The sequence below is a fragment of the Nomascus leucogenys genome, chromosome 9, assembly GCF_006542625.1.
Source record: "Nomascus leucogenys isolate Asia chromosome 9, Asia_NLE_v1, whole genome shotgun sequence".
Lineage (NCBI taxonomy): Eukaryota > Metazoa > Chordata > Mammalia > Primates > Hylobatidae > Nomascus > Nomascus leucogenys.
In genome coordinates, this window is record NC_044389.1 from 22,924,607 (window position 1) to 22,996,695 (window position 72,089).

General features: G+C 36.9%; 1 protein-coding gene across 2 annotated transcripts; it reads right to left on the reverse strand.

Moving 5' to 3' along the window:
• Positions 1–10,723: 10,723 nt before the first annotated feature.
• RGS13 (regulator of G protein signaling 13) lies at positions 10,724–34,807 on the reverse strand. 2 transcript variants are annotated; one of them, XM_003264486.3, is made up of 7 exons: positions 34,636–34,807; positions 33,297–33,367; positions 32,755–32,794; positions 26,531–26,599; positions 22,948–23,009; positions 12,663–12,829; positions 10,724–11,696 (listed from the first exon to the last, which is right to left on the reverse strand). In XM_003264486.3, the coding sequence occupies exons 4-7, from the start codon at positions 26,593–26,595 to the stop codon at positions 11,511–11,513; spliced, it is 480 nt and encodes a 159-aa protein (XP_003264534.2). In that variant the 5' UTR covers positions 26,596–26,599; positions 32,755–32,794; positions 33,297–33,367; positions 34,636–34,807; the 3' UTR covers positions 10,724–11,510. The 2 variants fall into 2 exon arrangements, with proteins under 2 accessions (XP_003264534.2, XP_003264535.1); XM_003264487.2 differs by lacking the exon at positions 32,755–32,794 and having other exon boundaries at positions 10,775–11,696; positions 34,636–34,805.
• Positions 34,808–72,089: the final 37,282 nt, after the last annotated feature.

The window sequence follows — 72,089 nt, forward strand, 5'->3', positions numbered from 1 at the left end:
TCTTGGAAATGAATCCCCCAATATTTATTGTGTGGAATATCACAAATAAAATTTCTCATATTTATATCAAGAATAATGGTAGTTTACTTTCAATATGGACAACGTGCCTATAATAATCATTTTGCTTCTTAGTAGGAATTCTAGTTAATACTCATTTTCATATCATATAGTTTGTAAGCATTTCAAATTAGTAATGACATTTCAGTTGAATGTGAGACCCAAGAAACATTTTTCATAGTAGAACTAAATATCTTCAACAAAAATTTTCTACATTTAATTCTTTGGAAAAATAATTTTAAATATTTTAGGTATTTTATTTTTCATCAAAAGTATATTTATCCATTTTTACAGAACATTTATCCTGTGCTATGTGCTGAATAAAGAAAATGAAACAGATGTGAGTTTTTTCCTCTGAAATATTCTTACAAGTGCTAAGAATCTGCTATGATAGTGATGTTAAAAGCTGTCTTTCTGCAATTGATAGAAATATTAAATGGAAGTCAATTAAAAATTTAGAAGTTCAGCTTTTAGAAATTATTTTGAAAGAAAATTTGATAAGCACATTTATTCACCTATTCATTCACTCACCTTTCTGACTTTGGAAAAGCAAACCAAGAACTCTTTTGGTTGGAAAAGGAATTAGAAATTGTTAGAAAAATCAAGGGAAAATTTAATATATTTGTTAATAATGAAAACAACCAGAATTATCCCTGCTTTATTGATGAGATAACTGAGCCTTGCTTTAAAGCCTGCTCTCCCTTCAACTAGCGAACCATACTCACTAACTTATACATTTTCCTGTCCCTATTTGGCTTGCATTGTCACACTGTTTCCAATATCAACAATATTTAGTAGAACTAATCTTTTGTTTGTCCAGTCTTTCTATACATTGGATAGAAGATTTGCTCAGTTGTTAAAATGCAGATCATAAGGCTCTATTTTTTATACATGTATTATCTTGAAATTTTACATTTTTTGTGCAATCCAGGAATTACTTTTTAAAAGTTGGCAGTGCTAAGTTACAGAGTCAAGGAGATCTGACACCAGATTTATTCATTTCTCATTGATGATGAATTGACTGATTCATTTATTTACTCATTCACTCATTCATTTATCTATTTTTTTTGAGTGTCATACGTTTCATGTCCTCTACCTAACAGTGAGGATATGATGTAAAATAAGATACGGCTGTAGTCTTAAGAAATTTATATTCTTCTGTTACCTTCTGGCCTCCGCAACAGTGAACAATATTACTCAGTGCTCCAAGAATCTTAATGATACCCTATTTTCTCCCATCCATTGTAAATCATACAGGTTCTAACACTTTATACATATTATCACTAAAGTTTAAATATAGTAAAGATACAAATACAAAGTTTAAATACAGTGAAGTTTAAATACTGTAAAGAGTATTAATATTGCTCCGGCTTCCAAGACGGCCAAATTGGAACAGCTCTGGTCTACAGCTGCCAGCAAGATCAACGCAGAAGATGGGTGATTTCTGCATTTCCAACTGAGGTACCTGGTTCATCTCATTGGGACTGGTTGGACAGTGGGTGCAGCCCATGGAGGGTGAGCTGAAGCAGGGTGGGTTGTTGCCTCACCTGGGAAGTGCAAGGGGTTGGGGGATTTCCCTTTCCTAGCCAGGGGAAGCTATGAGTAACTGTACTGGAGGAATGGTACACTCCTGCCCAAATACTGTGCTTTTCCCACGGTCTTAGCAACTGGCAGACCAGGAGATTCCCTCCCATGCCTGGCTTGGCAGGTCCCATGCTCATGGAGCCTTGCTTGCTGCTAGTGCAGTGGTCTGAGATCAACCTGGGACTCTGGAGCTTGGCGAGGGGAGGGGCATCCACCATTACTGAGGCTTGAGTAGACAGTTATATGCTCACAGTGTAAACAAAGCGGCAGGGAAGCTTGAACTGGGTGGAGCCCACTGCAGCTCAGCAAGGCTTACTGCCTCTATAGATTCCACCTCTGGGGGCAGGGCATAGCTGAACAAAAGGCAGCAGACAGCTTCTTCAGACTTAAACATCCTGCTGACAGCTCTGAGGAGAAGTGGCTCTCCCAGCATGGCGTTCAAGCTCTGATAGTGGACAGACTGCCTCCTCAAGTCGGTCCCTGCCCTCCGTGTAGCCTGACTGGGAGACACCACCCAGTAGAGGCTGAGAGACACCTCATACAGGCAGGTTCCCCTTTGGGACAAAGCTTCCAGAGGTAGGATCAGGCAGCAATATTTGCTGTTCTGCAGCCTCCGCTGGTGATACCCAAGGAAAACGGTCTGGAGTGGACCTCTGGCAAACTCCAACAAACCTGCAGCTGAGGGGCCTGTCTGTCAGAAGGAAAACTAACAAACAGAAAGGAATAGCATCAACATCAACAAAAAGGACATCCATACCAAAACCCCATCCAGAGGTTATCAACATCAAAGACCAAAGGTAGATAAAACCACAAAGATGGGGAGAAACCATAGCAGAAAGGCTGAAAGTTCCAAAAACCAGAAAGCCTCATCTCCTCCAAAGGAACACAACTCCTCACCAGCAAGGAATAAAGCTGGATGGAGAATGAGTTTGATGAGTTGACAGAAGTAAGCTTCAGAAGGTTGGTAATAACAAACTTCTCCAAGCTAAAGAAGCATGTTCTAATCCAACACAAGGAAGCTAAAAACCTTGATAAAAGGTTAGATGAATGGCTAACTAGAATAAACAGTGTAGAGAAGAGCTTAAATGACCTGATGGAGCTGAAAACCACAGTATGAGAACTTCCAGAAGCATATACAAGCTTCAATAGCTGATTCAATCAAGTGGAAGAAAGGATATCAGTGATTGAAGATCAAATTAATAAAATGAAAAGAAAAGATTAGAGAAAAAAGAGTGAAAAGAAACAAAGTGTGCAAGAAATATGGGACTATGTGAAAAGACCAAATCTATGTTTGATTAGTGTACCTGAAAGTGATGGAGAGAATGGAACCAAGTTAGAAAACACTCTTCAGGATATCCAGGAGAATTTCCCCAACCTAGCAAGGCAGGCCAACATTCAAATTCAGGAAATACAGAGAACACCACAAAGATACTCCTCGAAAAGAGCAACCCCAAGACACATAATTGTCAGATTCACCAAGGCCGAAATGAAGGAAAAAATATTAAGGGCAGCCAGAGAGAAAGTTCAGGTTACTCACAAAGGGAAGCCCATCAGACTAACAGTGGATTTCTCAGCAGAAACTCTACAAGCCAGAAGAGAGTGGGGGCCAATATTCAACATTCTTAAAAAAAAGAATTTTCAACCCAGAATTTCATATCCAGCCAAACTAAGCTTAATAAGTGAAGAAGAAATAAAATCCTTTACAGACAAGAAAATGCTGAGAGTTTTTGTCACCACCAGTCCTGCCTTACAAGAACTCCTGAAGGAAGCATTAAACATGGAAAGGAACAATCGGTAGCAGCCACTGCAAAAACATGCCAAATTGTAAAGATCATCGATGCTTTAAAGAAATTGCATCAATCAACAGGCAAAAAAACCAGCTAACTTAATAATGACAGGATCAAATTCACACATAACAATATTAACCTTAAATGTAAATGGGCTAAATGCCCCAATTAAAAGACACAGACTGGCAAATTGGATAAAGAGTCAGAACCCATTGGTGTGCTGTATTCAGGAGACCCATCTCACATGCAAAGATGACATAGGTTCAAAATAAAGGGATGGAGGAAGATCTGTCAAACAAATGGAAAGCAAAAAAAGCAGGGATTGCAATCTTGGTCTCTGAGAAAACAGACTTTAAACCAACAAAGATCAAAAGAGACAAAGGAGGCCATTACATATAATGGTAAAGGGATCAATTCAAGAAGAAGAGCTAACTATCCTAAATATATATGCACCCAATTTTGGGGCACCCAGATTCATAAAGCAAGTTCTTACAGACCTACGAAGAGACTTATTCTCCCACACAATAATAATGGGAGACTTTAATACCCCACTGTCAATATTAGATCAATGAGACAGAAAATTAACAAGGATATCTAGGACTTGAACTCAGCTCTGGACCAAGCGGACCTAATAGGCATCTACAGAACTCTCCACCCCAAATCAAAAGACTATACATTCTTCTCAGGACTACATCACACTTATTCGAAAATTGATCACATAATTGGAAGTAAAATACTCCTCAGCAAATGTAAAAGAACAGAAATCACAGCAAACTGTCTCTCAGACCACAGTGCAATCAAACTGGAACTCAGGATTAAAAAAACTCACTCAAAACCAACCACCTACATGGAAACTGAACAACCTGCTCCTGAATGACTACTGGGTAAATAAAGAAATGAAGACAGAAATAAAGATGTTCTTTGAAAGCAATGATAACAAAGACACAGCATACCAGAGTCTCTGGGACACATTTAAAGCAGTATGTGGAGGGAAATTTATAGCACTAAATGCCCACAACAGAAAGCAGGAAAGATAAAAAATTAACACCCTAACATCACAATTAAAAGAACTAGAGAAGCAAGAGCAAACACATTCAAAGGCTAGCAGAAGACAAGAAATAACCAAGATCAGAGCAGAACTGAAGGAGATAGAGACATAAAAAACCCTTCAAAAAATCAGTGAATCCAGAAGCTGGTTTTTTGAAAAGATCAACAAAATAGACCACTAGCAAGACTAATAAGAAAAGAAAGAAGAATCAAATAGATGCAATAAAAAATGATAAAGGGGATATCACCACCAATCCCATAGAAATACAAACTACCATCAGAGAATACTATAAACACCTCTACGCAAATAAACTAGAAAATCTAGAAGAAATGGATACATTCCTGGACACATACACCCTCCCAAGACTAAACCAGGAAGAAGCTGAATCCCTGAATAGACCAATAACAGGCTTTGAAATTGAGGCAATAATTAATAGCCTACCAACCAAAAAAAGTCCATGACCAGACGGATTCACAGCCAAATTCTACCAGAGGTACAAAGAGGAGCTGGTACCATTCCTTCTGAAACTATTCCAATCAATAGAAAAAATAGGTAATCCTCCCTAATTCATTATATGAGGCCAGCATCATCCTGATACCAAAGCCTGGCAGAGGCACAACAAAAAACAGAGAATTTTAGGCCAATATCCCTGATGAACATTGATGCGAAAATCCACAATAAAATACTGGCAAACCGAATCCAGCAGCACATCAAAAAGCTTATCCACCAAGATCAAGTTGGCTTTATCCCTGGGATGCAAGGCTGGTTCCACATATGCAAATCAATAAATGTAATCTACCACATAAACAGAATGAACGACAAAAACCACATGATTATCTCAATAGATGCAGTAAAGACCTTGGATAAAATTCAACAGCCTTTCATTCTAAAAACTCTCAATGAACTAGGTATTGATGGAACGTATCCAAAATAATAACAGCTATTTGTGGCAAACCCATAGCTAATATCATACTGAATGGGAAAAAACTGGAAGCATTCCCTTTGAAAACCAGCACAAGACAAGGATGCCTTCTTTCCCCACTACTATTTAACATAGTGTTGCAAGTTCTGGCCAGGACAATCAGGCAAGAGAAAGAAATACAGGATATTCAATTAGGAAAAGAGGAGGTCAAATTGTCTCTGTTTGCAGATGACATGATTGTATGTTTAGAAAACCCTATCACCTCAGCCCCAAATCTCCTTAAGCTGATAAACAAATTCAGCAAAGTCTCAGGATGCAAAATCAATGTGCCAAAATCCCAAGCATTCCTATACACCAGTAACAGACAGAGAGCCAAATCATGAGTGAACTCCCATTCACAATTACTAAAAAGAGAATAAAATACCTAGGAATCCAACATACAAGGCATGTGAAGGACCTCTTCAAGGAGAACTACAAACCACTGCTCAATGAAATAAAAGAGGACACAAACAAATGGAAGAACATTCCATGCACATGGATAGGAAGAATCAATATTGTGAAAATGGCCATACTGCCCAAGGCAATTTATAGATTCAATGCTATCCCCATCAAGCTTCCACTGACTTTCTTCACAGAATTGGAAAAAAACTCCTTTAAATTTCGTATGGAACCAAAAAAGAGCCCACATAGCCAAGACAATCCTAAGCAAAAAGAACAAAGCTAGAGGCATCATGCTACCTGACTTCAAACTATACTACAAGGCTACAGTAACCAAAACAGCATGGTACTGGTACCAAAACAGAGATATAGGCCAATGGAGCAGAAAAGAGCCCTCAGACATAACACCATACATCTACAACCATCTGAGCTTTGACAAACCTGACAAAAACAAGCAATGGGGAAAGGATTCCCTATTTAATAAATGGTGCTGGGAAAACTGGCTAGCCATATGTAGAAAGCTGAAACTGGGTCCCTTCTTTACACTATATACAAAAATTAACTCAAGATGGATTAAAGACTTAAATGTAAGACCTAAAACCATAAAAACCGTAGAAGAAAACCTAGGCAATACCATTCAGGACATAGTCATGGGCAAAGACTTCATGACTAAAACACAAAAGGCAATGGCAACAGAAGTCAAAATAGACAAATGGGATCTAATTAAACTAAAGAGCTTCTGCACAGCAAAAGAAACTATCAGCAGAGTGAACAGTCAACCTACAGAATGGGAGAAAATTTTTGCAATCTATCCATCTGACAAAGGGCTAATATCCAGAATCTACAAAGAACTTAAACAAATTTACAAGAAAAAACAAACAACGCCACCTAAAAGTGGGCAAAGGATATGAACAGACACTTCTCAAAAGAAGACATTTATGCAGCCAATAGACACATGGAAAAATGCTCATCATCACTGGTCATCAGAGAAATGCAAATCAAAACCACAATTAGATACCATCTCACGCCAGTTAGAATGGCGAACATTAAAAGTCAGGAAACAACATATGCTCTAGAGGATGTGGAGAAATAACACTTTTACACTGTTGGTGGGAGTGTAAATTAGTTCAACCATTGTGGAAGACAGTGTGGCGATTCCTCAAGGATCTAGAAGTAGAAATACCATTTGACCCAGCCATCCCATTACTGGGTATATACCCAAAGGAATATAAATCATGCTGCTATAAAGACACATGCACACGTATGTTTATTGCGGCACTATTCACAATAGCAAAGACTTGGAACCAACCCAAATGTCCATCAATAATAGACTGGATAAAGAAAATGTGGCACATATATACCGTGGAATACTATGCAGCCATAAAAATGGATGAGTTCATGTTGTTTGCAGGGACATGGATGAAGATGGAAACTGTCATTCTCAGCAAAATACCACAAGGACAGAAAACCAAAAACCACATGTTCTCACTAAGTGGGAATTGATCAATGAGAACACATGGACACAGGGAGGGGAATAGCACACACCAGGGCCTGTTGGGGGGTGGGGCCTGGGGGAGGGATAGCATTAGGAGAAATACCTGATATAAATGATGAATTGATGGGTGCAGCAAACCAACATGGCACATATATACCTATGTAACAAACCTGCACTTTGTGCACATGTACCCTAGAACTTAAAGTATAATAATAAAAAAATTAATATTCTCATGAAATTTTACATCTTATAATGATAGGATAGTCTATGAAGGCTTATTTCAACAGCTTTTGAGATATTGATATATAAAAATTGTGTATATTTAAGAGGTACAAGTTGCTGTTTTGATATATGTATATATAGTGAAATGACCATCATAATTTAGTTAATTAACATATCTATCCCTCCACATAGTTACCATTTGTGTGTGTGCATGCGTGTGTTGAGAAGATTTAAAATCTATTCCCTTAGCAAATTTCAAGTATACAATACAGTATTGTTGACTATTGTCACCATGCTGTACATTAGATCTCCAAAACTCATTCATCGTGCATTACTGAAACTTTGTATCCCTTGACCAATATATCTTCATTTCCGTCTCCCTCCAGCCCTTGGCAACTGCCATCCTACTCTACTTCCATGAGTTTGACTCTTTAGATCCTACATACAATTCAGATCATGGTGTTTTTTTTTGTTTCTTGTTTTTTTTTTTTTTTTGAGATGGAGTCTCGCTCTTTCACCCAGGCTGGAGTGCAATGGTGTGATCTCAGTTCACTGCAACCTCCACCTCTCAGGTTCAAGCAATTCTCCTGCCCCAGCCTCTTGAGTAGCTGGGACTACAGGCACCCACCACCATTCCTGGCTAATTTTTGTATTTTTAATAGAGATGGGGTTTCACCATATTGGCCATGCTGGTCTCGAACTCCTGACCTTGTGATCTGCCTGCCTCGGCCTCCCGAAATGCTGGCATTACAGGCGTGAGCCACTGCACCCAGCCCGGATCATGGTGTCTTTTGTAAGGTCTTGCTTACTTGGTTTAGCAAAATGTCTTCCAGCTCCATCCATATTAGCACAAATGGCAGAATTTCCTTCTTTTTAAAGCTGAGTAATCCATTGAGTATGTGTGTATAACTTTTTCTTCATCCGCTCATTTGCTGAAGGACATGTAGTTTGTGTCTAGTTCTTGGCTGTTATGAATAATGCTGCAGTGAACACGGGGGTATAGATATCTTTTTGAAATATTGTTTTCAATTCCTTTGGATAAATACGAAAAAATGGGATTACTGAATCATATGGTAGTTTAATTTTTTGAGGAACCTCCATACTGGTTTCTACAATCTCTGAGGGCTTTTCTTGGAGCTAGAACACCAGCTTCAGCAGTAAATGGTGTGGGAAGGCCTAAGTTAAGGGAACAAGTGGGAAGGCCAGAGATAGTTCCCGATTTACAAACATCTGAACACATGATCTTAGAAGAGTGTTTTTGTGGCGAAATTCTGTTTTGAATATATGGCATTGCATTACATTTATGAAATCAGAGGAAAGGCAATGGAATATCACACAAAACCCCTCAGATACTGAAGAACTAAGTAATTTAAAAGTACTTTCTGGCCGGGTGCAGTGGCTCACGCCTGTAATCCCAGCACTTTGGGAGGCTGAGGTGGGCAGATCATGAGGTCAAGAGATCGAGATCATCCTGGCCAACATGGTAAAACCCCGTCTCTACTAAAAATAGGAAAATTAGCTGGGCATGGTGGCACACACCTGTAGTCCCAGCTACTTGGGAGGCTGAGGCAGGAGAATCATTTGAACCCAGGAGGCAGAGGTTGCAGTGAGCTGAGATCGTGCCACTGCACTCCAGTTTGGTGACAGAGCAAAAGTCTGTCTCAAAAAAAAAAAAAGTACTGGCGGTAGTCAGGATTTTGAAGCTGGAAAGGAACTAAGGTATTATCTATTTCAATCACCTCATTTTAAAGGTGAGAAAACTGAGCAGCAGGGAGAATAAGTAATTTGTATAATTTTCTATAGTTTACCTAGACCTAAAGAAATTTATATAGCTAACCTGGGAAATCCAGAACTGAAACCCAACTTTCTTAACAATGAATTCAGTATTGTTTCCATTGTGCAGAATTAAGTGTATTTAAATTGTATCAGTAATGCTTCTTTGTTTATTCATTTTTTAAAATTTTTTTAATTTTTATTTTTTATTTTTTTATTATTATACTTTAGGTTTTAGGGTACATGTGCACAATGTGCAGGTTTGTTACATATGTATCCATGTGCCATGTTGATTTCCTGCACCCATTAACTCGTCATTTAGTATTAGGTATATCTCCTAATGCTGTCCCTCCCCCATCCCCCCACCCCACAACAGTCCCTGGAATGTGATGTTCCCCTTCCCGTGTCCATGAGTTCTCATTGTTCAATTCCCACCTATGAGTGAGAACATGCGGTGTTTGGTTTTTTGTCCTTGCAATAGTTTACTGAGAATGATGGTTTCCAGTTTCATCCATGTCCCTACAAAGGACATGAACTCATCATTTTTTATGGCTGCATAGTATTCCATGGTGTATATGTGCCACATTTTCTTAATCCAGTCTATCGTTGTTGGACATTTGGGTTGGTTCCAACTCTTTGCTATTGTGAATAGTGCCGCAATAAACATATGTGTGCATGTGTCTTTATAGCAGCATGATTTATAGTCCTTTGGGTATATACCCAGTAATGGAGAAATACCATTTTTTTTTTTTTAACTAGGCTTTTTTGGTTTCAGAGCTGGAGGCAAGGTGGTTTAGTGACTTAGCCCTCCTTAGCACCTATGCTATGATTAGCTGTGTCGTTACTCACATTGCTCATCTTTTAAAAGTGGACAGCGCTATGGAAAAACGCCTGTGATTTCATGAACTACAGAAGCATCTGACTCTAAATTTACACTTCTAGGTAACAATAAAATGTAGTGACTCATGGAATAAATAATTCAGTGGTAAACCAATTAGTGAATCACTAGAAAGACAGAAAAAACTTTGCATCTGCAGAAGGGTAAAATAAGTCTATTTTAAGCCACTTTTCAAAACTAGGAGAAAATATGCATATTTTAAAATAGTTCCAAGAGGGAAAAATCATTTTTGAATGTTTTCTTCCTTCGGGAATACAAGACTTAAAATTTCTAATTTGTTCCCTTTTAATTACAAAATGGAACAGATCAACTTTTACACTTGTAAATATTACGATGAGCTTCTGATTATGGATGTTGAATCTGGATTGTTTTAATATTTTGAAGTCATAGGAAGGTAATATCCAATGAATGTGTTAAATTGTCTACACTTTCCAGGAAATCTATGGAAAATAAAAATATTATATATTCTCACTGTATAGCAAATTTAGGCCTTTTGAAATTTGTACTGAAAAATTATTTTATCTTTGAAAAAAATAATGTAAGTCTTTAGTTGATATTTGACTTTATTGATTTCCAAGACCACGATGAGTTCACATTGTAAGGAAAAACATCTCAAAATATAGAAACCACATTTTATATCCTTATAGCAATGTAAATGCAAGAGCAAATGAAGAAATTCATACATTTTTTGTTAAAAAATCATCAGAAATGTTTTACATGTAGAAGATACATGTGATAAAGAAGTTTGTTTATGAACATAATAGTAGGAAAATTTTATAGATAAAACGTCTCTGAAGAACATCTTTTTGAGTTTCTCATGGTATAATACAATTGATTGTACTGTGGGTAGCATTCGTCTATAAATTCAAGTTATTTAGAGTATTCTATAGAACATATTCATGCTAGAAACACAATTCATATAACAACAATTTTTAAAGAACTAATGTGTAAATTATGACACCAAATTTCATTAACAAGGAAATATCCATTAATTGACTACTATAGTAAAAACTTTATAATGCTTGTATCATGAAGAAAGACCTTCCTTTTCCTTATATATTTATTGAACTACATAGGTATGCTGTACATTTTGTTATTCATGTTATAAGAATTCTAGATTCCATTGCTTTTGAGAAATGTTTCTTTTTAGGAACTAAAAATCAACTTATAGTTTTTTTTTCTGTTTTATTTGTACTGTGTTCCTGATTTTGTGGGTTTCTAAATAAAAAGATCAAACCCACCTCTTTCAATATACCGTTTTCTATTTAAACTTTTGAGTTATATAGTCAGAAACTGTTGTTGGACTGCATAGTTTTCAAAAGTTTTTGGTACATTTCTGACTTAAGAAATCTGGGATAGGAATCCCTTTCCATATGCATATAGACTATTTTCTGAGCTTCTTCAAAACATGTTTCAGTGGGTTCCTGAATGTTCCTGATGATAGTCTCTCTTGTCGAGCTGTCAATGTTAATCTGAAAAGTGAAATTACATGTACAGTGTAAGTAAGCATAGTTGAAAAAAAGGCACCTATAATAGAAAGGTTTAATTTATTCCCTGCTCTCCTTTTCAGTGGAATAGGGTAATTTTCTTTGTAGTTTTATAGGCATCTAAGAAGATATATAAAAAATAAACATTTTGCTTTTTTAAAAGTAAATATCCAACTCCACATCCAAGAGGAACAAAAAAGAAAAATATGAGGCTCAAGGCCAGGGAAGTTTCCGAAACCCTTACTCAGGAAGATGCAGTGGTTTCTTCGTAGCAGTCTACAAATCAGGAAGTTTGTAAGACAAACGTCTTTTTAAAGAAAAGAGAAACTGGTGCTTTTTAAAAATTTATCTCTCTTAATAGTCACAAATGTTGATTTAACTGAATATGCTCTGAAATGGGAAGAAAATGAAGAGAAGTGGATAAATAGAGGGGAGAAGTGGCTATTTCAATAAACCAAGTATTTTCCCGACAAGAGTTCTGGGGAATATGTTGACAATGTAGGCTTGCCCTGCACGATAGAAATCTCATATACTGTCCTCTCTCTTTATTCCCTTAACAGACTTTTTATTTCTCATTGCCCAACAACACAGGATTCTCAAATGTCTCTTCATGGTATTTATAGTTCCTGCTGGGAAGGCCAATGCTTTTGCCACAGACTCCTTTTTTCTTTTTAAGTTTCCTAGAAATTAAGATAATTTAATGGGGAGAAGCTTTGGAGCCAGATATATTTAATTTTCAATCTTAACTTTACCACTTAACGGCTGTGTGACACTGGACAAGTTCTCAGAGTCTCAGGTTTCTTATCTGTAAAATAAGGTTAGCGATACTGAATTTATAGCATTTTAGGAGATACTGGATGTAAAGTGCCCAGCACTTATGGATGCTTGACAGATATTAGTGCCCTTGCAGGGATGAACTGATTTCCATTCCTGTCATTGTCAGGTAGTTACCTCTCTAGGCGACTGTGGCTGGATGTAAATTTTATAAAGCTTCTTTGCCCTAGAAATTCTGCTCCACCGTGAGGCAATTTTCTTATAGGTTTCACATGCCATCCAGAATTGAATATTCTCGTCACTGTGCTCCATTTTTAAATATGCTGCATAGATTACTGGACCATCTAAAAGTAGAGGAGAAATCACTTTATTTTCATTGGTCAAAATCACCAAAACAATCTAAGCAATACAGTTAAAAAAAAGCCTGATTAAAAACTCACAAATTATTTAACAAGTAAATATTTTATATCTATCTCTATATATCAATTTTCATGTCTATCACACACTTAGAGCTAACATCTGAAGCGTGCTTTGACAATGCTGATCACTGGTGAGGTCATCCCTTTATTCTGAGTCGCTCAGAGCAAAATGCCCACCAGTGTGGATGAGTCTAGGATAGATAGGACAGGAGACATCAGAGAGCCCAGGAAAAGGACTTAAGCTGCTCAGGAGGACAGGGCTCTAATCATGAAGCTGACATGAAAAATCTAAGACCTCATGCCAAACTGTAGGGTAAGAGCAGGGTTTCGAATGTAAACTTGTAGGTCAAGGTCAGGTGAAAAATATCCAAGCCACGTAAGAGTGATACTCTAACTAGTTTGTACACCCTGGATTGTTTCTCAATGTCCAATCAGAGCAGAACATAGATAGATGAAAAATTCGACTTCATATTCATGGTTTATGGCTCAAGCCAGAAATAGGGCACCAGACAAGGAATGAAAAATCAGACACGATGCTGGAAACTATCTCAGAATCTAGTACAGGACAGGGATTCTGTGCAGCGTAACCATCACATGACACTTGATGCCAGAGATTCTTATCTTCACCTCTGATCTTAAACTGCCTTTCTGGAGTGCGTAGATAAGGACAAGCCTAGGAGGAGCTTTTCCAATTGAGACACTACTTTGTAGGTACTAATATTTGAAGAAGAGGATTAGGTGAGCTCTCACAAATCTAACATATTAATTGGAATCTTTGGGAGGACCAAGTATTCTCAATGTTCAAGATATTAATTTTTTTTGACTAGACTAGACTAGAAAGTCTCTTCACATATCCAAGGAATTGGATTGCTATATGATAAAACAACAATGTAACTTTCAATTGATAAATGTTAAAAGAAATGTTTGTGTAGGCACACTGAGTAATAACCACCTAGAGACTGTTAGCATAGGATATTTTGTTTACAAAAAGATGTACATAATTTAATACACCTTGATGAATTTGGACATAAGTATACACCCAAGAAACCATCACCACAATCAATGCCATAAACATATCTATCACCTCCAAAAGTATAGGATTTTGATTAACACTATCTTGGTCAATATCATTTACTATTATGAGAAATAATGGTAGCCAGATGGAATGGAAATGATGAGTAAGATCATATTTTCCTGGATCTTCATCTAAAAGATCAGATCAAATTTTCTAGCACTAGAAAGCCAGGCTCCTTGATAGCTTGGCTTTGTTAGCAGTGATATAGGAACAAAAATAAGGAAGTATTTTGTCTTCAAGCAAAAGAACTCAAATAGAAGAGATCTCTTCTAGGGAGGCATTGGAGTTAGGGAAAGCTGAATATAAATATTGCATCCTAGGAATACTCAAAATTGGAACATGGACTATTATTATCACATGAGCAAATGCAGCCTTCAGGACATTGCATGGGATATGATTCAACAAGGACATAACATGAGATGAGTTAAGAGGACAGATGAGATGGAGGTATTATATAAATGTAACATAGAAAATAATATAGATTAGATATTCCTATCCAATGTGAGGGGGATATATTTTAACTTAGATTTCAAACAAGAAGTTGATTTTCACACCAAAGTGACTCTAAGTTGTGTCTTGTCTCACCATAGGCACAGAAAGGTGGGAACAGAAAACACAGATGCAGGAATTGATACTTCAATTCCTAAAGAGATAGCTGAATGGTGGCAAACCAAAAAACAAACAAACAAATGAACAAATAAAAAAAAAACAGAATGAAAAGCTGTTTCTGGCTTAACAGGTAAAGTTGGAAGCCAACATTTATATGGTTTGTACTTAGCTATGGAACAGAAAGAAAATGAGATACCAGATAAAAACCTATGGATTATGGAATGAGAGTCAGTCATGCAGGCTACTTGGATGGGTTGAGTGGATGAATAGGCAGAGGTAGGAAAATGATCTGGAAACTAATATTAGATTCCAAGCTAGTATTCTGAATTTGTGTTTATGTTTAGCTTAATTGTGTAGTAAAATGTTTATAGGTTATCATTTTAGAATCAACTGTATCTGGCTTCTTTAACTTTCTTCCTGATGGATTGGAAGAAGTATCCCTGCTTCTTTTTGGGCTGGCCAAATGGTTCTACAATTCTTGTCATACCAAAGTCCTTTGCTAATGAAGCCATATATACATTGCCTTATCTATTTGTCTATCTGTCTGTCTATCTATCATCTATCTTTTTTCTGTCTTCACGATCTGTTTCCTCTATTTATCTCTCCACACATAAATACACATATTATAGATCCCAAGTTGTATTATTCTGTTAATACTGCATGGATATGTGATATTCTATATATACTGCATAGATATACAGTATTCTATATGTACTATTAAAATATGGTATATTTCAGATACTTGATGTGGCAGATTGTAGTATTGTTCCTCAGTTATTTCCTGACCTTTGTGTAAGGGGATTATACTTCCATGTCCTGTTTATATCAGCATTGGCCATTGAACTTGTGTTAGTCAATGAAATACATGCAAAAGTGCCATGGACACGTTCAAGCAGAAGGTTTACGAACTATCATGTGGTTCTATTTCCCATGTCCCACAGCCACCACAAGAAGGGCATATTCTAGAAAAGAGCTGCTCCTTTAGCCCAAAGGCTGGAATGAAGACATGGAATAGAGCTGGAGCTGACCCTAGCTGTTGTGTATCATGAAAAAGAAGTGAACCTTTATTACTGTAAATCTCTAGGATTTTATGTCACTTGTTACCGTGTGATGACTAGCAAATGCTCAACTGGACTACTTGAGCCTGTCTGACATTTCAGATATAATTCTAGTGTGCAGAATGAGTGGACTCATGTGATTGGCATACTTTACAGAATTCTGTCTTCATCAGGCTAACTTTTGTCTGAATATGCTGCAAGTTACTCAAGCTAGCGGCTGAAAATGCATTTGTGTAAAAGTGTTCCAGCAATCTTAGTAATTATTAAATTCAGAACTGAATTGCTCTCTTTAGAATTTCAATTGATTCATACCACAAGTGAATTACAAGGTGGAAAAGCCTTTTCTAAATCAGGCAATGTAGGCTGTTCTGAAGTTTTAAATGATACTCATTCCTGAACATTATGCTCAGAAGACTGCGATTCTGCTTGAACAGAGTGAATAAGTGATAAACAACAGAATTGCTCATTTAAATTGAGAGGATTGAAGAAATGGCTTATGTCATACATAGTGTATACTTTTTCCTTAAAAAGTGAGAGTGGTGCCTTTGGGAATCTCTAGCCTGTTCTTTTAAAACTAGTCACTAAAATTAGTATTTCTATGACACACAAGGTGACACATGCCAGTGTTCTTGATGCAGAAGGGAAATGTGGGCTTTCTCATGGCTGAGTCAGAACAGTGGCCCATCTATTCCAGAATTATTTTTTCTGTAAGACTGCAAGGCTTACACCAGGCAGGAAATCCCAAGGGTGCACTACATGGCAGTATCATTAGAAATGCCTCTAAACCAATTTAAAATCCATTTTATTTTCAATCTTTACCACTGGGGATAAAGCATTTCATAATTCTACCATAATATGTGTGGGGTTTTACAGTGAAGCTTCAGTTTTATTAAAATTCTCTGTTGTGGCTTCTATGCTGTTAATAATTTCTGATTTTTCTTCTATCTTTGTTATTAATATTAATATTACTAATAATATAAACACAGCTTAAAGAGCTGTGGGTCGTTTTTTTTCAAATTTATGGTCCTTTATTTTAATAATTTTTTTAAAAATTTTCTATTTAAATTAATATTTGTTATTTATGGCTGAAAATAAAATGTGTAAATATATTGTTGTCTTCAGAGGAAAATGTTCCATAATGGCATACAGTCAGCCCTCTGAATCCTTGAGTTCCATATCTATGGAATCAGTCCTCTGTGGATCAATAATTTTTTTTTAATTATACTTTAAGTTCTAGGGTACCTGTGCACAACATGCAGGTTTGTTACATATGTATACATGCGCCATGTTGGTGTGCTGCACCCATTAACTCATCATTTACATTAGGTGTATCTCCTAATGCTATCCCTCACCGCTCCCTCTACCCCATGACAGGCCCTGGTGTGTGATGTTCCCCTTCCTGTGTCCAGGTGTTCTCATTGTTCAATTCTGTGGGTTGTTTTTAATGCAGAAAACTTCTAGTAAAGTAATAACTACTGTTAACAATTTGGTATATTTCCTTTTATTCTTTTAATCCTTTGTTCATGAATAATTGCCTACCTAACTAGAATTCATTCATCTACACAAACACAGATACACACTGGAATGATCCTATGGGCATTATAATATGAAAGCGATTTGTATCATTCTTATTCTTTCATAGTTAATAGCACATAGCAAACACTTTCTCCTTTTCATTTTTAATGATCATATAATAGTCTGTTGATGGGGTAGGCCATAACATATTTAGCTACTCTATTATTATTGTTTTAGATTGTTTCCCTTTTTCTTGGTTATAAGTTATCCCACATTGAATATTTTGGCTTATAAACTTTTTCACCTCTATTTTCTTAGGGAAAATAATTGATTTAAAATAGAATTTTTAGATTGAAGATGTAACATTTTTGGAGACTCTTGATACATATTGTAAAATTGCTTTCAGAAGGATTTCATTATTTTTCATTCCCAATGGCAGTGTCAGTGTTGACTTATTCCACCCTCTCCAATCTAATGGGGTGAAGTCAGTAACTTGTAATTGTTTAAATATGTATTTTTAAAATATAATGCTTAAACAGTTTTGCATTTTTACTGACCATTTCTTTTTTCCTGTGTATTCCAAATCTTTTGTCTATTTTTTCTTTGCATTGCTAGTGTTTTCTTAAATTTTTCAGATCTCTTTATAAACTGAAGACACTGTCTCTGTTACATTTATTGCATTACCTTCTGTTCTCTTTTACGTATTATTTTTGTTTATGAATTTTGAGATATATTTGTAAACCATTGAATCCGAAGAAGCCTCGATTCATCTATCTGATCCTGCTTTCAATTTCCTCTGTACTTTTATTAGAGAAAAATCTTTAAAGCAAAACTCTATTATTTATCCCCCTCAACATTTCCCATTGCCCAAGTGACAAAGGCCACCCCTCTTTGCTGTGGTTTCCTTCCATTATCCTCCCGTTAACCTGAGAACCCTTGGAGAATCAGGACTGCCGCTTATTCATCTTCATGTACCCCGTGCCTCAACACTGCTTGCTATATAGCAGGCACTGAATAAACACATGTCAATTTGGGCTTTTGGATCCCTCATGTTTCTGTTTTAAAATGACTCTCTATGGCTCTTGAAAAGTGAAGAAGCAGACTTTAGTTATTCAACATCTAGGAAGTACTAAAGACCACAGGTTTATATCTGAAATGCTATTGCTTTTTGGTTTTCTGAAAGCAATACCAAAAAAAAAAAGTACTAAATTGGACAGTGATGTCTATTCCAGGCCAGGTTTTTTTCCCCCTTTGCAAGGTGAAGAAGTGCATGAAAAGTTAAAAAAGACAAAAAGTGCTAAGTGGAAAGGGTAGAGGCAAGGCAGTGCAGGTAATATAAGGGTTGATGAAGGGAACCATGGCAACAGCAGTAGTTAGCAGAGATTAGAATAAGTGATAGTGTAGGAAACTGCCAATCACACTGTGCAGCAAAGGAGCTTGCACAGATGAAAAAAGCTGAGAGAATGACTCTGTCTTTGGGATCAGGATGTACAAAAGGGAGCAACAATAACCATCAGTAACTTCTACTGCCTGCTTTGTGCCATGATGCTGATGAAGATGCACCAGCCCACACAGATGGTTCATGATATGGAGCAGGCTTCATTGCCTTCAGCAGTATGACAACCCCACACTGTTTAACTGGCATTTCTAAGGTGGTCTGCATGGGATTGTGGTAATTTAGAAAGGGTGGAAAACAGTACATTCAAAGATGATTTTGATCAAAAGATTGAAGCAAACTCTGTGATTCAGAGCACTTGCTTATCCGGAATGGCTTAATATCTGCTCTGCGTGTGTGCTGGGACAACCTGAACAAGCCAGAGAAAAATATACAACTGTGGTCTCGCATTTGAAATCATAACTTCAGATTTTAAACAGACACTCAACACTGCCCAGTCATCCAATGAGCTTTCCATAGTATCATGGTTCTCTAAATCTGCAGAACTATTTTATACCTCCTCCCCTGTTATGTTAAAACATACTAACACATCCTCTCCTGAGCAATCTACTGGCAACCTTGCCTCAAACTTCACTGAGAGCACAGATTAATCAGATGGGTATTCACTGTCTTCTCTCCAGAAATAACCAGAGTACTTCCATCTGTACTCCTCCTTTATAACCTCTCTCCTGAGAGGCAAGTGTCCCTGTTCCTTTTTGGGATGGCCAAACAATTTTTTTTCTGGTTCCCTCCTACTTTTGCTTTTTCCATCACTTTGCATTCCTCTATTGTTCTTATAAGTATCTCCACTCTCTTCTATGTCATCAGTTTCTTCCCCATGAATGGTTGCCATCATCCTACAAATATATTGCTGTATTTCCCAAATATAACTAGTAACAACTATTGACTCAAACTTTCGGTATTGACCTCATTCCTGCTTCCAGTCTCTGCTTTTTTCTCTGCAGAACTCCACAGCAAAACTTGTCAAGGATTCCTTATGCTGTGTATCGCTTCCTCTGGTTCTACCTGTCTCCACTATACCCATGAAACTGCTCTTGTTGAGGCACTGTTGACTTCCATATTGCCATGTCTAGTGGTCACTGTTCCTTCCTCACCTCGGCTGACTTCTCAGCAGTCTTTGACAATTCACAGCTTCCTTCCTGAAACACTCTCTTCTTTGGCTTCCACAAGAACGCACTATTTTCATCATTCTTACCTCACTTTGTGCTCCTTTTCCATCCACTTTGCTGACCTCTCTGGTTACCTGGACTTGGAAGTAGCACACACCTAAGTTTCATCTCTGGGTGTGTTTTCCTCTATCTAACTCTCCCTCTCAGTGGTCTCATAGCCCTGTGATTTTTGTTAGCATTTATATGCAAATTACCCCCAGCCTTGTCTTCCCCACTGAGTTCCCTAATTTTACCTGAGTTACTGTAGCAGCCTTCTAGCTAGTCTCTCTACTTTAGTTCTATTTGAGTACATTATGTTTCATATAAATAACAAGGAAATCTTTGATATTTAAATATACAAATAAAAAATCTTTGATATTTAAAAAATTATTTGCGAATAATGTAGCATTAAATAGCATATCTAAAAGGTATCTAAGTTGCTAACATTCTTAATTTCTAATTAACTTTCGAATTTTGCCATAGTTCTGTTCTCAAACTGACAGTTTTCTTGGATCCCCTTTTCTCACTAAGATGTTAAGTTTAATTGTATTTTGATGACTATGACTTAATGGCTCCCCAAAACATCTCTAAACCAATTTCGGTTCATCTATTGAGACACAGGCTGATATGTTTCCTTTTCATGTGTGTGTCTGAGCTACATGTTCTTAGAAATAATGTTTTAATCTATGTAAAATATGCATCTGCATATCTCAGCTAGAGCATGCATTTTACTAATGTCCTTGGTTAATGTAAACACATTTTTATTCTCTGGTACATTTAATATTTGTATTTTTAGTTTTGTCTTACTGGTTGGATCATCCATAGAATGATTTGTTTTATTACTTATTATGTGATTGTTGAATTTTTACATGAACTTCATAGTAATATGATTTCTGGAAAGGTTCTTACCCTATTTTTGCTGGCTTTTATAAAGAGCAGTATGATGTTTTCCTATTCTCATCTTTGCCAGAGCCTTTGCTTATTCTCATGACACTAGAATTCTAAATTGCTGATTCTAGCAAGGCAGATGACCACTTGAAATCCTTGCCAAACAATTAAGCCTATTCACTTTGTTTATGAGGCTTCCAGGACTGGCACAGAAACTTACATAATATAGCTTGGTGTTTTGAACTTTTCTCACTAATATTTTTCTTGTGTTTATTCGTGGAACATTTATTGCATGCTCATTGGGTACAAAGCACATTTTCAGTCTCTCAGGGGTTTGAAAGGTAAATGAGAGGCAAGCTGTGCTCTTAAGGAATTTATAATCTAGGGAGAAAGCCACTATATAAACAACCCAATACGCAAACTAGCTACAATTAAAAGCAGAATAAATGTTGATACTAACAAAATAGAAGATAAAGGAAAAATTTCTAAGTAGTTTTCTGGAGAAAGTGGCACTTGAATTTGACTTTCAAAGATGAGCAGAGTAACTAGAGATGAAAAGGATTTTGAACAAAAGCCTGGAGCAGAAGAATCATAGATGTACAAGCAGAAAATGAAGTGACCCACATTGCTGGAGGGCATGTTATGTGACAGGGCATAGCTAGAGACAAATTTTAGAAAATGTTTTAGGTTAGGGTGTAGAGAGTACTAAATACCAAGATTTTGGACTTGTTGGTAGGCAGCAGAGAAAAAAGAATGATATTCAAAGACATGTACTTTATTACTATTAAAAGAAACTACCGATTATTGTGTGCTTAATCTATATTAGGCATTGAGCTAGATGTTTTATATCTCACCTGCACAATAAACCTGAAAGGATAAGTGATATTCCCATTTTGTAGATGAAAAGTATGAAACTCCAAGCAAGAGATCAATCTAGCAAGGTGGCAAAATGTGTATTACAGAGGATTGGGACAAAAATTTACAATATAGTTAACTGAATATACACTTTTGTCTGTTCATCCCATTTCAATGTTCTAAAATTGACCCAGAAGATATGTTTGTTTAAAATTCACATTCATGCTGGCAAATTGGATTATAAACTATGAGGAATACCTGAAAAGTGAAAGGCAGTGGTGATTGCATCAAAGAAAGAAACTATGGCCCCAAATGCCCATTGGAAAGGCATGCTACAAAAGATGAGAGCTCAGGTGGTGACCCAAGCCTATAGAGGTAGATCCAGCCCTAGGGATGGGGCAGAAGTAAGTGCCAGAATGGTTGATTAACGTGTTTCAGCAGGAGTAGCCAAGTATCTACACCTACTGCCATTACCCTCTGGGCTGGGCAGTGACAACTGAGTCCATACTAAAGAGGGTCTTGAGTCAGAAAGAGCAGGTAGTGCCTCAGGAGTATGGCAACCCCCATGAGGAACAGGAGGTACCTTGCCCAGAATAGCCACTGGTACACCCCACTAGTTAAAGCATGTAAGTAGCACAGCCAACTCTCCTTCATAGTCCATAGCTCTAACCAGATAAAACATTCACAGAGAGGCTAAAATGGGATCTTAAATAAAAAGATGGGTCTATAGGCAAAAAGTAACAAGCATTGAGGGGAACCAACTCCATTTAAAAAAAACTACCAAATTCAACAGGAGAATTTTCTGTGACTACCCCCTACATTTTTTTTCTGTACCTGTCTTCTGGTTTTATCATTTTCTACAACGGGCCAGCTTTTCTGACTCCAAACGCAATTGACTATTCTCTTGAATGCACGTCCTCCTTTATTTTTCCTGCATTGAGCCCATGACTGATATCTCTTCTTTATACCATGTTAATGTCAATAATTACCTACAACTATATTCAGACCCATGTATAGTCCCACTTAAATCAGACACTGAAAAAGTTGAAACAAACTTTGGGGAGGAGTTTTAGAACAGCAAGACTCAAATTTATTCTTACTTTTGAAGGCAGCAAGAACAGCGAGTTAAGTTTTTTTGTTTAATACTAACTTTAGAAGGCTATGGTATGCGTTACTATTTAAGCATATTTTCCAAGGGATTTTGTGTATATACTTGTGAAGAATATTCACAGTGACTAATCTTGTTTTAATTAACAACAGAGAAAATAATAGTGGTTGACACAACAAACTATTTTCAGGTTTTCTTTTTTTAACTGTGTCAGTTGCCAGTTAGAAGGCTGTGAGAAGAATAGCATACATTCATCATCTGGCACCCCCACCTTTACCTCTAAGAATGGAACTCGCTAGTTATTCAAAGATGACAGATACACAATACTCACATTTTGTAGCCATTAAATTTTCAAAAGACTGGGCCCACTGTAACACTTCCTCCAAAGTAAGGCTTTGAAAAGAAACAAAAAGCACTGATTGGGCTAAATATTCTTAAGGTTTTTGTTGAACTAAGTAAAATTATATTATCTTGAAAATGACACCAAAATATATTTACATTCCATTTGTGTGTGGTTTTGGTTGGAAAGTTATTTTCCTGTGATATTTTACATTTTATTTTTACTATTTAAATTTTTTAAATTACAAAAATTATGCAAATAGTATAGACTTGAAAATATAATTTAATAAATATTATACAGAACCATAGTCCTGTAATCTCCCTATTAATAAATTACCACTATTAGTATTTTGATGTAGTTTTTTAAAGTCTTTTTGTTATGTTTGTATTTGTGTGTTTTTAATCAAGAAGTAATCACATTATGTGTGTGTATACTTTATGCATTTTATGTCATAATTGTATTAATCATTTGTAGTGTTATAATTTATAATTACAAATGTATAATCATTGATAGTCATATTGTTTATGGTGATGGTGAAATATGCTACAAGGGGGGCATTCCATAGTTTACATAATTATTGTCAAACAGCATATTGATTTTCTCTCATTTTTCAACCATTAAAACTCAAATGTAGCCCAGCTGTGTTTAAGGCTTGCCATGACCACATGATTAGAGTAATTCCAAGGCCCTAGCAGTAGAATCAAAGTTGGTTAAAAGAGGCAGATTTTTAAGGTTTTTGGTACAGACTGGCAAATTGCTTTTAAAAGGGTTATGCACTGTTTGCTGCTGCCACCAGCCAAGTGTTTACCTATTTATCTCTTAGAATCTTAGAGTTAATCCACAAAACCTATTTGCATGCACTCACATAATACGGTTAGTAACCCTAAAGCTAGTATTTTCTCAGTCTCCTATTTGCTAGAATTTTTTTGTATCAGTTTTAATTTTTATTAAGGTGTATTATGTCAAGTTACATTTTACCTAAACAGTATAAACAAAGCCATTTACCATTTAGAAAATAGTTGTGAAAGATTCCAGAATTCGGTTCATTTTGGTGAGCTTCATGAGGTGAATTGGCAAATTACTGTATTCTCAAATACAAGTAACTTTATACACCATGGAATACTATGCAGCCATAAAAAGAAACAGTATCATGTCCTTTGCAGGGACATGAATGGAGCTGGAAGCCCGTATCCTCAGCAAACTAATGCAGGAACAGAAAACCAAATACTGCCTGTTCTCACTTATAAGTGGGAGCTGAATGATGAGAACATATGGACACACAGGGGAGAACGACACCCACTGGGGCCTGTTGTAGGGTGGGGGTGTGGGAGGAGGGAGAGCATCAGGAATAATAGCTATTGGATGCTGGGCTTACTACCTAGGTGATAGGATGATCTGTGCAGCAAACCATCATGGCAGACATTTACCTATGTAACAAACCTGCACATCCTGCACATGTACCCACGAACTTACAATACAAGTTGGAAATAAAACAGAAATAGCCAATGTGTTTATTGCCATTCAGTTTATGGCGCATTCTTAATTGTTCTGCTTTCAACAACTAGATAATTGAAGATGGCTATAGACACATGCAAGCACTGTCCATTGGCTATACCTAAAATTAGCAGGCTAAAAATTTGTGCTGCAGGAACAGCCATCAGCATTAGCAGGTTCTTAACACAATGAAGGAGGATTAGTTAAAGAGATTGAAAAATATCCTAGAACATGGAAAAATATTGGGAGTCCTTAAAAGGTCAGATATCTTTTGTTTTCTAAAAATTCAGATGGATCCTGCCAGTTTTGGATGGACTGCTTGCATCAGTACTGAGGCTTAACAGTGTACTGTGTTAAGATTGCTTTCAAAAAACATTTCCATGAAATAGTATCTGAGTCATTGTCCTTTCCTCTTGTTAAAACTTTAGAAAAAGTAACCTAAAATAACCTTTTCAATCTGGTGAAATGGAAAGAGCTAGGCAAGGTTTATTGAATGCCTGTCCGTTCTAATTATTCCCATTATATAGGGAAGAATAAAATCAACACGAGTGAAGAGTCATCAATGTGTTGGGTTAGCTTAAAATTAAGTGTCGATAATTGTTGGTAAGAGAGTTCTTTTGTCTCTAAGACTCATGAGATTTATGGGGAGAGATGATTGGAGTAATTATGGTTGGGGGTAAAAATGGGAAATACAATTTGTTTTTAATTGAACCCTATTTTTGCTTATAATTTTTTTCCGAGGTTTCCACAAGTTTAATGCTGGCCTATGGCTATCCGGGTGCCTTTATTAGGATTATTTGAAATACCTTTTTTCCTGATACAAGTTCTCCTTTGTGTCCTCTCCATTCTTCTGGGCGGATGGGCAGTGGATACCAAACAGATATGAAAGCATTTTAAGATACCATGATGTTGTAGACAAAGGAATGAAGAATGTTTGGAGTCTCTGACAGTCCTAGGTTCTAATCCCAGTGCTGTACTTAATTGTCCTTGGTCTTACTTAAAATCTTCAAACCCTAATTTTATTATCTATATAATAGGGATAATAACGTCTATCGCACAATGTTATAATGAAAATTAAATTAGGTCATGAATGCCAAGCACCTATTAAATAACTGTTATCTGGCAGCTTTCCATGAATGTGATTTTTTATTTTTTTGGTCTTCCCCTTTTCTCGTGGTGAGTCTATAAGGCAGATAGAAGAAATGCGAGCTCTGACAGTGATCCTCTATGGGAATCATTAGAAGAAAGGAGAGCTGTCCCTTAATTAGCAGGTTACACCTTTGTCCTTGGATGCACCTGTGCAGTGCAGTAGCATTCACTGGTCATTTAAAATGCTGAGCTTTGGGTCTTACTATCTCCTCTGACCACCACTGCAGCATCCTCCTTGCCACACAGTAGCTTGTAAGCCTTTTTGGACATTTTGGTATTTTAGTGAAAGAGCGTTCATGCCAGGGGCTCTGACCATACAGAAAGGTGTGGCCAGAACTGAGGGCTGAACATGGACTGTGTTAGGCACTCATGGTTAATCTAACGGAGATTCTCAACTTTTGGGAATTCTTTCAGGTGAGGAAATCCAATGTAATGATCTGTTACTTTTCTCGGGCGTTATTCTTTTCACTGTTCTCATCCAAATGGCTACATTTCGAGTTATAGAAAAGTGTGGAGAAAGGGACTTGGGCGCTTGGTTAACATTTGATTCCTCCTCCAGTCTCACCTTCTTTATCTAGGGATGAAGCTTTCTGGCACTTCGTATGTGGAGGGTTGGAACCAAGAAAATATTTTGGATTGAAGAATCTCATTTTAACACAAACAATATTCTTTGTTTTTTAAAAAGAACAGAGACTATTCATAATAGATTCTAAAGCATTTAACTTGCTGAATTCTCAAGTGTAAACCATGAATAATGAAAACAAGAATCTTAGTAACATATGACTGCTCTTCTGGTGAAATAACTCATGTGTAAATGCAAATTTTGCTTTCTGAACAAAATATGTTACAATAGCAGTTTAATAAATATGTACCTATTTATCATCTGATAAATATGCTTTACAATTACCATAGAAACTTAAATGCTACTTACTTTGAAGGGGGCCTCTTAGATTCATCTCTGCACATCTTACAAATCCAACAATTCCGCCTGCTCATTTTTCTAAGGAAATACAGTATATATTTGTATAATTTAGCCATTTAAAATGATTATATGTTAGAGTCAGTTTCTAAGGAATATACAATATTATAAATCATAAAAAAAGATGGATTCTTGAAGTTAATGGAATACAGTCACTGGGGGAGTTGGGAGGAGAGAGGAGAATAAAATGACTCATCTCTCATAAATATTTTATAAAAATATATGTGCTTAGATTTGTAAATGACTTTACTCAACTGGCCTATTTATTAAACAATGAGGTTTAAAAAATACCAATCTCTGAAAAAGATCTTTTCATTTAGAGCTTACTGATAATGAATTTACCAACTCCCAAGGCTTCCCTTTTGGGACAATTTTTATTTTTATTTTTATTTTTTTGAGACAGGGTCTCACCCTGTCACCCAGCCTGGAGTGCAGTGGCATGATCATGGCTCACTGCGCCTTGACATCCCCGGTCTTAGGTGACCCTCCCACCTCAACCTCTGGAGTAGCTGGCACTACAGGCATGCGCCACCATAACTGGCTAATTTTTGTGTATTTTTGGTAGAGAAGGGGTTTCACCACATTGCCCAGGTTGGTCTCAAACTCCTGGGCCCAAACAACCTGCCCACCTCAGCTTTCCGAACTGCTGGGATTGTAGGCATGAGCCACCGTGCCCAGCCACAATTCTTGTTTTTAGAAAGCTCTCTCAATGTATTAAAAAAGAGCCTCATTTTAACTGGACAAGTAAAATAGTGTAAATAGCCAAATAAAAAATAAAGCACCTTCTGAGTGAATTTTAAGGGTGCTGCTTATCTGGTTTTATCTACGCTGGGCACAGTAACTTTGACTTTAAAATTCAGTTAGAGTTTATTCATTTCAGGCACCTTTACATAGCAATACATATCATAGAAGGTTTTTAACTCAGGACTTTAAAAAAACAACTAACAAATTTGTTAAGAGTTGTTAAATCCACATTTTAAAGCTGGAAATGGTTTGTTAAACATATATACATACATATATAATGAATTATTAAGGATAAACAGTGAATTTTTATATCAGTCTTTACGATTCATTCAACAGTCTGTTGAATACTTGTTATGTGCCAAGTTCTTGCTGCCTGTGATCAATATACATCTTGTCTGTCCTCTTCTGTCCTCACTGACAAGCAATTAAAATACATGTGATGGGCCAGGCACAATGGCTAATACCTGTAATCTCAGCACTTTGGGAGGCTGAAGGGGAGAGGATTGCTTGAGCCCAGGAGTTCTAGACTAGCCTGGGCAATATGGTGAGATTCTGTCTCTACAAAAAATAAAAAAATTAGCTGGTTATGTTGACTTATGCCTGTAGTCCCAACTACTTGGGATGCTGTAGTGGGACAATCACTTGAGCCCAGGAGATGGAGGCTGTAGCAAGCTGTGATTGCACCACTGTGCTGTAGCTGGGGCGACAGAGTGACACCCTATCTCAAAAACAAAAAACAAACACAAAAAAACCTGAAATGTGATGGGGACTTGGATACAGTAAGTACAGGGGTCGTGAATACACCTAGGAGAAGAACCTAACTAGACCTGAGAGGTTAGTGAAGGCAACCCAGTTAAGTATTACCTGAGCTGGAACCAGCAGGATATCCATGAGTGTGCTGAGTGAAGGAGGGGCAACTTGAACAAAGATTAAGAGGCAATAAGTTATGTCCCATTGAGGAAATAAAAGGAATTTAGGCTCAGCACTGTGGCTGAGGCCTGTAATCCCAGCACTTTGCAAGGCTAAGGCAGGAGGCTGTCTTGAGCTCAGGAGTTTGAGACCAACCTTGGCAACATAGAGAGACCCCGTCTCTCCAACAAAAAGAAAAAAAATTTAGCTGGGCATAGTGGTGTGCACTTGTAGTCCCAGCTACTCAGGAGGCTGAGGTGGGAGGATCACTTGAGCCCAGGGGGTTGAGGCTGCAGTGTGCCGTGATCGCACCATTGCACTCCAGTCTGGGTGACAAAGAAAGACCCTGTCTCAAAAAAAAAAAAAAAAAAAAAGAGGAATTATGTTCCACATGAATTTAGAGTGTGGCAGACAGAGTGAGATAGTGAGCTGAGAGGCTTAGAGAGTTAAGATTGAACTAATAATCATGTTTAAAAATGTTCACTGCAGCAAGAAAGTGGTGGGAGAATTTGTAATGCTAGGCAGAGGCCGAGCACGATGAACCGTACAGGCTGTGGATTTCACAGTAAGAAGCTGGGAAATCATTGCAGGATTTAAAATTCAGAATAGACATGTTAAGATTTGAAATGGGTTTGTGAGTAGAATGAATTGCAGTGTGGCAAGAGTGTCATCAGGGAGGCCAGTTAGGGGGTGACTGCAGGAGTTCAAGTGAGGGATGATTAGGAAGGTGGCAGTGGAGATGGAGGGAAGGAGAGAGATTTTAGACATTTTGGAGGAAGAACTATTAGAACTTGTTGACCCATTGGATATGTAAGGTGAGACAGAAGAGAACAAGTTGAGGTGAGAGATTTGGCTTCAGGAAAAAGGTGGGCTATTTTCATAAAACACATAAGAGGAGCGCCCCCCCTCCCCCCAAAAAAATGACGAGATGGTCCAGGAAGAGAGTGTGAACTGTAAAAAGCAGACAGCCCAATATGAGTTTCTGAACACAAATATTTAAGAGAAAGGCTGTGTAAAAGGAGCTTGCATCAGAATAACACAGTATCACAGAAACCAAGGAATGAGTTTATCAAAAAGGAAAGAGTAGCCAATGGAGTGTTACAAGCTGGGAAGCGATTAAGACAGCAAAGGATCAGAAAATGTCAGATTTGTACACAAGATGCTCATTAATGACCTTGCTGAGAGTGGTTTCAGTGGAGCAGGGAGGACAGAAACAAGAAGGAGGAAAGCAAGAGAAAATGAAGCCCAGGACAAATGAAAGGCTGCTTGTAATTTCTGTTTGCCCTCCTTCCCTCTCCTCCTTCCTCCCTCCCTGCTTTCCTCTTTCCCTTCCTCCCTCCCTTTTCCCTTCTCTGTCTCTCTCTCTCTTTCTCTCTTTCCTTCTTCCCTCCCTCCCTCCCTTCTTTCTTTCTTTTTTTGTTTTCTTTCTTTTCTTTCTTTCTTGCTTGCTTTCTCTCTCTCTCTTTCCCTTCCTTCCTTCTTCCTTCCTTCCTTCCTCCTCCTCCCTCCCTCCCTCCCTTCCTTCTCTCTTTCTCTCTCTCTCTTTTTCTTTTTCTTTCTTTCTTGAAAGCTGTTGATAGAAAGACGTAATAATGACAGAGAGGCAGATTCTTGTCATTTGACTATTCTGGCCTGCATGTCTCTCTAGGAGGCATTGTTACAATAAAGTCAAGTTACAATGTGAGTGACATGCTCTAAAGCTGGCAAAAGGTACATAGACAGAGGTTGAAAACACAGAAGAAAGAAGGAAAACCAACAGAATTTCACGTTCCTGAAGAAAAAGGAGGGGCTAGAATTCAGAATGTAGGAGTTGAGACATTGGAGAAGTGGAAATACAGGAAATAGTTACTATTCTCTTGTAACTAGTGAAAATATAGGTATAGATTCAAGTTCATTTGCAGGTTTGGAGATAAGAACATATGAGAAATGTGGTCTGATTAACTTCATTTTCTATGTAGGTCTCTACTATAAGTGAGGAGGACCAAGAAGCAATAAAGTTATTTGTATCTATAGGAAGGAAGAAAATAGAAGGGGAATAGATTAATTCACTCATTAGGACTCTTTTGATTGCAAATAGAGATTCACAATATTTAAGCAAAAGGGAGAGTTTATTAAAGGGATATGTTTGTTTGTATAGTTAGGTTCTAGATGACCTTAAATACCAGACTAAAAATGTTAGACTTTATTTTGTTAGTAGAAGTAATCCACTGAGGTCTTTAAACAGCAGTGTGATGAAAATAAAAACCTTTTTCTAGAAAGATAAATCTGACTGAAAATGATCAACACTGAAATTAATTGAGACTAAAAAACTGTTACATTGACTGGCTGTCAATAGCTGGTCCTGTGTGTAATTGGACCTTGAACTACATTAGTTCAAATTTCAAGCTACTTAGTTCGAGTTTCAAGATTACTCATCTCTATGATCACCTATAAAATGTAGTTACACAATGACTCGCAGCTTATCTTCTAAGTAGGAGGATAGGAAAAAATTTACTTCCTTCACATGTCTTCTCTGTGAGTATAATTAGTCATCCCTGTCTTGTACTGAGACTTGACCTCTTCCCTACCCTCTATTTTTAACAATAGTTTTTCTGTCCCACTGTCTTCTCACTTGATCTATTGGAGCTATGTGTACACATTTTCAGAACTTTTATTGTGGTGATTTCTGTAACTCAAATGTATGTCTGTTAATGGGTTATCATATTTTCTTTTATAAATTTAATGAAATTGGCAAAAGCAGAATGGTCTTAGTATGCAACACTCACTAAGGTCTGAAGTATAGTGAAGGTAAAGTAATTTCTGGATGCACTAGAGTTTAGGGGCTTCCCACAGCTCCTGCAAGTTGACAGAGTATATTCAAATAGTTCTGGGGTCTGAAGCCAGACAGACATGTGCTTGAGGTCAGGCTCTTATTAGCTGTGTGACCTTGCGCATATTAATTAAACCTCAGATTCTCATTTCCTTTTCTTTTTCTCCAAAATGGAACTGTAAAGATTAGAAAAATTGCATGTATTCAAAAATTTTCTGTTTCAGTATATTTGATTTTCCTTCAGCTACTTGCATGCTCTCACTCAGGAAATAGTTCCTAAGTTCTTTTGTATGTACCAGGAAACATATATTCTGTTAGACCACATTTCTTCCTCTTTTTAAATTTCATCTCAGCTCTCACAAGTTTTCCGTATTAACTTTATTCATTCTTCAACATGCCAACATATAATCTGCAAATCCTCCTTCTCTTCATTTTTGTTGTTCCCTTGTTTCTGTATTTCTATTGTCCACACATTATATTAATGGCTGAGCCCCAGCTTTAGAATTAGTTGGGACTACAACAGGGATTTACAGACATCTGGGTGTGTGTATCACACTGATGGGTTGGGGCTGCCAGAAGAGCTCAGGCATGGTTCAGTGTTACAGAAAAAAGGGACAAGAGGACAGCCCAGCCACAGCTTCCCTTTAAATGCAATTATTTCAGGTTATTCTCTCTATGGAGATGCCTGGTCCAAAAGGAGAGAGAAGGCTGAGATCCAACCACACTCCCCTTGCCAGGTGTGAAGCCAAGTGGGGCTTCATCCATGTGGTGAAAAGGCTACTTTTTAATAATTCCAGTAAAGATTCTGTGTACACTAATAGTAGCCCTGTGCTCAGCTACATACTGATTCAGTGAGGGTTCTTTGGTCCAAGCAACTTATTAGTTAGGTGACATTGAAAAAGAAGCAATATATATAGATATAATGTTATTTATATTTCTGATTTATCTACTCCTACTAGACTTTAAGTTTCCTAAATTGTTACATTCAAATGTTATTTGATGATTACATATAAGTAGTTGTTTATATGTTGGTTAGCATTCTAAGTCAAACATTTACAGATTTATTAAATTATGGAATACAAATAGAATATAATGTCATAAAAGCATCAATGATTAATTTGCAGAAAACATTTAGTGACAGAATTGTGTAGGACGTGTGTTATGCATAGAATAAATAGACCCTAAGAGTTGTTATGCATAGAATAAATAGACTATAAGAAGTTCTCTGGTATTCCTGTCCTTTAGGAAATGGGACTGGAGACTGGACGCTGTCCCAGTGACTAGAGTTCCGCTCCTGTGCCCAGAGCCTGGTGCTTTCCTGCCTGTATTCTAAGATTTCTGGGACTGAAAGTCCATCCACATGTCTGTGTTTCTCTCTATTGATTACTACTGGATTCACACGTACCATGTACCACCATTTTGTTGGAATATCACAGAACCTCCCACCCCTATCCTTATAATGCTCTCTACATTGAAACAGAGATAAATTCAAAAATACTTAACCCAGCTTCAGGTACAAAAGGTCAGATTGACCACCTGAGTTTATTATCTCTTCCAACCCAAACACTAGTAATATTATAGTAAAGGAACATGTAAGGCTTATACTGAAGGAAAAAGGAGATTAAACAAGGGGAAAAATAATGACAAAATATTCCAAGGTAATTTTGGAAGATGGAAGGCAGATGCTCAGAAGTAGAAATTAAAATTCTCATACCTCTAAAATGAGAAGAGAAAAGGCAGCCTTAGAATATCATCTGACAAAATAAGAAAATATAATTCACAGTCTGAGGACAAAGAATTTGCAAAATAACCAGTGGTTTAAAAAGAAGTATCTACAATCCTACATTCAACAATATTTATCATTAAATAATACACCTCAATGGACAGTTTAATAGCACCAATATAGAGTAGCAGAATGAAATCCTTTCACATTTACAGTTGGAACTTCTAAGAAATATTCTTGGTAATTCCATAAAGGGAACGTTCTAATTTTTTACAAAAGTAAAGTTCTTTAGGATAAGGATTTGATTAAAACATCCTATTGATAAATTTATTTTGTTAGTTAAATCCAACCAAGCGCATCTTTAGTTGTACCCTTAAGGTTAGAGTTCAAGTAGTCAATACTGATAAAAATAAAAAATAACTTTAAATATTTTATAGAACTACAAATCTACTTTGGCAAAAAGATAATTCCCGGTGAAAAAGTGATCCAAATTGGCATGACGTAGAACTGATTTAAATTGTGGATAAACTCACCAAGCTTCAAATAAACAATGATCATTTTTTTCTCAAGTTGGTGGTATAATATGTGGAAACATTCCAGTGACCTAAAAATAAAATAACAACAAAACCAAACAAAAACAAAAAGATTATTGTGTGCTTCCTGGAGAATGCATTTTTGGCAAAGATTACTATAAATGCTCTTAAGTTTTAAGTAAATACTTTTTCCACCTCAGAAATGCTGGATTATGGTTATTCCCATTTTAATTTATTAACTCTTTACCTAAAATTGTGTTAATATCATGGCTTATTATAAAATTTTCTTTACTGTTTTAATTTGTATTTTCCATTGCTTTTTATTTAAATAATCTATATTTATCTTAACATTGTGTATTAATTTGCTTTTCTTTTTTGTTTTTCAATACCCTCTTGGTAAAACTAGTGTGTACTTTTACAATCGAAACATAGAGTGTTTAGAACAAGTTTAGGTCTCCATCATGATTTTGCCTCCACTGTTTTCTCCTGATAATTATTTAAAAGAAATACATTTCACTGGTAGAATCTAATTCTCAGCGTGATTATAAATGCATTGGTAATGGATTGAGTTGTATTAGTAGTATGCCAGAATTAGATTTGTTTCCTCCATTATTTAAATGAAATCTTAAAGTATTATGAAAATAAATAAATTTTCTTAAAGCAATTCTGTTTACATATATCTGCATTTAAATGTTTCTTTATTTTATGATATAGCATGTTACATAAAATTTAGTAAAATTTGGAGCAATTTATATTTTAGCGAGATTTTGTTTACCACAGCACACAAATTTCTTGTCCTTTAAAAAATTCAAGAAATTTGTGCATAGTTGTGCTTAAGTATAACATAAAAGAATAAAAATATTCTACAAAATCAAGATTAACAATGTTTCAGATAAACCTTACAATAATCCACACCTGGGTTCAGTACAGTTAACAAAGTGATGGAACTAATAATTTGGTAATGCATGATTTTTGAAACAAATAATTCAGATATGTCTAATTTTATAATATGTTTTTATCTAAACATATAAAATGAAAAATATTTAAAATGAAAATATACACAAAAACATATAAAATGAAATAATATACTTTAAAACTGTAGCATTTCCTCTGTTGCCCAACTTAGAAGATTCATTTATATAGGGAGTGACTCTAAGTTTTGTTTTAAATATAGAAAGCCAGGCAAAAGAATATGTGTTTGTTAGTTTGTCCTTTTTTCTTAGAAAAACCTCTGCTAACACTCCCAGAAGTTCTACCATTGAAAGCAGCATCCGCTAGTCATTTATAGCAAGCCAATAGTCTTGTATTTATCAACTATTTTATAGAATCTCATACTTACAAATATATCCTGTCGAGCAGTCCACCATGCTAAATTTGATCTCCTCTTTGTTATGATCCGTTTGAAATCAGGTTCTGAAATTTTATGAGACACCCAGCATTTTATTTTCCCAGCGTAAAAGGATTTTACTGTCTCTATAATTACCTTCGATGGCACTCTGGCCTCAGTATGAATGTTCTGTTTTTACACACACATATCTATGCAAAGAGAGGTTTTGTTGAATATGGAAAGTAGTGCTGTAGGACTCCAGTGCATTACTGATAAAGAGGTTTTATCTAACATTATCAGACCATCTGAAGTGATCAGATGATTAGAAGCAGCAGCTCCATGAAATCTTCAAAGTAATACTCAAACATTTTTCTCCAAAATAATTTTTCTAGTTTTAGAAAATGTATAGTCTAAAGTAAAATTCCCTTTTAAAAAAGAGAGAGAACTGAGTACAAACACATAGGACATCACTGCAAACACATGTTAGCAAATGGTTGAGAACTATTAAAATCAATCCATTTGTAATAGATTACTAGGGACTTTTAACAACTGAAGGATCTAAAGCAGTATCTTTTCTAGTTATACCTCTCTAGTTCCTTCAACTGGTCCTCTACAGCAGTTCTGGACTCCATTGTTCTACAGTTTGTTAACATGCCTTCAAAATCTGAATTGAACACAGTGCTTAAGATAAGGTCTAATGAATACAGAATATGGTAAGATTGTGAATGCCCTTGTCCTGGATTTACTCCAATTGTGTGTGTGTGTGTGTGGGGGGGGAGTGGGGGGGTTTGGGGGGAGGGGGAGAGAGAGAGAGAGAGAAACAGAGAGGTGGGAGTAAAGAAATGCTAGAATAAAACAGCAGTAAAGAAGATCAAAATGTGGTTGATGGAGTGTTTCTTAAAATATTTAGGGGCCCAATGAGATAGAAGATTAACCTTACTTGTCTTTTATAATTTTGAGATTCAAACCCAAGAAAACTGAATTTGTCAAACCTGAGAGATCAGTTTGGGACTAGAAAAGGAAAGTACACTTTGGAAAGTCAGAAGCTGCGTAGATGTAGCAATAATGTAGGAAGTGAAGGGCAGGTTAGCCTTAGCTTGGGAGGATCTGGGTTGTTTGTGGATAGCACTCATTTTTTCTGGGTGCTAGTTGTGCGATTTCCTCCCCACCTCAGGACATTTGGGATGCTGGATCGCTTCAGGAAATCATCAGTGTCATAGTCAAGACTTTTCCTCACCCCAAATAATTCATTTTTTTGGGATTTAGGAATGTTTGCTCTTTCTCATGGTGTGGATGCAAGGAGCTGGCAAGAAGATTCTGGAAGTAACACCCTGTGCGAGTGTGTTTCAAAGCTTGCTTAATGGAGTCAAATATGGGAATCTCCCTACAGAATAAAACTTCAGTATCGACAGGGACTGAAAAACAAATAAATCATAGAGTGAAGAGTAACAGCATGAGTAGGTGGAAATTCCTGGAGGAATTCGAGAGCAATGTGTAGATACTTGTGGCAGATTTCTAAGCATGGTTTTGTTTCTCTGAAAAAGTGTAGTTCAAGTTCAGTTAATGAAATCAGAACAATATAATGCTTTGTACGGCACATAGGTGGATCAGGCTAATTCAGAGCTGTCAGGTTAGGGCAGGTAACAGGATTATGCTTTCGTTGGTGTAGCTTGGGAATGCCCTTTCCATTGAAAGGCTGTCCTTCTGATGAACTGATCTGCTTACTCTAGAGCACTTTTACTATATTTCAATTTCAGCCAATGTAAGTCCAAAGTAACACAAGTTCAAATGTGCACAATGAAAAATATTTAATATTTTTATGTTGAAAGTTCAAAATGAACTTTACAAGAGCAGAAAAATGAAGTATTAGAAATTATAAATTCAGAATTTGCCATTTATATCTTCTACAAAAAGTGGAGAAATATAATTACTGGTTAATGTTCGTGATGACAGCTTAAGAAAGAAGCCTACTATTTTCAGTGCATCCTATTTATACTATATCGTTGTTGCCATTTGTTCAGAGGGTGGCTCTTTTCAATATATTCTAGAAGCAAGATAAACTCTTGGACACTGGGGTGAATTGTCCGGTGAAATGTATCCAGTAGGCAGTGGTTTGTGCCAGTGTTTGGCAGAAGACTGGCTTCTGCTCCTGCTTTCCATGGACGCTGATCTGTCCCTCTTAGCCTTTCAGCTCTGTCCTCTCTGCCTTCATTTTCTTCCATGCTTCTTTGCAGAGCATCCTCAGTCTGTCTTCATACACTCATTGTCCGCATCTTGGAGTGGACGACTCAGAGACTTGACCAGTCTCCTGTCCCCTCTGGTTTGCTGCCAGTTACAAACAATCTAACTTTGGTTTCTGATTTGTGTGAACCCAAAATATACTGACAACAAAAATTAGGAAGAGATTACTGAGCATTCAACACCATTGTTAGCACAAAATAAACCTCAGTAGCAATTAAAGTTAGTTACCAATTCTGTGTGCATTTATTCAGATGATTTGCTTTAAAGATGTCTTTAATTATAATCATGGTCCTGTTATGCTATAAAGTTTAGTCACTAACTCCCAATCATTCTTAGTTCCTTTTTGGTAGCTGCTTTAAATCCATTCTCTTGGCCCTTCCAGAAACTCGGCAGTGCTCTCAGGTTTCAGATCTCCAGCATGTAATTGAAAAAACCAGTGGTGCTACTTGGTTTCTATTTTCTCCTGAGCACTTGGTGGATTATCTTGTCCTTCCTGACTAAATTCTGGGGAATTCATTCAAATCTTACTGTTTCCACCAGTGTATTTGGGGTAACATTAACATAGGAAAGTGTTCTTTTCCTGGAAAAAAAACAAAGGAGACACTCCACAGTTGTTTAATTTGCACTGTCTGTTAGCTCTTTTGTACTTTCACATTGTTTGATCAGTGAAATTCTCTAAGGATGGGGTTAAGGGCACGTCCCTTTGAAGAGGATCTGCACTGGCTCTGTCAGGCAGCCCAGGCACTTCTCTAACACAAGACTGCTTTGTTATTTTCTTAGCTTGGGTTTCCTGGACCACACAGGTAGGATAAATTTAAATTACAGACCTAGTTTTATGCTGAAATAGACATGTTCCTGTCATCAGTTTTTGTAGGTGACTTATTTTTTTTCTGTCTGCTGTTTCACTGAAGGTATAGCAGCTCAAGAGCCCCCGGCTCATATTAGGACAACCTTTGATTTTGTTTTCTGGCTTGCAACAAATCTTAAAAGCCAGATCTCCAGGTTACTGAGATTAGCAAATGCTGAACTCAGCTAAACTTTAAATGCCAGTTTATCACTCTGATTTAGGATTCCCTCTGTTTTTTTTCTTGATTTGTCTTAGTTTTTGCAAGCTTGCCTATGCATTTAAATGGGGTTGTTACATATTTTTTTCTAGCATTTCTGAATGTCTGGTAGAGAGAAGATTTTCAAGATCTGTCTCATCTACTATGCTTTCCTTTTATATGAGATAATGTTATATACTCATTTTAGATAAAAGTAAATGCAATAAAATGTCAAGGAAATTGGAACTTTAGCATTTCCTTGTTATCACAGATGGAAAGCATCATTTGCTTCTTTAGATGCGGAATGCTTTGAACATACAAGGTCCACTCATGTGCAATTGCAAAGCTGAGGCCTGTTTCCAATCACCTAATCAACTCACTATCCCTTATTCTTTAGATAAGCCTGTCCTGTTCTGCCATGTGCAAAGTATATAAATTTTCTACTATAGAAGTGCAGAACAAACATACTTGTGCCACATTTCCTGGTTTTTATTTCTTATCACAGAAATTAAAATGGTTTTTCTGTAGATCACTATTGAAATACTTTTTGTCTTATTCTTGAAACAAATCTATCCTCAGGACTTACGTGGTGTCTGGTGACTCAGGGCAGTAGATGGCTAGATAGTGAATCAGAGGCAGGGAAAATTTTAAAAGAAATAGGTACCTCAGTCAGCTGATAGGAGACACTAAAAGAGCACAGAGCTCAGAATTAGTCTGCATTCCTTCTCCCTCCTTTACCAAAGGAGTCTCCCACTTTTCTCATTCATGCTTCAAATGCATATGTGGACATAGCATTTAGACTGGTGTAGTAGATGCTCAATAAATATTCAGAGAATGGATGGATATAGTCTTTTTTTTCCCAACAGGATTCATCCAAGCTAAAAACTACCCTACTCTTCATTTTAACCAATTTTCACTTAGATAAAAAATTATGGGGTGAAGTTTGGGAAGGATTATATTGTACAAGCTTCCCATATCTTATACTTTCCTAAGAAGTAGTTCTGTCTCTCTGACTGTAACCTTTTTATAACCTATAATTTGTGTAGTGGTTAATGAGATATATCTGGAGATGCTTTGTAAGTATAATTTACACAAATATATATTTTTATGAGGCATGCAAATTTAAACAATGGTGTCCTTGTGACTTAGTCAAACAAGGAACTAGAATAAAATACAAGGCAAATGTTTTTCTTTAGGATTATGACACTATATCTTAAAACCTCTGAAAGATATGATAATGCAGATAAGATTAGATAAAACAAGTTTAGTTTTGTAGAAAAGGCAAAGAATTTTAAAAATTGCAATCCCAGAAGCTTCGGAAACCTACTTTGATATGCTTTCCTCCATACAAAAAGTGTTGTTTAATACCCCCTCAAGTTTGAATATTTGAGGAGTTGCTTTAAGAACTGTAAAACTAGTGCATCAACTACATGCTTTTTGCAGATGTGGAAAATATTTTCTTAAAACATTTTTACACAAAGGAAAAGTAATTTTGCCCAAAGAAAATAACATCCAAAGGAAAATGAAGAGTGATTGGTGTTATAAGACATATAATCCTGGAGGCCTTGAACTACATAAGGCATCCTGAATGTACAGCGTGGGGCCGATAGAGATTATACAAACGATTTTTATAGATGAAGCTGAGCAAAGGGGCAGAATGGGAAGAAGAACAACGGGGACCGAGACACCAGAAGGATGACTTTTGTTTGAAAAAGAAAATGTTCAGGGCATTAAAAACACATGCCATTTTTTTCACCCCATAACATTTTCAAACACTACAGAAAATAATATCTAATAAACCATGAAGCTTGTTTTAACTCTTAAAAACTTCCAAACAAAGGAAATTAAGAAAAATGGCATTCTAGTTATATTTTCCTCCAGATCAGTGGGAATTTATTCCATCTTATTGCTTTTCCAAGGGAGTAGGCAGAAAGTAAATAGAAATGGGAAATTTGTATCGATTGTTTGCTTTCCTTATAACCTTTGCCGAAGAGCTTTGTGAAGGCAACTTTTCTAATAAGGAAGGTATTTTTATATTTAAATATTGGTTGTCTGTGTAGGAAGTGGAAGAGCTTGTTTCAGAGACTGCTTCTCCAACCCCATTTTAAAGTAGAAGTTCCATCACGGACATTTAGAGGTTAAAGGAAATTTAGATAATCTAGTTCAAAGCTTTCATGTAATTGAAGAAAGAAATTGATCTCTTGTGCGTTGCCCTGAGGCACACAGTAGCTGAGATACAGCTGAGGCAAAAACTCAGGCTGCCTAACTCCTGCGTTCTGTGTACTTTAAGGTCCTCATTCCCTTTCTGGCTTACTTCTGGTTGAAAATCAAATAATTGTGTGTATCTTACATTCTTATCTGAGTTTAGGTAGTAGCCTAAAGTTTTTAGGCCCATGTGTCTTTGTATCTATCTCCTCTTCTTCTTTCTCACCTAGAAAGACATGTGACAAGATGCTGTGGTTACATGAATTCTCCCCTACTCTTGCTTTATTTTATTCATTGCAATTTATTCCATGTTGAGTCTCTGGTCTTTTCTCTTGAGTGTTATTAACATGGTTTCTATTTGATTTGAGTAAATGGAATATTACGCTTCTGAATCTAATTTTTCTGCCTCAAATGATGCAATTTGAGCATCATTCTTTAAAGACACATAATATATGCTGCCTTCTTATAATGAAGTATCTGAAAGAAAATATAGATTAAAGAATGATTATTATCATTGAAAATGATTTATTTTACAAAAGAATTCCATAAGAATTCCTTTAGCTAATTCTTCTAGTTTAAATGTCTGAAATTCAGTTTATGCCCAGTATTCAAGCACATGACATAAAGCAAAATACGTTGGCTTTATACATTTTATGAATTTGCTTTATGAATTTTATGCATATTGAATTTGATGATAATTAAAAAAACACCCAAGCTTTTCTAAACAAAGAACTCCAGCAGCTCAAAAACACTTGTTATATCTGATAACATAAACAATAATATACTTAATAATATATTTCTTATTATTTTATTTCACTTTCTGCCAAGGCCTGGGGAAACATTCAAATTGCTTATGTGCATGTTTAGAAATACACTGGAAAATCAAACATGCCTAAGAAAAAGGGGTCAAAAAAGTTTTGTGAAACAGTGGTAACTAAGGAATATTCCACTTAGATCTGTTCCAAGTCAGGCAGTGTTCCAAAGGGACCAAAGGGACCATGTGGCTTTATTTTTAGGTTGCAGTTCATTGACTCGGGCTGTCACTTCTGCTAATTGGCATAGCTGCTCTTAGTCTACAGATGTTTTATTGGGCCTAGATAATGGGAAATTAAACGTTTTATCTGTCATTCTGGAAAAAATAAACTGATTACTCTGTCGAGAAGACCTTGCCCAGGGTCAAGCTTTATTCTAAGGTGGACCACATGCAAAATTATTTGAAGATACTGAGATTCACACAGTCGACACACACAGGGATTACCTTGGCCAACAGGTGATGGATTAGTCAATAAAAATGCAACAGAGATTTTGGAGGCCATACTTGAAATGGGAATGTGAGGATTAGAAGACCTTCCAGGTACAATCAGTCTAGTGGATTAATTAGTAGGTAGCTTGGTCTCTGAGAGGTTGAGACATGAGACTATCAAATGGCAACAGCCCATGATATAAACCAATGGAGCCAAGGGATTGGCAAAAAATCACTGGAGGTTGTTGTGGGGAGAGAGGAAACACTTCATGATTGATGAAGACACCATGGTACACATGTTTAGAAGGGTTTAGAACCCAGGAATAAGAGACTGGTCTAGCTTCATGTGCATGTGACATGTCCCACGGTAACACAGGGCCACAATTTGGTTTTAGGGCTCTGTTGTCACTGTCTTAATATTCTTGATTTTGAAGGAAAGGACTTTTCATTTTCATTTTGCATTAGGCATCACAAATTATTTAGCTAGTTTTGCTGGAAGGGGACATAAAGCTAAGGGATAGATACCAGAAGACAAATTTTGTGTACATTTTAATTTGGGTTGTGGAAAATTGTATTCTCTATTAAAGGGTTTAGAGGAGTGCATTCAAATAATACTCCTAACAGTTGGATAAACTGTCACGAGGGCATTTGGCTGTGAAGTTGCAATGAGTGGAGAGGCATTGATATTGTTGCCGATGGTGATGTTCCTGGGTGAATAAAGGACAATGTTGAGATTCACAGGGTAGGAATAATGAGGTGGTGGTGGGGGAGGCAGAGTCAGGACTGGGGTCTCAGAAGCCTAGCACAGCAGTAGCAGCTGGGTGAGAAATCTCTAAAAAGGGTCATTAAAGTTGCTTGGGCAATTGCAGTTGATCTAATTAGGAGGCTTGATGAGTAAATAGAATTTAGAGAGTTGCACTGTCCTTGTTCACTGGCACTGAAGACAAAGTCACTTGGCTGTCAGTGTTCCAGATTAGTTATCAGAATGATTTTCCATACTAGCTTTCCTCTAACAACAAACAGCTTTAATGTGATAGTATCTGTCAAGTTCTCTCTGGGTCCCTAAGAGATAGGCTCTTTATCAGTTACTTCAGTAGCCTATTCTTTCAACAGAAATAAGTCAATTTGGAGTCCTGTAGAGTTGCCTAGGAAGATATGGTTTGGAGTTTAGGAGTTCAAGTGCTCTGGTTGGTAGTTCTCTAGAGAAATAAATATAGTAGCTCCTCCTCCCCAGAAAAGCTCTAGTATATTACCTAGTTATACTTCTTTCCTGACAAAATTAAGGATGGGTTCAGACACAGGACATTAGGTCTCTCAGATATTGCAGATGGGCACTGTTTAATCTAGAGGATTCATAAAAACGATAGTTTGTAAGCTCTGGGGGCATTGCAAACAATTTAGGTTGACTCCTTAAATTTTCAAATGACAAAATTGAAAGAGAGAAGGGTTGTGCATGGCCCAGGTTTCACAGCCAAGTATGTAGAGACATATCTAGTGACCATGTCTGTCAGCTGCTGGGTCAGGGTTTTTGTCTGCTATCACACAGGTTTGTTATGGCTATATTTGAAGAGTTCTGTTTCATTTTGTGTTTATAGATGCACCCAACACTATTATGAAGTATTTATTAATCAAAGTAATAATAACAATAACTACCGTTTACATAGAGCATGAAATGGGCACAATGAGCTAGGAAGTTTACCTAATCTTTTTAACATCCTTGAGAGGCAGATTCTATTATCTTCGTTTTTCAGAAGAGGAAATTGAGACTTAATGTCACATGGCTCTTAATTAGATAAACTTTAGGAAGTCTTCAAACTTCCAGTAGTTTTTGGCAACTGTTCATCTCTGAGCAGACTCCAGAACATTAGTGAATGCTGTCCCATTTTATCCTCACTGAGCAAAAACTAGGGCACTAATTATAAAGATATTTATCTTACAACATTAAGGTTTTGTTGTAAGGAGTCATTATGAACACAATCATAGCTATATTGGGTCCTATATTGGTACATTAGAGATAATTTATAATTATTTATATATATATGTATGCTACAGCTGTGAATAAGCAGAGGGAAATGAGTGAACTAAAGTGAGAGATTTCTTGTATTATTTAAATTAATGATATTTAATTTTATCTTTTTTTCCAGTTGATGGCATAGAAGACTTAATTTCCTCCTCATGATTAATCTCTCAGTTGGAGAGTATACTCACTCTTACAAAGAATCCAGGTGAGAGGAATGGGGAATTAATAAGAACTAGGAGAGTACCATTTTTATAGAAATATAATAGTGACATATATATCTGCTAACTATCTGGGAGACATACCCAAGCAAAATATTTTGATTATAAGAAAGGACAATATTTGAAATCAACTTAAGCAGAGCTGACTAGAAATGGAAGGACACCTAAAGGAAATAAAGGGTTTTTCTAGGTTACACTTGCCCAAGTCATGTAGCATTCAGGCTAAAGGCAAGCAAAAGTTAGAACATATACATTCACCCCTCTGCAGGGAGCAGAGAAGAGCAGAGTGGAAATCCAAGGAGTGTGGTAGATGTCAGTTGGGGGAAGTGCTGTAGCCTGGTATCCCCTTTATCCTGCAGCTCTTTGCCAACCCTGCTCAGAGACAGAGAGCAGCATTTCCCCTGAAATGAACTCAGGGCCCTATTGTCAACTGCTGTCATTTACGTTAAGCAGCAAAGCCATTAGACTTAATTTACCTAAACTCTTCCCCTACAGCATTCTTCCTCTATAACATTCATGGTCTGCTAAGGTTGCTGTAAGCAAAGCAAAGTATAAAATAGCACGCAAGTTCCTGTTTGACAAGTGAAATACCAGTTTCTTATCTCTCCCCAGGGACCTCTTAAAACGAGAAATTGGCCTTGTGAGTTTTGAAACTTTTCCATTCACAACCCTGTATGTCTTTTATTATTTTGTCCTTTAAAATTAGCATGCTATTTTAAAAAATATAGAAACCAGGCTTTAGAAACACAACAAGGGCATCTGCTTTGCAGAAACTACTTACTAGTCCCTGTCTCTTCACATTGAATTTTCAGTTGCTGCCAAAGTAGAAAAATATGCAAATGCATAACCTGTGTATTGAGTATGTTTTTATCTTGAGGCTTTCCTATATATCTAAAGGATAAATATTTGTTTGTAGATTTGATTGCTGTTTCTCTACAAGACTGTGCTTGTGGATTCTAGAATGTGGTATAGCCTAGAAGGCATGATAATTCTGTAAGGTGATTATGTGGTAGCTGGTACCTTGAATTGTTCCTTCATCACTGAATCATCCAATAGATTTTATTGTTAATAATGACCACAGTTTGTACATACTGAGTTTTTGAATTTAGGTGGCGATTTGAAATTATTGGAAGAATGAGTCTTCTGATTTTATAGATGCCCCTCATTTGTACCCTAAAGACACTCTTGTCTTTATTTTTGCGTTACTGTGCTTATCACCAGGTACTACATTTGCATGCGGAATTGTCTGTCTCCTTCACTGGACTCTAAGCAATTTGAGAATAGGCCTTGTGTCTGTCTTGTTCATTACTGGGTCCTTGGAACAAATTAGTGCATGGCCCTCTGTGGTACTTAATAAATATTTGTTTAATTGAATCAATACTTTTAATGTAACTTTTTAATGTACCTTTAATATGACAGGCATTGTAAAGAGTGCGTTAAACACATTTTCTCATGTAATCTTCACAACAACCATATGAAGTTGTCATTTTGGTCTTTATATTAGAAAAAAGGAACCTAAACTTCAGATGGGGTAAGCAGCATACTTAGGTCTTCCATCTGAGCTGTGTAGTTTGGGATTGGGACTATGTGACTTCAAAGCACATATCTTATTTCCTATACCACACTGCTTTGTGTATCAGAAGGTAGAGTGATATAAAAATCACCCCAGATACTGATGGGAACTTGCAAAACATGAGAGATGGAGAAGTTTGTAGATATATTGGCAAAGGAGTATTGGCAGAGAGAGTTAGCCCCTTCAAAATTTTCACAGAGAAAGTCTTTTCATTGACTACAAATATTTCTTGCTCTTTAAATAAACCAGAAAAATCTTGTTTGTTCATTATTTCTGCAGTTTGAATTGATATGATATACTTCAATGTTGTAGTTATAAGTAAGGATGGCATAACCATTACTATTTGATTTAATTGACATTATCAGGCAAGTACTTTCTAAGAATGATTTTGAGTGGGATTGAGGATTGGGGCAGAACAGTGAACACAGGTAGTATAATACATCTCTTATTTTCACAAGCTTACAGTATAATCTGTAATAAGAGTAATCAAATTACTAGAAAGAGAACATAATAAATGTAATCAAAGTTGTAAAATCTATACAGGATATAAAAGGTATAAGAAATTAGATTTGTTCGTGGATATCAGAAGTATATTACTGATGAGGTAGCATTGTAAAGGTCCTTGGAAAATGGGCAGCATTTAACAGTTTTATGTGCTGTCCATTTGAAGATGAATAAAGACATGGTCTCTTTCCTTAAGAAAGCCAAGACTCTTTACAATTTGGCATGTTTTTGCAGTGGCTGGTACCGGTTGTTCCTTTCCATGTTTAGTGCTTCCTTCAGGAGCCCTTGTAGGGCAGGCTTGGTGATGCTAGGAAGAAACTGCATCAACTAACGAGCAAAATAACCAGCTGACATCATAATGACAGGATCAAATTCACACATAACAATATTAAACTTAAATGTAAATGGGCTAAATGCTCCAATTAAAAGATACAGACTGGCAAATAGGATAAAGAGTCAAGACCCATCAGTGTGCTATATTCAGGAGACCCATCTCACTTGCAGAGACACACATAGGCTCAAAATAAAGGGATGGAGGAAGATCTATCAAGCAAATGGAAAACAAAAAAAGGCAGAGGTTGCAATCCTAGTCTCTGATAAAACAGACTTTAAACCAACAAAGATCAAAAGAGACAAAGAAGGCCATTATGTAATGATAAAGGGATCAATTCAACAACAAGAGCTAACTATCCTAAATATATTTGCACCCAATACAGGAGCATCCAGATTCATAAAGCAAGTCCTTAGAGACCTACAAAGAGACTTAGACTCCCACAAAATAATAATGGGAGACTTTAACACCCCGTGTGTCAACATTAGACAGATCAACAAGACAGAAAGTTAACAAGGATATCCAGGAATTGAACTGAGCTCTGCACCAAGCAGACCTAATAGCCATCTACAGAACTCTCCACCCCAAATCAACAGTATATACATTTTTCTCAGCACCACATCACACGTATTCCAAAATTGACCACATAGTTGGAAGTAAAGCACTCCTCAGCAAATGTGAAAGAACAGAAATTATAACAAACTGTCTTTCAGACCACAGTGCAATCAAACTAGAACTCAGGATTAAGAAACTCACTCAAAACCGCTCAACTACATGGAAACTGAACAACCTGTTCCTGAATGACTACTGGGTACATAACGAAATGAAGGCAGAAATAAAGATGTTCTTTGAAACCAATGAGAACAAAGACACAACATACCAGAATCTCTGGGACACATTTAAAGCAGTGTGTAGAGGGAAATTTATAGCACTAAATGCCCACAAGAGAAAGCAGGAAAATCAAAAATCGACACCCTAACATCACAATTAAAAGAACTAGAGAAACAAGAGCAAACATATTCAAAAGCTAGCAGAAGGCAAGAAATAACTAAGATCAGAGCAGAACTGAAGGAAATAGAGACACAAAAAAACCCTTCAAAAAATCAATGAATCCAGGAGCTCATTTTTTGAAAAGATCAACAAAAGTGATAGACCGCTAGCAAGACTAATAAAGAAGAAAAGAGAGAAGAATCAAATAGATGCAATAAAAAATGATAAAGGGGATGTCACCACTGATCCCACAGAAATACAAACTACCATTAGAGAATACTATAAACACCTCTACGCAAATAAACTAGAAAATCTAGAAGAAATGGATAAATTCCTGGACACATACACCCTCCCAAGACTTAACCAGGAAGAAGTTGAATCCCTGAATAGACCAATAACAGGCTCTGAAATTGAGGCAATAATTAATAGCCTACCAACCAAAAAAAGTCCAGGACCAGATGGATTCACAGCCGAATTCTACCAGAGGTACAAGGAGGAGCTAGTACCATTCCTTCTCAAACTATTCTAATCAATAGAAAAAGAGGTAATCCTCCCTAACTAATTTTTTAAAATTTTATTTTATTATTATTATACTTTAAGTTTTAGGGTAAATGTGCACAACTTGCAGGTTTGTTACATAGGCATACATGTGCCATGTTGGTGTCCTGCACCCATTAACTCTTCATTTAGCATTAGGTATATCTACTAATGTTATCCCTCCCCTCTCCTCCCATGCCAGAAAAGTCCCTGGTGTGTGATGTTCCCCTTCCTGTCTCCATGTGTTCTCTTTGTTCAATTCCCACCTATGAGTGAGAATATGTGGTGTTTGGTTTTTTGTCCTTGCAACAGTTTGCTGAGAATGATGGTTTCCAGCTTCATCCATGTCCCTACAAAGGACATGAACTCATCCTTTTTTATGGCTGCATAGTATTCCATGGTGTATATGTGCCACATTTTCTTAATCCAGTCTATCATTGATGGACATTTGGGTTGGTTTCAAGTCTTTGCTATTGTGATTAGTGCCACAATAAACATATGTGTGCATGTGTCTTTATAGCAGCATGATTTATAATCCTTTGGGTATATACCCAGTAATGGGATGGCTGGATCAAATGGTATTTCTAGTTCTACATCAATGAGGAATCACCACACCGACTTCCACAATGATTGAACTAGTTTACAGTCCCACCAACAGTGTAGAAGTGTTCCCATTTCTCCACATCCTCTCTAGCACCTGTTGTTTCCTGACTTTTTAATGATCGCCATTCTAACTGATGTGAGATGGTATCTCATTGTGGTTTTGATTTGCATTTCTCTGATGGCCAGTGATGATGAGCATTTTTTCATGTGTTTTTTGGCTGCATAAATGTCTTTTTTTTTTTTATTATACTTTAGGTTTTAGGGTACATGTGCACAATGTGCAGGTTTGTTACATATGTGTCCATGTGCCATGTTGATTTCCTGCACCCATTAGCTCGTCATTTAGCATTAGGTATATCTCCTAATGCTGTCCCTCCCCCCTTCCCCCACCCCACAACAGTCCCCGGAATGTGATGTTCCCCTTCCTGTGTCCATGAGTTCTCCTTGTTCAATTCCCACCTATGATTGAGAACATGCGGTGTTTGGTTTTTTGTCCTTGCGATAGTTTACTGAGAATGATGTTTTCCAGTTTCATCCATGTCCCTACAAAGGACACGAACTCATCATTTTTTATGGCTGCATAGTATTCCATGGTGTATATGTGCCACATTTTCTTAATCCAGTCTATCGTTGTTGGACATTTGGGTTGGTTCCAACTCTTTGCTATTGTGAATAGTGCCGCAATAAACATACGTGTGCATGTGTCTTTATAGCAGCATGATTTATAGTCCTTTGGGTATATACCCAGTAATGGGATGGCTGGGTCAAATGGTATTTCTAGTTCGAGATCCCTGAGGAATCGCCACACTGACTTCCACAATGGTTGAACTAGTTTACAGTCCCACCAACAGTGTAAAAGTGTTCCTATTTCTCCACATCCTCTCCAGCACCTGTTGTTTCCTGCTTTTTTAATGATGGCCATTCTAACTGGTGTGAGATGGTATCTCACTGTGGTTTTGATTTGCATTTCTCTGATGGCCAGTGATGATGAGCATTTCTTCATGTGTTTTTTGGCTGCATAAATGTCTTCTTTTGAGAAGTGTCTGTTCATGTCCTTTGCCCACTTTTTGATGGGGTTGTTTGTTTTTTTCTTGTAAATTTGTTTGAGTTCATTGTAGATTCTGGATATTAGCCCTTTGTCAGATGAGTAGGTTGCAAAAATTTTCTCCCATTCTGTAGGTTGCCTGTTCACTCTGATGGTAGTTTCTTTTGCTGTGCAGAAGCTCTTTAGTTTAATTAGATCCCATTTCTTAATTTTGGCTTTTGTTGCCATTGCTTTTGGTGTTTTAGACATGAAGTCCTTGCCCACGCCTATGTCCTGAATGGTATTGCCTAGGTTTTCTTGTAGGATTTTAATGGTTTTAGGTCTAACATTAAGTCTTTAATCCATCTTGAATTAATTTTTGTATAAGGTGTAAGGAAGGGATCCAGTTTCAGCTTTCTACATATGGCTAGCCAGTTTTCCCAGCACCATTTATTAAATAGGGAATCCTTTCCCCATTGCTTGTTTTTGTCAAAGATCAGATAGTTGTAGATACGCGGCATCATTTCTGAGGGCTCTGTTCTGTTCCATTGACCTATATCTCTGTTGTGGTACCAGTACCATGCTGTTTTGGTTACTGTAGCCTTGTAGTATAGTTTGAAGTCAGGTAGAGTGATGCCTCCAGCTTTGTTCTTTTGGCTTAGGATTGACTTGGCGATGCGGGCTCTTTTTTGGTTCCATATGAGCTTTAAAGTTGTTTTTTCCAATTCTGTGAAGAAAGTCATTGGTAGCTTGATGGGGATGGCATTGAATCTATAAATTACTTTGGGCCATTTTCACGATATTGATTCTTCCAACCCATGAGCATGGAATGTTCTTCCATTTGTTTGTATCCTCTTTTATTTCATTGGGCAGTGGTTTGTAGTTCTCCTTGAAGAGGTCCTTCACATCCCTTGTAAGTTGGATTCCTAGGTATTTTATTCTCTTTGAAGCAATTGTGAATGGGAGTTCACTCATGATTTGGCTCTCTGTTTGTCTGTGATTGGTGTACAAGAATGCTTGTGATTTTTGTACATTGATTTTGTATCCTGAGACTTTGCTGAAGTTGCTAATCAGCTTAAGGAGATTTTGGGCTGAGACAATGGGATTTTCTAGATATACAATCATGTCATCTGCAAACAGGGACAGTTTGACTTCCTCTTGTCCTAATTGAATACCCTTTATTTCCTTCTCCTGCCTGATTGCTCTGGCCAGAACTTCCAGCACTATGTTGAATAGGGGCGGTGAGAGAGGGCATCCCTGTCTTGTGCCAGTTTTCAAAGGGAATGCTTCCAGTTTTTGTCCATTCAGTATGATATTGGCTGTGGGTTTGTCATATATAGCTCTTATTATTTTGAGATACGTCCCATCAATACCTAATTTATTGAGAGTTTTTAGCATGAAGGGTTGTTGAATTTTATCAAAGGCCTTTTCTGCATCTATTGAGATAATCATGTGGTTTTTGTCTTTGGTTCTGTTTATATGCTGGATTACATTTATTGATTTGTGTATGTTGAACCAGCCTTGCATCCCAGGGATGAAGCCCACTTGATCATGGTGTATAAGCTTTTTGATGTGCTGCTGGATTCGGTTTGCCAGTATTTTATTGAGGATTTTTGCATCAATGTTCATCAAGGATATTGGTCTAAAATTCTCTTTTTTGGTTGTGTCTCTGCCTGGCTTTGGTATCAGGATGATGCTGGCTTCATAAAATGTGTTAGGGAGGATTCCCTCTTTTTCTATCGATTGGAATAGTTTCAGAAGGAATGGTACCAGTTCCTCCTTGTACCTCTGGTAGAATTCAGCTGTGAATCCATCAGGTCCTGGACTCTTTTTGGTTGGTAAGCTATTGATTATTGCCACAATTTCAGAACCTGTTATTGGTCTATTCAGAGATTCGACTTCTTCCTGATTTAGTCTTGGGAGGGTGTATTTGTTGAGGAATTTATCCATCTCTTCTAGATTTTCTAGTTTATTTGCATAGAGGTGTTTGTAGTATTCTCTGATGGTAGATTGTATTTCTGTGGGATCGGTGGTGATATCCCCTTTTTCATTTTTTATTGCATCTATTTGATTCTTCTCTCTTTTCTTCTTTATTAGTCTTGCTAGCGGTCTATCAATTTTGTTGATCTTCTCAAAAAACCAGCTCCTGGATTCATTAATTTTTTGAAGGGTTTTTTGTGTCTCTATTTCCTTCAGTTCTGCTCTGATTTTAGTTATTTCTAGCCTTCTGCTAGCTTTTGAATGTGTTTGCTCTTGCTTTTCTAGTTCTTTTAATTGTGTGTTAGGGTGTCAATTTTGGATCTTTCCTGCTTTCTCTTGTGGGCATTTAGTGCTATAAATTTCCCTCTACACACTGCTTTGAATGTGTCCCAAGATTCTGGTATGTTGTGTCTTTGTTCTCGTTGGTTTCAAAGAACATTTTATTTCTGCCTTCATTTCATTATGTACCCAATAGTCATTCAGGAGCAGGTTGTTCAGTTTCCATGTAGTTGAGCAGGTTTTGAGTGAGCTTTTTAATCCTGAGTTCTAGTTTGATTGCACTGTGGTCTGAGAGACAGTTTGTTATAATTTCTATTCTTTTACATTTGCTGAGGAGAGCTTTACTTCCAACTATGTGGTCAATTTTGGAATAGGTGTGGTGTGGTGCTGAAAAAAATGTATATTCTGTTGATTTGGGGTGGAGAGTTCTGTAGATGTCTATTAGGTCCACTTTGTTTAGAGCTGAGTTCAATTCCTGGATATCCTTGTTAACTTTCTGTCTCGATGATCTGTCTAATGTTGACAGTGGGGTGTTAAAATCTCCCATTATTATTGTGTGGGAGTTTAAGTCCCTTTGTAGGTCACTCAGGACTTGCTTTATGAATCTGGGTGCTCCTGTGTTGGGTGCATATATATTTAGGATAGTTAGCTCTTCTTGTGAATTGATCCCTTTACCATTATGTAATGGCCTTCTTTGTCTCTTTTGATCTTTGTTGGTTTAAAGTCTATTTTATCAGAGACTAGGATTGCAACCCTGCCTTTTTTTGTTTTCCATTTGCTTGATAGATCTTCCTCCATCCCTTTATTTTGGTCTATGTGTGTCTCTGCACGTGAGATGGGTTTCCTGAATACAGCACACTGATGGGTCCTGACTCCTTATCCAGTTTGCCAGTCTGTGTCTTTTAATTGGAGCATTTAGCCCATTTACATTTAACGTTAATATTGTTATGTGTGAATCTGATCCTGTCATTATGATGTTAGTTGGTTATTTTGCTCATTAGTTGATGCAGTTTCTTCCTAGCCTCGATGGTCTTTACAATTTGGAATGTTTTGCAGTGGCTGGTACCGGTTGTTCCTTTCCATGTTTAGTGCTTCCTTCAGGAGCTCTTTTAGGGCAGGCCTGGTGGTGACAAAATCACTCAGCGTTTGCTTGTCTGTAAAGTATTTTATTTCTCCTTCACTTATGAAGCTTAGTTTGGCTGGATAGGAAATTCTGGGCTGAAAATCTTTTCTTTAAGAATGTTGAATATCGGCCCCCACTCTCTTCTGGCTTGTAGAGTTTCTGCTGAGAGATCAGCTGTTAGTCTGATGGGCTTCCCTTTGTGGGTAACCGACCTTTCTCTCTGGCTGCCCTTAACATTTTTTCCTTCATTTCAACTTTGGTGAATCTGACAATTATGTGTCTTGGAGTTGCTCTTCTCGAGGATTATCTTTGTGGTGTTCTCTGTATTTCCTGAATCTGAATGTTGGCCTGCCTTGCTAGATTGGGGAAGTTCTCCTGGACAATATCTTGCAGAGTGTTTTCCAACTTGGTTCCATTCTCCCCGTCATTTTCAAGTACACCAATCAGACGTAGGTTTGAGGTTTGGTCTTTTCACATAGTCCCAAATTTCCTGGAGGCTTTGTTCATTTCTTTTTATTCTTTTTTCTCTAAACTTCCCTTCTCGCTTCATTTCGTTCATTTCATCTTCCATCAGCGATACCCTTTCTTCCAGTTGATCGCATCTGCTACTGAGGCTTCTGCAATCTTCACGTAGTTCTCGAAACTTGGCTTTCAGCTCCATCATCTCCTTTAAGCCCTTCTCTCCATTGGTTATTCTAGTTATCCATTCTTCTAATTTTTTTTCAAAGTTTTTAACTTCTTTTTAACTTCTTTGCTACTCCGTAGCTCAGAGTAGTTTGATCGTCTGACGCCTTCTTCTCTCAACTCGTCAAAGTCATCCTCCATCCAGCTTTGGTCCGTTGCTGGTGAGGAACTGCGTTCCTTTGGAGGAGGAGAGGTGCTCTGCTTTTTAGAGTTGCCAGTTTTTCTGCTCTGTTTTTTCCCCATCTTTGCGGTTTTATCTACTTTTGGTCTCTGATGATGGTGATGTACAGATGGGTTTTTGGTGTGGATGTCCTTCCTGTTTGTTAGTTTTCCTTCTACCAGACAGGACCCTCAGCTGCAGGTCTGTTGGAGTTTACTAGAGGTCCACTCCAGACCCTGTTTGGCTGGGTGTCAGCAGCGATGGCTGTAGAACAGCGGATTTTCGTGAGACCACAAATTCAGCTGTCTGATAGTTCCTCTGGAAGTTTTGTCTCAGAGGAGTACCCGGCCGAGTGAGGTGTCAGTCTGTCCCTACTGGGGGGGTGCCTCCCAGTTAGGCTGCTCAGGGGTGAGGGACCCACTTTAGGAGGCAGTCTGTCCGTTCTCAGATCTCCAGCTGCGTGCTGGGAGAACCACTACTCTCTTCAAAGCTGTCAGTCAGACAGGGACATTTAAATCTCTGGAGGATCCTGCTGACTTTTTGTTTGTCTGTGCCCTGCCCCCAGAGGTGGAGCCTACAGAGGCAGGCAGGCCTCCTTGAGCTGTGGTGGGCTCCACCCAGTTCCAGCTTCCTGGCTGCTTTGTTTACCTAAGCAAGCCTGGGCAATGGTGGGCGCCCCTCCCCCAGCCTTGCTGCCGCCTTGCAGCTTGATCTCAGACTGCTGTGCTAGCAATCAGCGAGACTCCGTGGGCATAGGACCCTCCGAGCCAGGTGCGGGACACAATCTCCTAGTGTGCCGTTTTCCAGGCCCGTTGGGAAAGCGCAGTATTAGGGCGGGACGGACCCGATTTTCCAGGTGCTGTCTGTTACCCCTTTCTTTGACTAGGAAAGGGAACTCCCTGACCCCTTGCACTTCCCGAGTGAGGCAGTGCCTCGCCCTGCTTCGGCTCGCGCACGATGCGCTTCACCGACTGTCCTGCACCCACTGTTTGGCACTCCCTAGTGAGATGAAACCGGTACCTCAAGCAGAAATGCAGAAATCACCAGTCTTCTGTGTCGCTCGGGCTGGGAGCTGGAGACCGGAGCTGTTCCTATTCGGCCATCTTGGCTCCACCCCCTCAATGTCTTCTTTTGAGAAGTGTCTGTTCATATCCTTCACACACTTTTTGATGGGGTTGTTTGTTTTTTTCTTGTAAATTTGTTTGAGTTCATTGTAGATTCTGCATATTACCCGTTGTCAGATGAGTAGGTTGCAAACATTTTCTCCTATTCTGTAGGTTGCCTGTTCACTCTGATGGTAGTTTCTTTTGCTGTGCAGAAGCCCTTTAGTTTAATTAGATCCCATTTGTCAATTTTGGCTTTTGTTGCCATTACTTTTGGTGTTTTAGACATGAAGTCCTTGCCCATGCCTATGTCCTGAATGGTATTGCCTAGGTTTTCTTCTAGGGTTTTTATGGTTTTAGGTCTAATATGTAAGTCTTTAATCCATCTTGAATTAATTTTTGTATAAGGTGTAAGGAAGGGATCCAGTTTCAGCTTTCTACATATGGCTAGCCAGTTTTCCCAGCAGCATTTATTAAACAGGGAATCCTTTCCCCATTGCTTGTTTTTGTCAGGTTTGTCAAAGATCAGATAGTTGTAGACATGTGGCATTATTTCTGAGGGCTCTGTTCTGTTCCATTGGTCTATATCTCTGTTTTGGTACCAGTACCATGCTGTTTTGGTTACTGTAGCCCTGTAGTATAGTTTGAAGTCAGGTAGCATGATGCCTCCAGCTTTGTTCGTTTTGCTTAGGATTGTCTTGGCTATGTGGGCTCTTTTTTGGTTCCATACAAAATTTAAAGGAGTTTTTTCCAATTCTGTGGAGAAAGTCATTGGTAGCTTGATGTGGATGGCATTGAATCTACAAATTACCTTGGGCAGTATGGCCATTTTCACCATATTGATTCTTCCTACCCATGAGCATGGAATGTTCTTCCATTTGTTTGTATCCTCTTTTATTTCGTTGAGCAGTGGTTTGTAGTTCTCCTTGAAGAGGTCCTTCACATCCCTTGTAAGTTGGATTCCTAGGTATTTAATTCTCTTTGAAGCAATTGTGAATGGGAGTTCACTCATGATTTGGCTGTTTATCTGTCATTGGTGTATAAGAATACTTGTGATTTTTGCACATTGATTTTGTATCCTGAGACTTTGCTGAAGTTGCTTATCAGCTTAAGGAGACTTTGGGCTGAGATGATGGGGCTTTCTAGATATACAATCATGTCATCTGCAAACAGGGACAATTTGACTTCCTCTTTTCCTAACTGAATACCCTTTATTTCCTTCTCCTGCCTGATTGCCCTGGCCAGAACTTCCAATACTATATTGAATAGGAGTGGTGAGAGAGGGCATCCCTGTCTTGTGCCAGTTTTCAAAGGGAATGCTTCCAGTTTTTGCCAATTCAGTATGATATTGGCTGTGGGTTTGTCACAAATAGCTGTTATTATTTTGAGATACATCCCATCAATCCCTAGTTTATTGAGAGTTTTTATCATGAAGGGCTTTTGAATTTTGCCAAAGGCCTTTTCTGCATCTATTGAGATAATCATGTGGTTTTTGTCTTTGGTTCTGTTTCTATGCTGGATTACGTTTACTGATTTTTGTATGTTGAACCAGCCTTGCATCCCAGGGATGAAGCCCACTTGATCATGGTGGATAAGCTTTTTGATGTGTTGCTGGATTCGGTTTGCCAGTATTTTATTGAGGATTTTTGCCTCGATGTTCATCAAGGATATTGGTCTAAAATCCTGTTTTTTTGTTGTGTCTCTTCCAGGCTTTGGTATCAGGATGATGCCGGCTGCATAAAATGAGAATCCTCCCTAACTCATTTTATGAGGACAGCATCATCCTGATACCAAAGCATGGCAGAGACACAACAAAAAAAGAGAATTTTAGACCAGTATCCCTGATGAACATCAATGCAAAAATCCAAAATAAACTACTGGCAAACTGAATCCAGCAGCATATCAAAAAGCTTATCCACCATGATCAAGTGGGCTTCATCCCTGGGATGCAAGGCTGGTTCAACGTACGCAAATCAATAAACATAATCCATCATATAAACAGAACCAAAGACAGAAACCACATGATTATCTCAATAGATGCAGAAAAGGCCTTTGGCAAAATTCAACAGCCCTTCATCCTAAAAACTCTCAATAAATTAGGTATTGATAGAACGTATCTCAAAATAATAAGAGTTTATTATGACAAACCCACAGCCAATATAATACTGAATGGACAAAAACTGGAAGCATTCCCTTTGAAAACTGGCACAAGACAGGGATGCTGTTTCTCACCACTCCTATTCAACATAGTGTTGGAAGTTCTGGCCAGGGCAATCAGGCAGGAGAAATAAATAAAGGGTATTCAGTTAGGAAAAGAGGAAGTCAAATTGTCCCTGTTTGCAGATGACATGGTTGTATATTTAGAAAATCCCATTGTCTCAGCCCAAAATCTCCTTAAGCTGATAAGCAAATTCAGCAGTCTCAGGATACAAAATCAATGTGCAAAAATCACAAGCATTCTTATACACCAATAACAGACAAACAGAGAGCCAAATCATGAGTGAACTCTCATTCACAATGGCTTCAAAGAGAATAAAATACCTAGGAATCCCACTTACAAGGCATGTGAAGGCCCTCTTCAAGGAGAACTACAAACCACTGTTCAACAAAGTAAAAGAGGACACAAACAAATGGAAGAACATTCCATGCTCATGGATAGGAAGAATCAATATTGTGAAAATGGCTATACTGCCCAAGGCAATTTATAGATTCAATGCCATCGCCATCAAGCTACAAATAACTTCTTCACAGAATTGGAAAAAATTACTTTAAAGTTCATATGGAACCAAAAAAGAGCCCACATTGCCAAGACAATCTTAAGCCAAAAGAACAAAGCTGGAGGCATCATGCTACCAGACTTCAAACTATACTACAAGGCTACAGTAACCAAAACAGCATGGTACTGGTACCAAAACAGGGATATAGACCAATGGAGCAGAACAGAGGCCTCAGAAATAATACCACATATCTACAACCATCTGTTCTTTGATGAACATGGCAAAAACAAGAAATGGGGAAAGGATTCCCTATTTAATAAATGCTGCTGGGAAAACTGGCTAGCCATATGTAGAAAGCTGAAACTGGATCCCTTCCTTACACCTTATACAAAAATTAATTCAAGATAGATTAAAGACTTAAATGTTAGACCTAAAACCATAATAATCCTAGAAAAAAACCTAGGCAATACCATTCAGGACATAGGCATGGGCAAGGACTTCATGTCTAAAACCCCAAAAGCAATGGCAACAAAAGCCAAAATTGACAAATGGGATCTAATTAAACTAAAGAGCTTCTGAACAGCAAAAGAAACTACCATCAGAGTGAACAGGCAACCTACAGAATGGGAGAAAATTTTTGCAACCTACTCATCTGACAAAGGGCTAATATCCAGAATCTACAATGAACTCCAACAAATTTACAAGAAGAAAACAACCCCATCAAAAAGTGGGCAAAGGATATGAACAGACACTTCTCAAAAGAAGACATTTATGCAGCCAAAAAACACATGAAAAAATGCTCATCATCACTGGCCATCAGAGAAATGCAAATCAAAACCACAATGAGATACCATCTCACACCAGTTAGAATGGCGATCATTAAAAAGTCAGGAAACAACAGGTGCTAGAGAGGATGTAGAGAAATAGGAATACTTCTACACTGTTGGTGGAACTGTAAACTAGTTCAACCACTGTGGAAGTCGGTGTGGTGATTCCTCAGGGATGTAGAACTAGAAATACCATTTGACCCAGCCATCCCATTGCTGGGTATATACCCAAAGGATTATAGATCATGCTGCTATAAAGACACATGCACATGTATGTTTATTGCGGCACTAATCACAATAGCAAAGACTTGAAACCAACCCACATGTCCATCAATGATAGACTGGATTAAGAAAATGTGGCACATATACACCATGGAATACTATGCAGCCATAAAAAAGGATGAGTTCATGTCCTTTGTAGGGACATGGATGAAGCTGGAAACCATCATTCTCAGCAAAGTATTGCAAGGACAAAAAACCAAACACCGCATGTTTAGGTGGGAATTGAACAATAAGAACACTTGGACACAGGAAGTGGAGCATCATACACTGAGGCCTGTTGTGGGGTGGAGGGAGAGGGGAGGGATAGCCTTAGGAGATATTCCTAATGTAAATGACGAGTTAATGGGTGCAGCACACCAACACGGCACATGTATACCTATGTAACAAACCTGCACATTGTGCACATGTACCCTAGAACTTAAAAGTATAATAAAAAAATTTGCAAGGTAATATTAAGAAGGTCAGATAGGACTTTGCGTTTTGCTAGAGGAGTAGTAAAAACTTCTAATATAGGTGGCCAGCAGTCCATGAGCCTGGGGATTTAAAGTGTGTTTATCTGGTCCTATAAATGGATTAAAAGTTTGTTCCAAGATAGGATCCAAAAGGGCTTGCAAGGATTCATAGGAAACTACCCCAACTAATTTAAGTTTCTGTTCAGTTGACGTAGTTTTCATGGGGAGTCAGAATGCTTTGAGTATATACTCCATGAGGTTTGGAAAGGGAAAGCATTCTTCCCTGAAAAGTGGAGTGGATTGTTGTAATACACACCAATATTGGCAAAGAAAAATCAGCCAGCATTTGTGTTGGGTTATATTGAAATCACGTCAGAGACTGTGAATAATTAAAACCACTCTGAAGGGAAGTTTGTTTTTCCTTCTTGCAATGCACATATGACTCTGGCACAGAAAATGTTTTACTAGTTAATTTTGCTTCATTTCCCATTTAAGATTTGTCACAGTAAATAATCCTTTCTCAAGTGGCAATATCCTGAACATAAAAGACAGTGAATGCTGTCTGGATATTAGGCAATCAGTCCCATAGTGGGTTCAATCAGTTTTTCCTTAGATGAGAACTATAAAACACAATAAAGTAACACACATAATTAAAGAGTAGGAATGTTTCTATGGTGAGGATGTCCAGAGATCGTTTTGCTAATAGAAAGAAAATGGGATATTAAAGATGTTAATTAGCTGTGCTGTGGCAACAGCTTTTTCCACAGTGCTAAGCTTCTCTATTTGCCTTACATGTTTACAGCTTCATGATGTTGGCTATGAAAATACAAACAGTATCAATATATATTTTAATTAAAAATTATGAATGTCATTTTTAATAGCTTTCATGAGGAGTTATTTACATACCATAAAATCATTCATCCTTCTTGTAAAAATTGAGATTTTGTGTGTAAATATATAGTATTTGTGCAACCACCACCACAATCCAATTTTAGAACATATCACTCTTGTAAGATCCCACATATCCACTTCCACTATCCACCCTCCCTGAGTCCCAGGCAACCACTAGTCTATTTTCTGTCTCTATAGATTTGCCTTCAACATACAAATATAGGATGGAGGGCATAATTCAACCCATAATATAATAATAATAACAACAATTATAATAAATACTCATTTGGCATAGAATATACTAAGCACTGATCTGTAAGCCTACAAATCTATAAAATAGATACTGTGATTATCCCTGCATTATAGATGTTTTAAAATTGGGGCATAGAAAGGTCATACAGCTAGGAAATAGTGGATTGTGGATTGGGTGTTAGAATCCAGGCCATCTGGCTTCAATGTGTACACTCTTATACCCCAAAGTATACTGTACCACTCCCTAGGCTTCACAATCTGCCCAAATAGTCTTTACATTATAATGAAATGGAAAAACTCTTTGATGATGGACAGTTGACAACCCTAGTCTGTTAGGATGGCATTATGAAGGAAATTATATTCCTCCTTAACATGGAAATAAAGATTCAGAATGGTCCTTGATTTCTGCTGAAGAGAGAATACATTATGTGAGATGAACTGACTCATAACGTAACACTTTTATTAGGTTGAACCATATGAAATTGTGTTTTTATAAGGTAAAAATGATAGCATATGGATAACTTTATGTGGGTCTATCTTTACTCCTGTTTAAGCCAACTTTTGTTGGCTTCCACGACTTGTCTTTTCTTGGTAGATCAAGTAGGCAAATCACTTTATTTCTCTGAAAATTTCTTTACCTTTCCACACTCTACCACTCCCACCTATCCCAAACATCTGGGCAGCCAGACCTGCAGCTTCCACTGCTTCAGGGAAGGATGATACACAGCGTGCAGGGGGCAACTACAACAACAAAATAGGATTACTGGCTTTCAAAGTTCAAATGCCTAAATCAGAATATAAAATATAAATTTTGAGGGCAAGTAGAAATTTTTCCACCTCTGTTCCCAGGTTAAAGATTTTTAGTATCAGAGAAGGAAAGAAAAAAGTCTGAGTAGCAGCAAGAAGCTTCTTTCCTGAGAAGATGAGAGCCAGTTACTAAGCAATGGAATGTATTAGTTATTACTAATCCTTACAATAATTTTCCTCAAGAAACTAATATTTGTTACTTAGTTATAACACAGGGTGGCTATGCCTTCCTGTCCCAGGCCAATCCTGGAAGTGGAGGAGGGTGAGGGATGACAGAAATGTGTCCTATTTTTTGGTTATTGCCATGGATCACATCAAGATGCACAGTCCTCCCGGAACTACACGGCTTAAGTTACATTGTGGTTTATTTCATAGTAAGTCCAAACTTACTGACAGAACATACGTCCACTTTAAAAAAATAAAGATTTTTGCACACTTAAATTTGTTAAATTTCACACTTTTTAAAATTTTTTTTATTGTACTTCAAGTTTTAGGGTACATGCGCACAACGTGCAGGTTAGTTACCTATGTATACATGTGCCATGTTGGTGTGTTGCACCCATTAACTCGTCATTTAACATTAGGTATATCTCCTAATGCTATCCCTCCTGCCTCCCCCCACTCCACAATAGGCCCCGGTGAAATTTCACACATTTATTACTTGACAGATTATGGTTTTAAATTTTTAAATCTTAAAATTCAGCTGTTCTCTTTTTTTTACATAAAATAAATGTTCCAGGTTTTTATAGACATAGTGCTAAGGACTGAGGTTTCAATATTTATAAGAAAGATTCTATTTATAATATATTTTATTGTAAGCTATAAGGTACTTTATGAAGCACTTAGATAAATATTTACAATATTAGGAATTAAAGTATTTTCAGATCACTTTGACTTTATGTGTTAAAAAAGTCATGTACTATGTGAAACAGCAGATTATACGGATAAATAAGACACAGTCTGTATGCTTATTTGCATTTTGCTTATTTTTTTATGACTTTAATCTCTGTTTGCAACAATTTAGGCAGGTTTACAGATTAAATAAGTTCTGAATATACATGCTGATAGAGGTGAATATAGCGAACAAGACAAAGATAGAAAGTTTTACTTGGGCAAGCTTGAGTTAAAGAGTTGCCAGGTAAACAAATCCCAAATAAGCAACATGAATCATGGTCAATTATGACATATGGAAGCCCTTGATGTAGAGATAACCAATTTTGGTGTTAGAAAGAGATGGATCTGTATTCCCAACTGAGTCATCAAACTATGTGCATGATTATGAACAAGTTACTTTATATTATAAATGGTAGTTTTCTGAGGAAAATTATTATAAGGATTAGTAATAACTAATACATCTCAAGTGCTTAATAATTGATAAATTTTATTAATATTTTGTTGCTGATAATATTTTCCCATGATAATGCCAATTCACTATATATACCTTTAAAAGATTAGTGATCATGGCCATTATTCGGCAACAGTGTTTTCACTTATAATGGAAATCAATATTTTATCTGTAGTTACCCTTAGCTTATGTACACAGTTGCTGTCAACTCAAGGAGATTGTAAATGAATGGGAAAGAAGGTGACTATTTTTATTTCCAGCAATTTTTTGAACCAACCAAGTAAATGAAAATGCTTCCATTACAAAACACAGAGATTTTCTGGCTAGAATAGTTTTAAAATTATTTTAAATTCATGGCTGCTCTTACTAGTAAGAAAGGAAAATTCTCAATTTCCTATACAAAGTGGGAATTGAAAATCTTAATGGTAGGATGGAAAACTGGAATTGTGACTCAACCTGGCAAATAATCTTTTTTGTTTCTTTCCTGGTTAAGGAAAAAGAAGGAAGCTAGCACCTGGGGTATGATGCCTGTACATGTGGGAAGTTTGTATTGAGATCCACCAACCCTCTAATCTGTGTTTTTCAGAGGGATAACCATCAGAAATAGGTTGAACTAGAAAATATCTTTCCAGTGGCATAGGAGACAACAAGAAAGCTTAGCTCTCTTGGCCCTGGGCTGCAGATGAAAAAAATGAAGCCTTCCATGAAAATTTGTAATCATGGTAATGGGATTTAAATTTACCCTATCCATGAGCTCCTAAAATTCTCAAGTGAGGAATCAATGTAAAAAGTAGTTTGGGTTGGTAATATCCTTGGAGCACCTAGCAGAAGGCAGACTATATATCCCTGGAATGACATCTGTTAACACAGGCCACACAAGACTCCTATGGATAAATCTATGCTGAAGATGAGCTTAATATCCAAAATTTACAAACACACAAGCAAACAAACCCTAATGAAAAAATACCAGATTAAAAAAGAAGTGAGATTAGATTCCTAAGACCTTCAGCTAATAGAATTGCTGAATAGAAACTATAAAACAAAAATATTTAAACTGAATAATCTATTTTAAAAAAAGATTCTCAATTTTGAAAACAACAAAACCATATTTCAAAAGATTAGGCAGATGTGGAAAAAAAAACAGATGACTTCTGGAGGTAAGAAATATAATCACTAAAAAACAAACTAGTGGACAGATTAAACAACAGATTAGCTAAAGGAAGAATTTGTGAACTAATAGATGGACCTAAGAACATGATTCAAAAAATAGCATGATGATATAACAAGATTAAGTATGTAAGGTAATTTGGTGAGAATTTTCATATCTAATAAAAGATTAATAAGATTCACTATGTTTAAATCCTGAGCAGAAATCTATCTATCTATCTATCTATCTATCTATCTATCTATCTATCTATCCATCCGTTTATCTATCTATACATCTATCTTTACCTCCACATGTTGATACAGCATGATAAAAATGTAGAATTTTGCCAAAGTAAAAGAGAAAAAAATCAATAGTAATTAGACTTAAATAAAAGATTGCTTTGAAATAATAATTGCAGATACTTCAGCAGCAAAAACAGAAACAAGAAAATAATGGAAAATTTTCTTCAAATATTACGAGAAAACAACTACACATTCTGTATATATTTAAAGTTTTGTACACACTATTTGATTCTCAATGAAAGATTCAAATGCATATACTAAAGAAAGAAAAAAATTAGAGCTACAGGGAGATTGAGATGCAAAAAAGAAATGATGAACAGAGAAAATGGTACACGTGGAATTTTACATACACAACTATTGTTTGTATGAACAATAGTAATAATTTCAGGCCGGGGGCGGTGGCTCACGCCTGTAATCCCAGCACTTTGGAAGGCCGAGGCGGGTGGATCACGAGGTCAGGAGATCGAGACCACGGTGAAACCCCGTCCCTACTAAAAATACAAAAAATTAGCCGGGCTTGGTGGCGGGCGCCTGTAGTCCCAGCTACTCCGGAGGCTGAGGCAGGAGAATGGCGTGAACCTGGGAGGCGGAGCCTGCAGTGAGCCGAGATCGCGCCACTGCACTCCAGCCTGGGCGACAGCGAGACTCCGTCTCAAAAAAAAAATAATAATTTCAGTGATATGAAAAAAAGTGGAACTAAAATGCTGCCAACAATAATGAGAAGGTTAAGAGGGGCTTGATGAGAGTTAAAGTGTCCTTGTAGTGGGAATAAAGTAGGTATTTTTAAAATAAACTTTATACTTTGCTATGTGTATATTCATGCCATAGTTTTGTGGGTTTTAAGGGTAAATGCCGCCACTCAGTAACACAAAAACCCAATTAAAAAGAATTGTATAGACATATTTTCAAAGAAGACAAAAACATGTAACAGGTATATGAAAAGCTACTCAGTGTCACTAATCATCAGGGAAATGCAAGTCAAAACCACAATGACATGTCATCTCACACCTGTTAAGAGGCTACTGTCAAAGAACCAAAGACTAGTGTTGGTGAGGATGTAGAAAAATCAGAACCCTTGTACACTGTTGATGGGAATGCCAAGTGATCTAGCAACTCTGGAAAACAGTAAGGAGTTTCCTCAAAAAATTTAAAAAAACTACCATGAGATCTAGCAGATTTTGTATCTAACCAAAAAAATTGAAATCAGGATTTTAAAGAGATGTTAGTATTTCCATGTTCATTTCAGCATTATTCACAATAGCCTATATATAAAAATAACCTAAAGAGCTGAGTAAATGGATAAAGCAAATGTGGTATATACATACAATGGAATGTTATTTAGCCTTAAAAAAGAAGGAAATCCTGCAATATGCAACAAAATGGATGAATCTTAAGGAAATTATGTTAAGTGGAGTAAGCCAGTCACAGGACAAACACTGCATGATTCCACTTCTATGAGAAATAATCTATCTAAAATAGTCAAACTTCTAAAAGCAGAGAATGGTGTGATGGTTTTCAGAGAGTGAGAGAAGTAAGAAATGGGGAGTTGCTAATCAATGGGTATAAAGTTTCAGTTATGCAAGATGAAGAAATTTACAGATCTGCTGTACAACATTGTGCCTATAGCTAACAGGACACTGTATTGTACTGTGCACTTAAAAATCTGTTAAGAGGGTGGATTTCATGTTAAGTGTTTACACCACAATAAAATGTAAAAAATATAATTTAATCTTCAAAAGATGTCTTAAAAATTCCTCATGCATTTAGAAACTAAAACAAAATAAACAAAAACACACTCTAAATAATGAATGGATCAAACAGGGAATCAAAATAGGAACTGGAAAATGTGAATAAAAGATAAATAAACATGTCATGTATCAGAATTTGTGGGAGAATGCTTAAGTGATTTTTTTTTTTTTTAAGAGACAGGCTGCAGCATAGTGGTGTGATCATAGATCACTGTAAACTTGAACTCCTGGGCTCAAGCAATCCTCCTACCTCAGCCTCCAGAGTAGCTAGGGCATGTACCACCATGACTTTTTTTTTTTTCTTTGACAGAGTCTTGCTCTGTCCCCCAGGCTGGAGTGCAGTGGTGCGATCTCGGCTCACTGCAAGCTCTGCCTCCCAGGTTCACGCCATTCTCCTGCCTCAGCCTCCCAAGTAGCTGGGACTACAGGTGCCCACCACCATGCGTGGCTAATTTTTTTTTGTATATTTAGTAAAGACCATGTTAGTCAGGATGGTCTCGATCTCCTGACTTCGTGACCCGCCCGCCTTGCCGTCCCAAAGTGCTGGGATTACAGGTGTGAGCCACCGGGCTGGCCCACCATGACTTCTTTTTTTTTAAAGTTTTGTACAGATAGCCTCTGGCTATGTTGCCCAGGCTGGTCTTGTCCTCCTGGCCTCAAGCAATCCCCCCAGCTTGGCCTCCTAAAGTGCTAGGATTGCAGGCATTAATGACTGTGCCAGGCCTAAAATGATTTTTTTAAGGATAAATTATATGACATTAAATGCTTATATTTTAAAAAGAAAGAAAACTGTAAAATAATGAGCTACGCGATCAACAAAGAAGATAGGGAAACAGTACCAAAAAAAAACATATAAATCAGAGGGAAAGGAATAGTACATAGGTAAAAGCACAAATTAATGAAATAAAAGCAATTGTCATAATTTAATAGAAAGTGAATACAAAAAGGGTTAAGAAACAAATTTGTTTCTACATAAAAATAAGGAAGTGTTTCTGACAAAAGTGATATAGTAAAAATAGAGAGATGACCTTTAACAATATTAGGGATAAGAAAAGGTCATGGCTACAGATCTACAGTTCTAATAGATATGAAACAGAATCACAGGAGAATACTATGACCAAAAAATAAATGGTCATATTTCTACAAAAATGTCACTTAGCTGACTAAAAAATAATTAGAAAATCTGAATAGATCTTTAACTATTATGGGAATTAAATGAAAGTTTGAATATTTTCATCTCCTAGTGCGTCAGCATACCTCCTCCTATGCCCGTGTCTCCATCCACACTCACAAAACCACAAATCCAGCTCCAGTTAATTTTACAGGAACCTTAATCAACTATGCAAAGAACAGGACATCCAAATATGACATAAACTTTTCCAAAGAGTAGAAAATGAGTATATCTCTAAACACATTTTATGAAACTAGTAAAACCTCTATATCAAAACCAAAGAAAGACAATATGAGAAAGGAAAATTATAGGCTCATCTTTAATATGTAAAAGAATACATTAGAACTAAATTGGGCTTGTTTTAGAATCAAGGAAGTTTTACTATTATAAAATAGTGTATTTCATCGCATTAATAGATAAAAGCCATGTGATTATCCCAATAAGTGCAGAAAAAGTATTTGATAAATATGCAATACTGATTTACAATAAAGAAGACTAGGAATAAAGGAGAAATCCCTTAATCCTATGAAGAGTTTCTACCAAAAACTTACAGCAAATGTCATATTAAGAATAAAACCTTTGAAGTACTATCCTATTACTGTCATTGTTTCTATTAAATGTTTGCTGGAGGCCACACCTAGTGCAAAGTGCAAACAAGTGTAACTATTATCAGTGAAGAGACAAAATTATTATTGTTATAGGGAAGGCCTATCGGCTTACGAAGAAAATCTAAAAAGATCATATAGGCAAATTATTTGACACTAAAGAAAGTTTAATTACGCTGTTGAAATACAAGATTAACACGTAAAAATAATCTGCTTTTCTTTATATAGCATAAGCAAAGATAAAATATAGCTTAAAGCATAGCATTTAAAATTGTGAAAAAAATTATATAGAACCTAGGAATAAATTTAACAAGAGATGTGCAAGAGTTTCTAGAGAAAACTTAGTATTTTCATGAAACAGAGAACCTAAATAAAGGAGCTATATTATGTTCATGGAGGAAAATATTATAAATATAACTCTGTCTTCATTAACCTATACATTCAATGTAATTCCAAGCAAAATTACAGTAGAGCTATTTCCTTTGACTTTGACAAGTTCTTGCTATAATTCATACCTCAAAAAAGAGTCAAAAATAATTAAGGCATTTTTCAAGATGGTGGAGAGAACAGATATCCAGGTTTACTCTAAAATTGTAGAAATTAAAACAGTATAATATCTGCAAGTAAAGACAAATAGAAAAATGTACAGCACAGAACAGCCCTACTCATATGGAAAAATAAAATACTACAGAGATGAAAATCAGAGCACAAAAATATGGATTATTCAATAGTTTGATGCTGGGATGATTATCTATATAGAAAAAAAAGCCCATGACCTTAGATACCAGCCTTACATTATACCCAAAACAATGGGTTAAAGGTAAAAATATTAAAGATTTAATTAAAAAATTAGTACAGAACCTGTTATGACCCCGAGCTACAGAAAGATTTCTTAAAGAAAAACAAAGGTATAAAACTTAAAGAAAAAGATTGGTAAATTTTACTACATTGAAATTAACAACTTCTGTACAAACAAATTGCAGAAGAATATATACTTATATAAACATTTATATAATGTTTTAAAACATGTAAACCCGTACATGTATTGCTCCTGGTTATATGTGATAAAAATATAAAGACATGCAGGTGGATTATAAACTCTAAATATAGATAGTGATTTCTGATAGAGATGGAGGCAGGGGATAGGTATATGGGGTCTTAATTGTCTGTGCAGTATTCCATTTTTACTAAATAAAATATGACAAAATGTTAAGATTACAAAAATAAGTGATAGATCCATGGGTGTTTTACATATGGACTTACAATTTTCTCTATGCTTGAAATATTTAATAATCAACTTTTTTTAAAAAAAGAAAAAAATGAAAACAACTATAAAAAGAGAAAGATGGTAAGACAAAGATGGTAAGAATTTGCGTGTGTGTGTGTGTGTGTGTGTTGGGGGTGCCTAGTGCAGAGAGGGAGGGATAACTGTAAAATGAGTTCAAATGTTCAAACTATCATGACTAGAGCTCTTCAGATGTAGACAGTGGAAGTCTGTGAGAAGACTTAATAGAGTTATGCAAAATTATAAATTTCTAGAATAAAGTGAAAAAGATATGCTTATTGAATATTAAGGAAAGATGCTAGTGGTTCCTTTTTCATTTTAGTGAAGCAACTTGAGGAAACATTCAAAATTAATATCATTTTGTTCAATAGCTAATGAAGTTACCAAACATTTCAAGATTGAGACTATAAATGAATTAAATATTAAGTACATATTATGAATTTATGATCTAAAAGAAAATATATGTGTCAGAAAAGCTGATATATGTTAAACCTTGAGTTCAGAATGGAGCATTTCATACTCTGTTGTGTTAGGCACAGGTGCCTAGATGAGGAAGGCCATGTGACTGACAGCAATTTGTAGAGTCTCACATAAGAAGTTGCTCAAAGGCCTGTAAATTCTGACCTTCTCATGTTACTAATTATAGAATTGAGGCACAGAGACATTGCACAATTTGCTCAAGGACACAACTAATTTGAGGCACAATCAGGACTATAAATCTATGATTTCCATTCCAGGAATTTTATGTTAAGTGATTCTGCCTTATATTTTTATAAATTTAGAGAGTTAACTGATTAAAATGCCTACATTCATTTTGAACTTGCATAATGTTATTTTCTTCCTTTTTAGGTATGATTGATAGCTAATATATTATCTGAAGATTTAAGTACAATTTTTAAAAAGTGGTCTTAATGACAGTTAACTTTTTTCAGTTTCTTTGTGACAGTAAAGAGAAATTTTATGTACTTATTTTATTTTAAAAATGTGCCAAAATCCACAAAAGGAAACATTATCACCGTATTTATTAAAAAAAAAATTAAAAATCATTTACATTGGTCAAATTGGGGATTTCAAAATATGCCCATTAGCCACTAGGTGTCATCATAGGCCATTGTAATTAAAAGCCAGTATGTAATTTCCTTGAAAAGTTAATAGCAAAATTTTTGCTGAAATATTGACCCTTTTATACATCTAGATACATAACTCTATATTAATATATTTAATAAATATACTAGGGATAAAAATATATTTAAATAAATATAAATCAAATGTTTTTATATTTGTATTGAATATAGTAATATTCTATATTTAAGCACTAGGTGGAAAGATTAATCAGAAATAGATTTCACATAGTTATCATCATAGCCCGTGAATAAGAACTTATGATTATAGTACTGAGGATTTTAGTGACGTAAACACTATGTTTAATCAATGTTAACTAATGACGACATTTGTCTTACCTTGGGATTCCACTTGCATGTTGCTTTGTCATGAAAGAGAAGGTTGGGGGTAGACACAAGACCAGCCGCTATTGGTTCTGTTTCCGGGTGGAGGAGGAACATCAGAGGCAATAGTTCTACAGGCTTGAAGGACATTATTGGGCCTGGCTGACTGGAAGCACATCAGGCACCTATTTACCCCTGTGCGCCAGTTTGTGATACTATGCTTCCAACTCATATAAAGGTTTGTTTTCTTCAAATAAGATGTGAACTTGCTGGTTCTTGGCTGGACATGAAGGTGTTAGTGAGTTTTTAGAATGGTTCTGTCATGTTCCCCATGGACTTTGAGTATATAGTCACTTGTTTCAGAAAAGGAAACAAGGACAGAAAAAGAGGTTTTGGGTTCTCTTCATCTCTACCATGGCATTTTTTGGTTCCTGTTTGTCATTCAATTTGATTTCTCAGTACCGAAACTTCTTGAAGAATCCCCTACCTTATAATATGGAGCCCATCTCCCATTACATAAATAAAAAATTACAAATGTTTTAGCCTTTCTTTTAGCTATGACATGGGCACATGCCATAGTATCTGCCAATCAGATGTGTCTGTGGCAGGATGTGAATCGAAAGTTAGTTACATGAAAAAGAGGAACTGCAGAATGCTGCCGGCGAGAGTGGTGAGGCGGTGACAGCTACAACACATCTCAGTGCCATGGGATCCAGTAGCAGCAGATGGCGCTTGGTGTCTGGGGTTTTGGCCCTGAAAGCAGCAGTGTGTGCGCCCAGCGGTGGTGGTGATGCCAATTTGTGGGACAGTTTCGCAGCAGGATTTGGGAGGAGGTTTCCAACTTCTGGGGCTCCTAGAGATGATGAGAACTATCCAATAGTCTTCTAATACATAAATTCCTTCCATGCTTAATTACATGTTTGTCTTGCATTATTTTTGCTGTAATATTAAAGAATTCCTAACTTATATACTTCCCATTTCCAAAGCAGAAAAACACTGATGCCTACATTGTGATAAAATAAGGCCTATCATTCTTTCTTACTTTCCAAATTATCCATAAATTTCCCTCTTTTCTGCCAATGATGAGCTGGATAAAATGGCGGTGGCAGTTGTGGTGGAGGCGGAGGTGGTGGTAGTGGGGGTGTGTGCAATGTATGGTTTATGAGAGTGTGTACGTTTGACAACAGGGAAGATTTCTGCCATTAGAGAGATGTCAAAGACCTAGGTGCTGCCCTTGATATTTATTTTGGGTTTGTTTAAGTGTTCTGTCTTTTCTTCATCCCTTAGAGCAGCATAGACAAGTTATAGCACCAGTAGCCAGGGAATGTCACATGTTTTATGTAGAACAGTGGATGAACACAAATAAGGGCTCTGAGTACTTGCCCATCAGCAGTAATAGGTTGCAAATGCCAGCAGATCTGTTGGAGACCTACTCGCTACATTAAAAGCACCTGAACCTCAGACCGTGAATCCAAATATCTCATTATATATATATTTTTACTATGATGTACATACTCATTGTATTATTGTTGGAAATTGGGTGTTTTTTTTTTTTTAGAGCATTTTGGTTAGGAGCACTGGGGCCTGACAGAAATGAGTTAAATTCCAGTGTTGTCATTTAGTTGCTGGGTGACTTCCAGCATGAGTTACTTAAACTTATGTAAAAATGAATTTTTAATTACAAAAATAAAATACAAAACTATTTTCTTTATGAAATGTAAACAATTGCAGATAAGGCTAAATAAAGCTTGTGACACTTCTTTAGCGCCCCAGTGTCTGATGGTCCCCAGAGGCAAACACTATCTCCCTTTTCCTCATCTGTAAAATAACTATAATGATACCTATAATACCTACTTGACAGGCTTGTGGTGAGGCTCCCTGACTCAGCAAACCAAATTAGAATGCCTTCCCTGATCTTCCAGATGAGCTCAGATAGCCTTGCTTTATGATGCCATGACAGACACTCTGTACTTCTTGATAGCAAATTTACAACGGTTATTTATTTTTTTAATTACAGTAGAGTATTATTTACCTAGCACATTCAGGATTTGGTGTATACATGATTGATAATATATCCAGAGTTTAGATAACCTTAATCCCAAAGCACAGAAGAGTAGGGAATAAAAAGGATGTCTTGGCCTGTAATATATGTATTCCATGCCAAATGTATGTTTGTGTGAGTGTGTGTGTGTGAGTGTGTGTGTGTGTGTATACACACATATATTTGCATCATTGTTGCCCTCAACAGTTGAGGAAATATGAATTTCAATTCGCTAACCTATGTATCTAAAAAATTAAAATTTCTCATCTCCTCTTACCTAATTTCAAA

Bases quoted from the DNA above. Each gene is read 5' to 3' on its own strand.
- RGS13 (XM_003264486.3), bottom strand. From the start codon at position 26,595: ATGAGCAGGCGGAATTGTTGGATTTGTAAGATGTGCAGAGATGAATCT. The intron at 12,830-22,947 runs GTGAGTATTGTG...CTCTACTTTTAG, and splicing joins AAATTTAATGGCTACAAAAT to ATGGTCCAGTAATCTATGCA. The intron at 11,697-12,662 runs GTAACTACCTGA...TTCACTTTTCAG, and splicing joins AGCCACAGTCGCCTAGAGAG to ATTAACATTGACAGCTCGAC.